The 72,089-nt window shown below is 38.0% G+C and overlaps 3 protein-coding genes across 3 annotated transcripts in view; 2 read left to right on the forward strand and 1 right to left on the reverse strand.

Annotated features, from left to right (window-relative positions):
• Window positions 1-34,702: 34,702 nt before the first annotated feature.
• On the forward strand, window positions 34,703-35,980 carry LOC131148015 (uncharacterized). Its single transcript, XM_058097752.1, has one exon. It carries the CDS (start codon window positions 34,871-34,873, stop codon window positions 35,822-35,824), a length of 954 nt encoding a protein of 317 aa, XP_057953735.1. The 5' UTR covers window positions 34,703-34,870; the 3' UTR covers window positions 35,825-35,980.
• Window positions 35,981-38,487: 2,507 nt separating this feature from the next.
• Window positions 38,488-45,263, reverse strand: LOC131148016 (non-specific lipid transfer protein GPI-anchored 2-like). The gene is made up of 3 exons (XM_058097753.1): window positions 44,545-45,263; window positions 39,338-39,412; window positions 38,488-38,940 (listed from the first exon to the last, which is right to left on the reverse strand). The coding sequence occupies exons 1-3, from the start codon at window positions 45,005-45,007 to the stop codon at window positions 38,807-38,809; spliced, it is 672 nt and encodes a 223-aa protein (XP_057953736.1). The 5' UTR covers window positions 45,008-45,263; the 3' UTR covers window positions 38,488-38,806.
• A 25,233-nt stretch (window positions 45,264-70,496) lies between these two features.
• Window positions 70,497-72,089, forward strand: part of LOC131148017 ((+)-neomenthol dehydrogenase-like) — a 3,175-nt gene continuing 1,582 nt past the window's right edge. Inside the window, exons 1-2 of the mRNA XM_058097754.1 lie at window positions 70,497-70,760; window positions 71,217-71,463. Coding sequence (XP_057953737.1) covers window positions 70,729-70,760; window positions 71,217-71,463 — 279 coding nt within the window. The 5' untranslated portion in view covers window positions 70,497-70,728. The remainder of the gene's footprint in view (window positions 70,761-71,216; window positions 71,464-72,089) is intronic.

Consider the following 72,089-nt stretch of genomic DNA (forward strand, 5'->3'; position numbering starts at 1 on the left):
GCTAACCTTTTAGAATTGGCCAAACAAAGTGGCTAGTCAACTAAGGCACTCACTATGTAAAGAGCTCGATCGACTGAGGTCGGTCGACCAAGGCATTTAGAGCTAGTAATGGTCGGTCGATCGGGCCTAGTTAAAAACTTAAGTTTGGCCCCTTTTTTGACCCTAAATTCATTTTTAAAAACCTTGTATGATTTTAACATTTTTAAAAAAGGTTTTCTATGGAAGTTGTTGGTCCCTTATGGTCAGTCTAAGGTCATCATTGTGCTTATCAATCATGCCATGCATGTCATGCATTATTACAGACCAAGTAGAAACAAAAATGCAATCACAATTGAAATAATCAAATGTCTTCATTCTTCTTCTTCTTTTCTCTTCTGTCTTTATGGAATACGCTAGGCTGAAACGAGCTTTATGCACCTCATGGCTTCCATTTTCTAGTTGTTGAAATCCCGAGTATCCTTGGGAATATTGAGTAAATTAGGAAAGTGGGTAAATGTAGAAGATTGTATACTGTTCTATATGGAGATTATTTCCTTGTTTAAAATATTTGATTGTATTATATATTGTAAGATTAGGATGTACATGATTTAGAATTCAAAAAATAAAGAAATTTCACTCTGTTTTCATGGTACGAGAGCTGGGGTTTCTAAACCTTAGTTAGCAATGGCTGATAATGCCGTCAACAGCAGAGGATCATGCTTATTTGAAACTTTCGATGGTGACTTTTGAAGCCACCACCATCGTGGGGTCTCTCAGATTGGGTCCAATGGAGGCATCGCGGCGACTCTGAGAACTCCAATCGTAGCCGGCGAACAAAACCTGCGTCGATTGCTCACAGAAGAACTTGCAATGGGTGTCGGTATCGTATGGTGTCTTCATGTGTCTCAAGTGCTCTGGAAAGCACCGCGACCTCGTTGCTCACATCAGCTTTGTTCGATCGGTGACAATGGACTCCTGGTTAGAGATCCATCTTAAGAAGATGGAAGATGGCAACAACGAGTAGCTTAACGTCTTCTACAAGCACAACGGCGACCATTTCGTGGATGACCTCCTGAACTTCTCGTCCGAAATAGGCGATGACAACGACGATGATGACAAAACCAAAGCGAGTCTACCTTCTTTTGTTTCTATCTTGACCAAAATGGACCTCAATGATTGCAACCGTTCATTCCCTGAAGTTGCATAAGAAGAATTGGAATTTCTATTGAACAAAGATGCCTTCCCGAAGCAACGGAGCCCAGTGTTGGTTCTTGAAACGAGCAATAGTAACAGTACTGGCAGGATGCATTCAAACTCTCACAGGAAAGTAATGGAGATGAGAAAGCTGAAGTAGAGTGAGGTGACAGCAACGAAGTCTCTGTATATGTCCCCATAGAATAAGGCGACAATAATTGCAAATGATGCTGCAATCAAAAATTATGGAGGGGGGCCTTTTATTAAGGGAAAAATGTTGAGGCAGGGCCTACCTAGTTCGGTGGATCAGACCTCGTTTAGTTATTGTATGTCTTCTTCTTCCACAAACATTTTTTCAAGTTCTTTAGCCCAAAGAGGCAATATTTTGCAAGCCTTGAATATAACCTCTAAATTTAAAACTCCTTGGATTATTGATTTTGGTGCTTTGACCATATGACCGATGCCTATCATCTTTTCTCATCATATTCACCCTGTGCTTGAAATTTGAAAGTTAAAATTGCAGATGGATCACTCTCATCTATCGCAGGCAAAGGGACCATCCATCTTTCTGACTCCATCAAACTAGAGTCCGTTCTTCATGTGTCCTAATTTATCATGCAACTTACTATCCATTGGCCAATTGACTAAAAGCTCCAATTGTTTTGCTAAATTTCTTCCCTCTCATTGTGTTTTTCATGACCTATCATCGGGGAAGACGATTGGCAGTGCTAAGGAGTATAAGAGATTCTACTACTTTAAAAGGGCTAATGTGAGTAAACAATGTAAAACTGCTATTTGTGATTCTGCATCTGTTTCTAGTGATAGTGAAAGTTTGTTATGGAATTCAAGGATGGGTCATCCAAATTTTCAATATCTAAAACATTTATTTCCTTCCATTTTTTCAAATAAAATGTCTTCTGAATTTCGGTGTAAGATTTGTGAACTTGCAAAACATCAGTATAATTCCTTTCCTAAATCCACATACAAATTATCCAAACCCTTAACTATGATTCAAAGTGATTTATGGGCACCCTCACGCTCTCTTAATCACACTCACATGAGATGGTTTGTTACTTTTATTGATGATCATACTCGTATTTGTTAGGTTTACTTATTGAAAGATAAAACTAAAGTTCGTTCCATTTTCGCTAGTTTCCACTTCATGATTCAAACACAATCCCAAACTCACATTCAAATTCTACGTACTAATAATGGTACGGAATATTTTAATGATATCTTGAGACATTATCTTCAAGAAAATGGAATTATTCATCGAAGATCCCATGTGGATACCCCTCAACAAAATGAGGTCGCTAAACGTAAAAATAGGCATATTCTTGAAGTAGCTCAACATTGATGTTCACTACAAATATGAAAATATATTTTGGGGGCGATGTCATTTTAACAGCTACATATCTCATTAATCGAATGCCTAGTCGAATTCTTTCTTTTGCAACCCCTCTCCAGAAACTCCAGGAATGGTTTCCCAACACTCGGCTCCACTCCAATCTCTCTCTGAAAGTCTTTGGTTGTACTGCATTTGTTCATGTCCATGCTCATAATCAGGATAAATTGGAACCTCGTGCCATTAAGTGTGTTTTTATTGGTTACTCTCTTACTCAGAAAGGTTACAAATGTTATCATCCTATCATGAAAAAGTTGTTTGTTAGCCTTGATGTCACGTTCTTTGAAACCACTCCTTACTTCCCAAAGCCCTCTTTTCAGAGGGAGAAATAGTATGAATATTGGTTCTTTGATTTCTCTGTTGATGAATTTGTGACATACATTGAGTCAACCATTGCATCATTTCCTGAGTCTACCATTGCATCATTTCCTGACCTGTCATGCACAAAAAACCACTTAACCTCAGGGGGGGGATATGCAGAAAAGGAAAACAACATAGAAATACTTGTTTACTCAAGAAGCTGAACACAAAGAATAGGGAGTGTTGGCCTAACAAAGTTTTTCAATCTTGTTTTGATGATAACATATGAATGATATTTTAACATGTGTTGTTAAGTGACTTTATTTCAAGATTAAGTAAAATCACACTTATAATCATGGAAGTAAGCTGGAAATTAAAGAAAGCTTCTTAGAATATTGAAGCAATAAAAGACAAATAAAGAGCTTAAAGGCTATGTGGGACTTGAAGTAAAGTTGAACCTCAAGAGACTTGAAGACTTAAACCTAAATAAGTTCATGCTTAAAAAGATATTTGTAAGTACTTCAATCCAATACTATTTAAATATATGAAGCTCTTTAGGATCAAAAAACTTAGAGACCATCTCTTAAACAAATCCTTGAAAATGATTTGAAAAAGTTATATTTGAGTTTTTCAAAATAAACTAGAAAATAAAAATCAAAAATGAAAATATTTGAAAAAGAATTGTTTGTCCAGTCGACTGACCATGTTTGAACTAAACTTCAACCAGCCAACTAACAAACATAAAGAATGAAAAACCTTCCCAGCTGACTTACAAATTTGAACTAGGATTAGTCAGCCAACTGACACCCTAGTCTGTCTAGCCAACTGATCATTTTTTAACTAAGTTTAGTTAGCCGATTGACTATTTATTGAAATAATTTTTGGACAGACAAAACGCTGTCAGTCGCCTGTCCAATTGACGGACCTGCACAAAATTTGACCCAGTTGAGTGAGTCAACCAACTGACTCCACAGAGATTTTGAAATTCGAACTAAACGGGAAGTTTTTCAAAATTAGTTATAGGATTTCAAATCTTTTGTGAAATTGACCAAACACTCCAAGTCAACTTGGTAAATAAGGAAACTTTTTCACAAAAGAGTCTATAAATACCTCCTTTGCTCAATGAAAATATACGCTCAAGCAATACAAAGCATTCTACGTTCATATTCTCCTAAATCCATACATACTTACACTCTTGCTGGGAGAACTCTACGAAATTTCTGGTTGATCAAAAACTTTGGTTCTGATTTTGCAACTAAGTCTTCTCTATCTATAAGAAAGAACCTTTGGTGACATCTAAACCTTGAGTTTCGTATTTTCTTTGAAGTATATTAAGTGCTCTAACTTGTACAAATTTGCTCTATTTTGAGAGTGTTCTTGTACACAAATTCTTACGTCTATTTAGTAGTTCTTTGACGATTCAAGATTAATTTGGATCGTTAGACCAAGCGTGGGCTATCACTTGGAGAGGTTTCTCTTCCTGAAAAAGAGTTTATTTGTAACGGTTTTGTTCCACCCCGAAAAGAACGGGTATAGTAGAATTCTTAGGTGGTTTGCCTAAGGCGAGGACATAGGCTAGGGATAAGTTGAATCTTATAAAAACAGTGGTGTCACTCTCTTTCCCTTATTCTCCTTAAATTGTAGCAAAAATATAAATTGTGTGGATGTTGTAATTATCTCAATCATAAAAACAACGTGTATTGGAAATTAAATAAACCAAAACTTAATTTTTTCTTGAGCTTGCGGAAACCGAAAGGGAGTACGTTGGTCAATCAATATTTTACGAAAACCATAAGGGAGTACGTTGATTGGTTAACAACCCAAAACCTATTAAATGAAGGTTTATTTGAATTCTAATTTTGGAAAGAGTGATTGGATGTTATTTTGATTATCAATTGAAAGGAAAATTGCATTCTCTACAAGGCTTACATATTCATATACACAGGGTTGCAAACAATCGAGCTAAATATTTCCAAAAGAATTGCAAAGCATATATTGATTGGTTACTTATATTGTCGTTGATTGGTTTAAGTAGTTGATTGATTGTTTATTTGTGTTTGTGATTGTGGATTGAATAAAATACCTAAGCCTTTGTGTGATTGTTAAAAGAAGTCAAGAAATCTTTGAAAGAATTATAAAAGGTTAAGAATTCATAAAAGGATTTAAAAAAAAAAATTAATAACTTAATAACCTAATTCAACCCCCCCCCCCCTCTCTTGGGGTTACAACTTAGTTTTCAATTGGTATCAGAGCCAAGTTATAGTAAATCCTAACAAGAAGCTATACAAAGATCTAGATGGCACAAATAGGAGTAGCTCCCTTTGGTGAGGATCAATCCTCAACTAGACCACCCATTTTTTGCGAACTCAACTACATGTTCTGGAAATAACGTATGAGAATCTACCTTAAAAAAATGGATTGGAAGGCATGGAACTAAACTAGTGGATGGAAAAGAAGTACCTAATGAAGACAAGGAGATGGCCAAAATAGATCACAAAATGCTACAAGTTAACTCTAGTGCAATAAATGCCCTATATTGGGCACTTGATGCTAATGAATTCAATAGAGTGATGGCATGTAAAACAGCAAAAGAAATTTGGGATAAATTGGAAGTAACCTACGAAGGCGCAGTAGATGTTAGATATAGTAGAATTGATATGTTGACTAGTGAATACGAAGCTTTTAGGATGAATTCTGATGAAACCATAACAAGCATGTACACTAGGTTCACACATATCATAAACTTACTAAGTGCCTTAGGAAAAACATATTCCACCCATTAGATCATTCGCAAAATTCTAAGAGCACTTCCACCTATTTGGGAACCGAAAGCCACAACCATAATGGAAGGTAGAAACCTCAAAACAACCTCATTAGATAAACTTATAGGATCACTTCTAACCTATGAAATAGTTATAAAAGAAAGAAACATTAAAAATAAAAATAAGAAGTCTATAACTCTAAAAGCCTCGAAAGAACATTCAAGTGAAGAAGATAATGACTACAGTGAATTAGATGATGAAGAATTAGCTTTCATAACTAGAAGACTTGGAAAATTCTTCAAACGAAATAAAAAATACACTAGAAAATTCAGAGGGTCAAAAACTGAAAAAGGTGAAAATAGTAAAAAAGAATACAAGAGCAAAAATGACCTCCCACTTGCTATCACTGTAAAAAGGCTGGACACATCAAGCCGGACTGCCCTCAGCTCAAGAAGAAAAATAAGAAAAAGAAGTCTGCAATGAAAGCAACATGGGATGACACAAGTTCAAGTGAATCAAAGAGTGAATCCAGTGAACAACCATGTGCTTCATGGCACACAATGAAGAGGTAAACTCTTATTACTCCTTCTCGGAAGATTCGTGTGATGAATCATGTAATGATTCATGTGAAAGTATGCCCTTTAATAAAGAACTTCAAGTTGAATTATTCTCTCTTCAAAATAAGTTTATCAAGGTCTCAAAAAGGAACATAATCTTAAAACAAAAAAATGAACACTTAGAAATCAGCTTGAATCCTCAAAAATTTTGATTAAGAAAAAGACTTAAAAAATGATGAGCTTAAGAAGAAAGTAAATGACATGTCTCAAAAATTAGCAAAATCTCAAGTGAATGAAGATGGCAAGAAAGAACTAGAAATAATTGATCTTAAAAACTTAATTCAAGATAAGGAAAATATTATTTACAACTTTACCAGAGGTAAAGTAAACTTTGAAAAAATGGTAGGACAACAAAGGATGGCTAACAATAAAGAAGGAACAGTTACAATGGAACACTAAACAAAAGAAAGAAAAACTTATTTTTGGGATATTTTGTAAACTAATCTATACACTATGCAAGTACTTCATCGACAAACATTTATGAGAATACTACTTGCTACATGTGTAAAAATAAAGAACATATAATATTTAGTTGTCCACTCAAGAAAAAAATACATCAAAGTAAAAATTAATGGAAGATAAACACTAAAACTAAACAAGACTTAAAGAGAGTTAAGAAAGTTTGGGTTCCAAAAGTAACAACATAAACCCTTTCTTGTAGATTTGCTTTAGGTTCACTCCATCTAGAGAAAAATGGTACTTGGACAGCGGTTGTTCAAGACATATGACGGGGGATAAATCAAAGTTCGCTTCTCTCACTCAAAAGGATGGAGGATATATAACCTTTAGTGACAACGTAAAAGGCAAAATTATCGAAATTGGTAAAATATGTAAAGATTCCTCTCACTATTGATAATGTTTTGCTAGTGGATGGTCTAAAGCATAATCTATTAAGTACTAGTCAACTTAGTGACAAAGGATTTGAAATAATCTTTAAGAAAGACAAATATATAATACAAAATTCTAAGGATCATGAAATACTATTCACGGCACATAGAATGAATAATGTGTATTACATAAACCTTGATAGCCTAATTTCTCAAGATGTAACTTGCTTGACTGCCATGAGTGAAAATAGCTAGCTTTGGCATAGAAGATTAGGGCGTGCTAGCATGGATCTTATATCAAATCTTTCTAAAAAGAATTTAGTAAAGGGCTTGCCTAATGCTAAGTTTATCAAAGATAAAGTTTGCGACTTACCCCTAAATGGCTATATGTCATGACTTACCCTCTCATGACTGGGTTGTGTGGCCCAAAGGTGGGGTTAAACACTGGTTGGCCCTCCAGTGCTAGCCTAACTATATGCATATCTAGATGTCTATAGCACGAAAGGCCCGCTCCACTTGGTCCGGACGCCAGGGAGATCACAACTCTACCTGAGGACACAATCGGTTGTACCATACTATATTTAAGATGTATGGTTGCACTGTCTATACTATAACGCAATGGCACTGTGCTCTATAAACTGTTGTATTCCATCAGGGTCTGATACTGTATAATAATATTTCTATATAAATCTAACTGTTTTACCATGATTCTGTATTTCTGTATTAACCATGATCTTGTATAAACTGTATAGCCATGATGCTATAATAACTGTATATCTGTATATTCTGTAATTCTATAACTTTAATTCTGCATTCTGTATGTCATGGCTCTATATTCTGTATAATATGTATTTCTGTATATCATAATTCTATATTCTTTATATCATAGTTCTATATTCTATATAATCATAGTTATGTATATTTCTATATAATCATAGTAAATAAAAACACTGTATAATCACTATGTAAAATATTGTACAATCATGCTCTGAGATTTACTACGAAATCATTATTTTGTAAAATACTGTATAATCATATAAGTTGTATTTCTGTATATTTATGTATATAAAATTGTATACGTTGCATTTCATAATTCTGTAGGCTATATAATCATGCTTCTGTAAAACTATATAACATATTCTATAATATTCCAGTATTTCTCAAGCCATACAATTCAATAAACTCTATACATATGTACTGTAAAATTGTATAATTTTCATGCCCCGATCAAATACTATATCATACTGATAAAACGTCTAATAAGGCTAGCATAACATGTATTCCCCTTACCTGGCTATCTAACTCTAAATACTGCTCATAATTTCATGCATGCAGCGTTCATAATTTCCAACTCCCTGAAATATCACCCATATAATTCCCAATCAAACCACTGAATTTACCATAATAACTATAACATTCATATTTCCCCAACTCCACATATTCATCATTTCTAAACTATAATTTACCTGAATTTCTGAAAATATACCTGCTAGGATCCTCAACCCATATGCGTAGGGTCCCAAAAACACCCTAATCCTAAAAACACAATACTCCAGTTTTACTCCACAGAACACCAGTATATTCCCATACAACACAGAATCTAAACTCAGATAAGCTTGGTAATATTGAAAATGCCCAAATAATCAACTTATCCTGGTTTTGGGATGGAGCTCAAGTTGGCCTAACCAATAATCTACTCCGGCAGACTTAAAGAAAATCTTCCCAGGAGTAACGTGGCAGCTTCCGATCGTCTAATCGGTGAAGAATGAAGCCGGAATCATAGAGAAGGGGAGAGGGACAGTTTTAGAGAGAGAGGGGTTTCCTGCAAGCATATTTATAAACCTAGATTCGTCAACAAGACACATCACCTTATTTATTTATTTATTTATTATTAAGTTACTTTGAGCTACCTATGTACAATTTTGTATAAGGAACTCTACTCTAATATATACTACTGTGGACAACCTTAGTTAGGGCTGGTTAATTTCCTTAACTATGTTGGAAGAAGTCTACAATAATTGAATGATGAACTTGAAAAAAACATTTAAAATTATTTTTTTAATTTAAATATAATATAGTAACATTTAAATTGTATTTAATTCCTTATAAACTAATACAAAATGAAAATTAAAGATTTTGTCAAAATCTTTATTCCTAAATTATGCTTGAATATTTTAATGAGAATTGAATACGCAATGTAAAAATACATATTTATATCCAACTTACACATACAAAGGAATTTTGGGTAAAACCAGATTTCAGAACAGACCATTTATTCATATCTATTTGTATGTGCAGCGCTTCCAAACCCAATAAAGTCTAAGGTGCTACTTCCTATAAACATTTTAAATGAAAATAAAATATTAACAATGAAAATAAATAATCCTTGAATATCATTATATTATTATATTTATACATTTGGTTAGATTACGAATATGAAATTTTAATTTATTGATGTACCTAAATTAAAATTTAATTATGAATCATCAATATGTGTACGTGTTTCTACAAACATAATATATTTTAAATAATTAATGTGTCTTCAATAATACTACCAGTTTTCTTAGAGAATATAGGATTGTTACCTGTCCTTGGGAGCCTTCACATTAATTTAATTTCTTCTAATGTTACTACCTCTAGGATCCATTCTTAAACAATGATCAAATGTTATTTTAAAATCATAAATTTATTGTTAACGTATAATAACATAACAAACTAAAAGAAATATCTTAAACTACCCAATCCTACCCAAATCATGTTTTATGTCTAAACTCTAGTAAAATCTATATGTTAGAGTATGCAGGATCTATATCCTATGCTCTAATACCAATTGTAAGGACCCGAACCCAAATGGGTTCTTACATATAAATTTTTCAACGGACGCACATAAACTTAAGTATAAATTTTAAATAAAAATCTAACATAATCAAATTTACTTACCTCTTACTTAACTTTGAGATGTGATTACAATGAATATCTCAAAAAAAAAAAAAGATCGGAAAGAATAAGTGAGTGAAAATTTTAATTATAACAAAAATTCTCCCTCCACCACTAATCTTTCACTCACTAATTATTCTCATTCTTTGGAAATTTTTTGTGAAAAATGAAGGTTAAGAGCTTCCTATTTATAGGAAAATTTTGGAGAAGAAAATAAAATTTGTAAAAGTATGGGAACATTGGTGAAATTATAATTTTTTTTTTTTTTAAATAAAGGAATGGGTAAGGAATGGGCATGGGATGGCCTTAGGATGGGGACGGGGGTACATATGGGGAAAATGGGAGTGTTTGCCGACACTCCCATTTAATTAATTTTTAATTAATTAATTATTATTTTTTTAATCATTATTATTATCATTGTTATTATTTTTAAGCTATGTTTTAGTATGTGTTTGTGTGTGTGTGTATTTAAAAATGAATTAAGATCAAATTTTGAAAACTCATGTGGGCCCCACATGGTCTTGTGGGTTCCACATAACTTCAAGATCTAAGTGGGTCCTACGTAACTCTAATAGTCCTCATACGGTCCTATGGGCCCTACACAACTAAGTGGGTCCTATGTAACTCTAATAGTCACATGGTCTTATGTGTCATACACAACTTCGGAACTCATGTGGACCTCATACGGCTTCATGACTCATGTGAGCCCCACACAGTCATGTGGGCCTCGCATTGGATACCTATATTATTATTATTATTATTATTATTATTATTATTATTATTATATATTTTTACAAATTATGTCAGTTAAAATATTATTTTATGTATATGTACTTATTTACGTATACAAGCAGTGTTTACCTTGTTTATCCTATGAAATTCCATTTTAACCAAACCGACCTCCAGGGAACGACTGAACCACAATGGTCTCTGAGCACTCACTAAGACAAGGTCTTTCTTAGGCATCAAGTATGGAATCAAGAATCCTACAAAAAAGCACCTCTGTATTAATATTAACTCAATGATCATTTTTATTATTTTATTATTATTATGCTTTAATTGTATACATATTTTTGGGATCATTACAGAAGTAGTGCTGAAGCTGAATTCAGGACAGTTGCACAATAAACATGTGAAGGATTGTGGTTACGGAAACTCTTGGAAAAGCTACAGATTCAAGTGAAATTTCCTATCAAACTCTATTGTGACAACAAAGTGGCCATCAGTATCTCTCTCAATCCAGTTCAACATGACAGGACTAAACATGTGGAAGTGGACCGACATTTTATCAAAAAGAAGCTTTAAGAAGGAACCAAATGTCTGAGTTATGTACCTACCAAAGAATAAATTGTAAATATCTTTACTAAAGGGTTAGCACAACAAAAGTTTGATGATTTCATTAGCAAGTTGGAGATGATTAATATCTATGATCCAACTTGAGAGAGAGTGTTGAAATCCTGAGTATCCTTGGGAATATTGAGTAAATTAGGAAAGTGGGTAAATATAGAAGATTGTATATTGTTCTATAAGGAGATTGTTTCCTTGTTTAGAATATTTGATTGTATTATATATTGTAAGATTAGGATGTACATGATTCAAAATTCAAGAAATAAAGAAATTTCATTATGTTTTCACCAGTATCTTATGTGTGTGTAGAAATGTAGACATGTTCATATACTAAATGCACATATAATATACGAGTGATTTATCATAATCAAAATAAGATCAAACTCAAAAAATCAACAAGTTCATGTCACAGTCTTCGTGCCGAAAACATTTATTCTCAATAGAACATCATAATGCTGTAAATTACCTGAGAGAATTAAAATATTTTCTTTAAAAATAAACTCAAGTATCTTTTATAAAAAAAAAAAAAAATTTAACATAATCAAACTCACTTACCTTGATCTCCTCGGGAATTGAAAACTTTATAATAAATCTTTAACCTATCACAAGATAACTACAAATCCATGACTTAGAAAATGAATTATAATTTCGCTTTGAACCCCCTCAAGAGTCTAATTCTAAATTTGATTATATTTAATAAACCGCTAATTAGAAAAATATGAGGCTTATCTCGAAATGATCGTCTTTTTATGCTTAGAATTTAGATATAAATTTTGTATCCATACAACATTGTTTGGTCACTAAACTTGATTTTTTTTTTTTAAATTGACTTTTAGTTCTGCTAATTGAACTAGCATCCTAGAATTTAACACTTATTTTGAAAAATCGAAAAGTTATTTTCTCAAGCTTCAAAAATCACCAAATTAAATCCATATGTTCCTATATATGTTATATGTGAGCCTACCAAATTTTGTGGTTAGATTCGAAGTAGAATTCATAAAATAAATTCAGAACCTAAATATGGTTGTAGCTCTAACGGCATATTGACAATATATTGACGATAGTTCTGAAAAATCAAAACCATATCAATTGACTTCAAAAAATTTCAAAATTTAATCCTCAAGAATATTGATATATTAACAAGCAGCCCACCAAATTTTAAAATTTTTGGGTATAAACTTGGCTCCATAGAATTCCTTATCTTTTAGACATTCAATATTCCGATAAGGTTCAAAATATAAGTCTTGAAAATTCTAAAGATCATACTAGGATACCTCTAAAATTCAAAAATTAAACAACTAAGATAATACTTATACCATAATAAAAATCAAAGTATACTCTCAAACTTTGATTTAGAAACATACCTTAATTTAACTCTTTGTGCTATAATTTCTCAAAACCCAAAATTCTAATCCTCAAAATTTTGGACACTCTTATTTTCTCTCTCTTTCTCCTTCTCTCCCTCTTACAATTCCTACGTATAATATCCCTCCTCCCTTTATATAAATGTGCTAAGACATATTAATGAGGGAATTAGACACATTAATGAGAAGATAAGACACATTAATGAGAGGATAAAACACATTAGTAAAGGAATAAGACACATTAATGATAGGATAATGCACATTAGTCATGAGGGGATAAGGTACATTAGTGATAGCATAAGGCATATTAGTGAGGGGCCATGGGTCACCCATTCCTCAAACAAGGGGACACATGTCTCCTTATCATTTTTTTCTATATATATGTATTTGGAATCATTACATCCATCCCATCTTATTGTTTTCTTAAATATTTTACAAAATAGCCCAATTCGAACTAGTGATCTGATACGCCCAAAATAATCTAGCCAATGAGGGCAGGTCAACGCCTATCTCGCACCTTCGCCGGGTCTGACATCCTGACGAGTGATCAACTCCAACCCAATAAAGAGGATGAGAGATCTACGCCAGTGGCTTTAATAGCTGATTAATAGGTGCATGCACTTATGGCTGGGGAGCGATTCACGCCCCCGCGCAATAAATTCGAGCCAACCTACGGTCAACTCGAGCCCCTATAAGAAGGGATCTGGAGAAAAGGTCAAGGTAAGTCACTCAACACTATTCTACTGTTTCATTCAGCCTCTCTAAAAGCATTCCTCTTACTTAGGCATCGGAGTGATCCCCCGGAGTACACCCCGGGTCCTCCAAGCCTTTCTTTTCTTCCCCTTTCAAGTCAACGGAAGTCGAAAGAGCATCCCTATAATTTTTACCCCGCAACAGTTGGTGCCGTCTGTGGGAACTTGCTTTTAAGAGGCGATCATATCTTGCTCTCGACTTTCGACATTCCAGTAATGCCGACCTCACACAGTTCTACCTCCATCCCTGCTGCAAAAGAATCATCCCAATCCATCCAATCCACGCCCACAGAGTCATCGGGTGTTAGTAGGGAGGAGTTCCTCGCTTTCCAAAAGGAAATGAAGGATATGCTCAACCAACTCTTACAACAAAAGAGTCAAGAAGGGCACGTCCTCCACCAACCGCAAGGGAACCCCAGCACAGACAAGCAAGCTAACAAACCAGTGGAGAACGAGGAGAAAACCTACCCCAACAAGAAGGTAGAAGATGCAAACAGCGTGGACGTCAACCAGCAAAGATCCACAGAGCTTGAAGAAAGAATCAAGAAGATAGATAATATAGAGAAGATGATGAAATAGGGCAGAACCAAACCCTACTACGGGGAAGCATCCTTGAGGTCCTCAGAGCCGCCATTCAACAAAGAAATCATAGAGGCTTCATTGCCAAGTAGATTCAAGATGCCCACCTTTGAAAGGTATGAAGGTTTGTCTGACCCAATTGATCACTTAGATAATTTTAAAATGTTGATGCAGCTCCAAGGGGCTTCAGATGCCATCATGTGTCGAGCTCATGCAACCACCCTTAAGGGTACTGCCAGAGATTGGTATCGAACTCTATAACCATGATCCATTGGTTCCTTCCAAGAGATGGAACAAATGTTCACCAGCCACTTCCTTAGTAGCCGAAGAGTTACTAAAACGATGGGCCATCTCATAAGGATGGCGTAAGGGGAGCAGGAGACTCTAAAGAACTTCATGCATCGATTCAACACGGGGACCCTAGAAATCCGCAACTTAGACATACGGGTGGCTTTGGCAACCTTGACAATGGCTCTCCAACCCAGAAGCTTCTTATACTCCCTAGGGAAAAAATCGCCAGTGGATATAGGGGAAGCTGATGGTCCGAGTAGAGAAATACATCAACCTGGAGGAGATGATGGATACGAGAGGAAGTCGCATAGAGCAGAAAAGGAAAAACAATAGAAGAGAAATAGGAGACTCCTATAGATCCACAAAAAGGCATGAGACTAGTGCGCTGCACCCGGGCCCAAAGACGAGAGGACAGCACAACAAGTTTTCCACCTACACCACCACTGAATGTACCGCGCTCGGAATTACTGATGCAAATCAAAAAGAAGGACTACATCTCGTTGCTTGAACCTATGCAAACGCCTCTACACAAGCGGAACATGTCTAAATTTTGCACATTCCATAGGGATCATGGCCACGACAAAGAAGAATGCATTCAGTTGAAGAAAAAAATCGAAGTCCTAATAAGAAGGGGACACCAATCCAAGTTTATAAAGAAAGAAAGTCCACAAAGGGAACCTCTTGAGTAGAGGAGGCATGGCACAAAAAAGAAGGAAAAGCAGGTCATAAGGGAGATTGCGGTGATCTTCGGAGGATCCGCTAGTGGAGGAGATACACTCTCGCTAAAGATATGCTAAACAGGTGCTATCGATGGAGAAGGGGAAAACCAGTAGCAAACGAAACAAAAAAGATGACATCATAACCTTTGACAGCGGAGACGAAGAAGGGGTTCAGCAGCCACATGATGACGCACTGGTGCTCTCCCTACTTGTGGCCAATTACATGGTCAGACACATATTGATAGACAATGGGAGCTCGGCTAACATCATGTTCTGGTCGGTCCTGGTCGGAATGAAGATCGGCAAGGAAAGACTCAAGCCGGTATCGACCCCCCTGGTAGGATTCGGGGGAGACATTGTTCACCCCTTAGGTACAATAACGTTACTGGTGACAATAAGGACAACCCCGCAGCAAGTTACGACACTGACAGAGTTCCTGGTGGTCGACCGACCTTCGGGGTACAATGTCATCTTAGGTCGCCCTTTCCTTAACGCAGTTCGGGCTGTAACGTCAACATACCACCTCAAAATCAAATTCCCTACACCACAAGGGATAGGATTTGCCAAGGAAGATCAAGCCGCTGCTCGGAGCTGCTATGTAATGGCCCTCAAAGGGAAGATGGAGGCTAAAGAAACTCTAATGGTGGAAGATCTAGAAGTAAGGGGAGAGTATCCCCAAATCAGTACAGTAGATGAAGACATCAGGCATATACCCCTGAAGGGCCACCAAAAGAGAAGTATACGGATCGGAAGTCACCTTCCCGACACCTTGAAAGCGAACCTGAGCGAACTGTTGCACGAATTTGCTGATTTATTCACCTGGTCGGCCGCAAACATGCCCGGCATCGACCCTGCAGTCATAGAGCACAGGCTGCAGGTCAACCCCAACCATCGATGTCACACCTCGAACCCGAAAATGGGACCCGAGGGTGAAAATTGTAACTTAACCTGTCCCTGTATCATACAAATCATCAGAGATACAGGACACTAAATGAGGATCCGACCCCGTGGGGTTCCCAGGCACCCTAAACACATCCAATCATAATCATATACGCAGCGAAAAAAGTCATTCTATATCAACATATGCAGTACCATACCAGAGTTTATACAAGAGCAGAACATAGCTCTAACAAAACGTACAAACTGGGTGCCCAAATACAACTCAAAATGGCAACCCAACAAAACTACAGTCCTAGCACTTACCCAAGCGCTAACTTAGTAGACCGGCCACTACGCTCCCTACACCAAGACGCTAGTTCTAGTTGCTTGAAGGACCTGTAAAAATGTATGTACAGTAGGGATGAGACACCTCTCAGTAAGGAAGAACACAAGTTATATCGGTGTGTGGCATTTGAGTGTTATCATGACACAACATACAAGCAGTTGAATGTAATCCAGTACTAATTTACACAGTGCACACACGCACGCACAAGGCGGCCATTTATACGCAGCCTCGTCACAATACATACACATGATTAGTAATCCTCAGTGTCGTCACACTCTTCGGCCCGAAGCCAGCCCATGACATACGGCGTTGGCCCGTAGCCAACCTGCGAACACGGTGCCACCGGCACATAGCTAGTCCCTGACTCCCATGGCATCGTACCGGCGCTAAACTGGTGGATCCACACCCTTCAGCCTGATCTACCGGAATAGGCTCACACCCTCGGATATAGAGCCGAACACTCTTGCCTACATGGCAGGCGATAACACGCCCTTGGATATAGAGCCAAACACTCTCAGTACCTGGGACAATTTCAGAACCGCGTTCCTACTATCATTTCAACATATCACACACACATGCATGCTCATATAACCAAACAAACCACACTCATTTGGTAATCTAAATCATGATTTTCCAAACAAATACAGTTTAAACAAAGTCAAGGCACGGTCATCCTAATATCACAATATAAATCACACATATACTCGATTTTCAACAAAACCCGGGATTCAGCTCATCGCCCCCTTTTTCCCAAAACTGTAATAATGAAAACCCATAGTTTTTCCCGTTAGATCCCCCCAAATGAGTAGCCAAAACACACACAGGACCGTGGACTACAGTTCCACCGAGTCCGATTTCAAAAATAACCAATATAAACATAGTTCCCCTTACCTTAACCCCATAAACAAATCCCGAACTCCAAGGTCCCTAAACAGCAAACCGAGTTCCAAAACCTACAAATCACAGTACAGAATATGTTTACAAGACAGTTACCTATAAGTCTACCAGATCAGAATTGAAAACCGAGCATTACCTCAATTTTACGCCGAAACCCGAAAATCTCCAAAACGAGATTCCGATCCGTAGAAGTTGTAGAGAATCCTTCCACGATCCTCGTCGTAGCTTTTGTTTCCCGATTCCGTCAACGATTGGCGAAGAATTTTAAAGAGAAGGAGTAGGGAGAGGTTTAGAGAGAGAGAGAGAGAGAGATATTTGAGATTTCTTAATGAAGAAGCAAAGGAAATTTCGTTTTATAGCCCTTTGACCCAGAAATTTCCAATTTTGCCCCTCTCTTAATATTTAAACTCATTTTTCATATTTTAGGTTCTTACAATCTCCCCTCCTTACAAAAATTTCGTTCTCAAAATTTGTCATCTCTCATTCCTAGACTCATACATACAATCAAATACATAGACACAACTCAAAAGCGAACTGGCGATCACCACAGCGCAGTCCCATCATACACATACACATAGACACAACTCAAGAGCGAACTGGCGATCACCACAGCGCAGTCCCATCATACACATACACATACATACTCTCACTTATGGCGGAGGAATACCATGGTTACATATACAACAGTCTCGAGAGTTCACAATACTCACACTCCCGATGACTAATCACCTATCCTAACCCACAGTAGGATCATGTACAAGTGCTCAAAATAACTGTGGATACTTCCGACGTATTTCCATTTCTAGTTCCCAAGAAGCTTACTCAACCTCGTGGTTTCGCCACAATACCTTCACTAACGGTATCTCTCTGGTACGAAGCTTCTGAACTTTACGGTCCGGAACCTCAACAGGTATCTCCTCATACGCTAAAGTATCCCCAATTTCCAACTCACCATAACTAATCATATGTGAAGAATCCAACACGTACCTCCTTAACATGGAGACGTGAAACACATCATGGACCCTCGAAAGTGCTGGAGGTAATGCAACTCTATAGGCTACCGGACCCACTCACTTAAGTACCTTGAATGGTCCGATATACCTCAGGCTCAGCTTGCCCTTCCTACCAAATCTCATCACTCCTTTCATCGGAGCAATACGCAGAAATACCTTACCTCCCAATTCAAACTCTAACTCACGGCGGCGAACATCTGCATAACTCTTCTGCTGACTCTAAGCCAATTTAATCCTCTCCCGGATCAAACCCACCTTTTCAGATGCCTGCTGCACAAGTTCAAGTCCTAACACCTGACGTTCACTAACCTCATCCCAACACGAAGGAGATTGACACCTCCGACGATACAAAGCCTCGAACGGTGTCATCCCGATACTAGATTGGAAGCTGTTGTTATAAGCAAACTCCACAAGTGGCATAAACTGTATCCAGCTACCACCGAAATTTAACACACAAGCTCGCAACATATCTTCCAATATTTGTATCGTCCTCTCCGACTATCCATCAGTTTGGGGGTGGAACGTTGTACTGAAAGTAAGCTTCATCCCCAATGCCTCCTACAAGCTCATCTAGAATCGAGAAATAAGCCTCGAGTCCCGATCTGATACTATGGACACCGGTATTCTGTGCATTCTCACAATTTTATGCACATACAAATCTGCTAGCTTACTCAAAGGGTAGCTAACTTTAATCGGTATGAAATGAGCAGATTTCGTCAATCTATCCACGATCACCCAAATAGCATTCTGCCCGTGAAGCACTGGTGGCAAACTAGTCATAAAATCCATGGAAATATGCTCCCATTTCCACACCGGAATAGGCAAAGGCTACAACGGCCCTGCCGGCCTCTGATGTTCAGCTTTTACCTGTTGACACGTCAGACACTGCTCCACGAACTGAGCAATCTGCCTCTTCATACCAGACCACCAAAAGGTCTCGCTTAAGTCCCGATACATCTTTGTACTACCAGGATGTATCGTATACATAGAACGATGCGCCTCCTCTAGAATCGTCCTTCTGATCTCATCATTGTTCGGAACACACAGTCTGGTCCCAAACCTCAACACACCTTCTTTAGAGATGTTAAACTCTGTAGCCAATCCCTGCTGTACCTTTTCCATAGCCTCTGCCAACTCTGCATCACTAGCCTACGCGACTTTTATATGCTTAAATAGGGTCGGTTGGACCATCAAACCAACAAAATAAGCCTGATGATCACCAACCACCAACTCTATACCTAAGCTCTCCAAATCTCGTCTGATGCGACACTGAGTTACAACCACAGATACAGCTGTAGGTCCTGACTTCTGACTCAACGCATCAGTCACCACATTTGCCTTCCCCGGGTGATAACTGATCATGCAATCGTAGTCCTTAATCAACTCTAGCCACCGCCTCTGCCTCATGTTCAACTCCTTCTACATGAAGAAATATCTGAGACTCTTATGGTCAGTGACGATCTCACACTGCACACCATACAGATAGTGCCGCCAGATCTTCAGTGTATACACAACAGCAGCTAATTCCAGATCATGCGTAGGGTAATTCTTCACATACTCTTTCAGTTGTCGAGAAGCATATGCCACTACCTTACCTTGCTGCATGAGCACACATCCCAAACCCTTCAGAGACGTGTCGCTATAAATCACAAACCTACCATCTACCGAAGGAATGGTCAACACTGGAGCAGTAAACAATCGGTGCTTCAACTCCTGAAAGCACTGCTCGCAATCACTGGTCCAATCGAACTGGACTCCCTTCTTGGTCAATCGTGTCAAAGGTCCAAACAGTTTAGAGAAACCCTCTACAAATCGACGATAGTAACCCGCCAGTCCCAGAAAACTATGAACCTCCTACACATTCTTCGGCCTTACCCAATCGACCACAGCCTCAATCTTACTAGGATCAACTGATATACCATCCCCAGTAACCACATGGCCTAAGAATGCAATCTAACTCAACCAAAATTCACATTTCTTCAGTTTAGCATACAGTTCCTTCTCCTGCAAAATCTGTAATACTAACCTCAAATGTTCCATGTGCTTTTCCGTACTCCTTGAGCATACCAGAATGTCGTCAATGAATACCACTACGAATCGATCTAGGTACTTATGGAAAACTCTGTTCATCAGATCCATGAACACCGCCGAAGCATTCGTCAACCCAAAAGGCATGACTAAGAACTCGTAGTGGCAATATCTAGTTCGGAAAGCAGTCTTCGCTACATCCTCCGCTCTAACCCTCACTTGATGATATCCTGACCGCAAGTCGATCTTCGAAAAGACCTGCGTTCCCTGCAACTGGTCAAAAAGATCATTTATACAAGGTAAAGGATAGCGAATTTTCACATTCACCTTATTAATTTCACGATAATCAATGCACATCCGCATCGACCCGTCCTTCTTCTTCACAAATAGTATTGGAGCTCCCGAGGGTGAAACACTAAGTTGAATGAAACCCCTGTCCAATAATTCCTACGGCTACTCCTTCAACTCCCAAAGTTTTGCTGGAGCCATCCGGTACGGAGCTTTAGAGATCGGTGTCTTGCTAGGAAGCAACTCTATCGCAAACTCCACCCCATGATCCGGAGGTAAACCGGGTAAATCATCTGGAAACACATCTGGGAACTCATTGACTACCCGAATGTCCTCAAGCCTCAACTCATTCCGCGACGGTTCCTGCACACCAGCTAGGTACCCTTGACATCCGTCCAAGAGTAACCTTCTCGCCTATAATGTCAATAGAATCTGTGGCACTGAACGCACACACGATCCCACGAATTCGTACTCCTGCTCCCTAGGAGATCTGAAAACTACCACCTTCCTACGACAATCAATCACAGCATAACTAGAGAACAACTAATCCATCCCCAAAATAATATCAAACCTTGACATGTCGTATACCACAAGATTTTTCGGTAGCAGCTTTTCCTGAATTTCTATTAGGAAGTCTACCAACATCTTCCTATAGAAAGATACACTCCCAGATGGCATAGTAACAAATAACACCTCATTCATATCTCGAGTCTCAACCCCACACTGTCCCACAAAATTCACAGATACAAAGGAATGGGTTGCACCTGAATCAAACAAAACAGAAGCTTTATTCGAAAGCAATAATAAGGTACCCGTCACCACGTTACCTGCATGCTCAGCATCCGCTGGAGTAAGAGAGTATACTCTGGCCGGAGCTGTATTCGCCTGAATGGTTCCCCAAGGTATCTGATTGCTCCCTCGGTCCCCATTGAATGCAAGCACATCTCACCTCAGTGCTCGACAATCACGAGCCATGTGACCTAGCTTGCCATAGTTGTAGCAATTACCCTCAAAAGACCGACACTCACCCTTGTGCCGCTTGTGGCACCTGGTACAATGACCACCAGTCTGGCTCCCCTGAGAATCCTGGCTCTCGGTATTCTGGCGGTAGCCCGAGCCCTTACTCCTCTTCTTCCACGATCCCTGAAGAGATCCTGTCTGAAAACCAGAAGGTACTGTCCTCTTCCTCGATTCCTGATCCACCTTGTCCTCTCAAATACCAATCTCAATTTCTGTGGCCTTATCCACCAACACTGAGAACTCGCGGATCTGAAGCATTCCCACCAATCTGCGAATATCCTTCCTCAAACCCTTCTCGCTCGAGATCATACATGGTGCAAAGCGGGACAGCTCTATGTATCGAGCCGCATACCCCTGCACTGTCAAACTCTCTTGAGTCAACGCAGAAAACTCATCTACCTTCATATCACGTATGGAAGCCAGGAAGTATCTGTCGAAAAACACCTCCTTGAAACGGCTCCACGTCATCTCCTCAAAACCACCCCTCTGCTTCTCCAGCAAATTCACTGCAGTCCACCATCGACCCGCCTCCCCAAACAGCTGGAAAGTAGCATAGAGGACTCGCTGCCTATCCGTGCAGTGCAAGACTCCCAGAATCCTCTCAGTCTTCTCCATCCAGTCTTCCGCTGTCATCAGGTCTGGTCCTCTAGAGAACGTCGGAGGATGCATGCGTGTGAACCTCTCAATGGTGCACCCCGCAGCAGTAGGAGAGCACTCACGTCTCCTCACACTCCGCTCGATCTCCCGCAATACCTGCCTTATCAAACCTCAAGGCACAGAAGGAGACTCATCACTCGCAATCTCCTCGGAGTCACTTCCCAGGTTATTATCCTTGGGCTCCATTCTGCAACACAATAGGAATCTATCAGTATCCCTACAACACATACAGTTAACACAATGATCTATACTAATCGTGTTAACCACTCCCTGCCAGGTCTAGGTATGTCCTATCACACCGATACGAAAGTCATCAATGATCTGCCCTACTTTTACTAGAATCGTCATCCTAGGAAAAACACAGAATACCATCAACAATTCCCGGTCTAGCAACCGAACAACCGTCAACCAACTCTACCTATATCCACATCCTAATACTCTGATATGTACTCATAACTAAGCCTAACCAAGTCTACAAGATCTACTAACCTGGTTAGCTCTGATACCACGCTATCACACCCCAAACCCAGAAATGGGACTCGGGGGTGAAAATTGTAACTTAACCTGTCCCTGTATCATACAAATCATCAAAGATACAGCACACTGGATGAGGGTCTAACCCCGTGGGGCTCCCAGGCACCCTAAACACATGCAATCATAATCATATACGCAGCTGAAAAAGTCATTCTATATCAACATATGCAGTACCATACCAGAGTCTATACAAGAGCAGAACATGACTCTAACAAAACGTACAAACTGGGTGCCCAAATACAACTCAAAATGGCAACCCAACAAAACTACAGTCCTAGCACTTACCCAAGCGCTAACGCAATACACCAGCTACTACGCTCCCTACACCAAGATGCTAGTTCCGGTTACTCGAAAGACCTATAAAAATGTACGTACAATAGGGGTGAGACACCTCTCAGTAAGGAAGAACACAGGTTATATCGATGTGTGACATTTGAGTGTTATCATGACACAACATATAAGCAGTTGAATGCAATCCAGTACTAATTTCCACAGTGCACACATGCACGCACACGGCGGCCATTTATACGTAGCCCCGTCACAATACATACACATGATCAATAATTCGCAGTGTCGTCACACTCTTCAGCTTGAAGCCGGCCAGCGACATACGGCGTTGGCTCGTAGCCAACCTTCGAACACAGCGCCACCGGCACATAACTAGTCCCCAACTCCCATGGCATCGTACCGATGCTAAATTGGTGGATCCATACCCTTCGGCCTGATCTGCCGAAATAGGCTCACACCCTCAGATATAGAGCCGAATACTCTTGCCTACATGGCAGGCGATAACACGTCCTCGGATATAGAGCCGGACACTCTCAGTACCTGGGACAATTTCGGAACCGCGTTCCTACTAGCATTTCAACATATCACACACACATGCATGCTCATATAACCAAAAAAACCACACTCATTTGGTAATCTAAATCATGATTTTCTAAACAAATACAGTTTAAACAAAGTCAAGGCATGGTCATCCCAATATCATAGTATAAATCACACATATACTCGGTTTTCAACAAAACCCAGGATTTAGCCCGTCGCCCCCTTTTTCCCAAAACTGTAATAATGAAAAACCCATAGTTTTCCCCATTAGATCCCCCCAAATGAGTATCCAAAACACACACAGGACCGTGGACTACAGTTCCACCGAGTCCGATTTCAAAAATAACCAATATAAACATAGTTCCCCTTACCTTAACCCCGTAAGAAAATCCCGAACTCCAAGATCCCTAAACAGCAAATCGAGTTCCAAAACCTACAAATCACAATACAGAATATGTTCACAAGACAGTTACCTATAAATCTACTGGATCAGAATTGAAAACCGAGCCTTACCTCGATTTTACGCCGAAACGCGAAAATCTCTGAAACGAGATTCCGATCCATAAAAGTTGTAGAGAATCCTTCCACGATCCTCATGGTAGCTTCCGTTTCCCGATTCCGTCAACGATCGGTGAGGAATTCTAAAGAGAAGGAGTAGGGAGAGGTTTAAAGAGAGAGAGAGAGAGAGAGAGAGAGAGAGAGAGAGAGAGAGAGAGAGATATATATATATAGATATATATATTTGAGATTTCTTAATGAAGAAGCAAAGGAAATTTCGTTTTATAGCCTTTTGACCTAGAAATTTCCAATTTTGCCCCTCTCTTAATATTTAAACCCATTTTTCATATTTTGGGTTCTTACAGCCTACCTGTGAAACAAAAAAAAAAAGGAGCTTCGCGATGAAGCGAATCAAAATAATCGATGAGGAAGTGACGAAGCTTTGCAAGCCAACTTCATCATGGAGGTAGACTACCCGGAGTGGTTAAGCAACGTGGTTCTAGTAAGGAAGCCAAACGAAAAATGGTGCACTTGCATAGACTTCACTGACCTGAATAAGGCGTGCCCGAAGGACAGCTTCCCTCTTCCCCGAATCGACCAACTAGTGGACTCGACCTCGAGGCACGAGCTCCTCAGTTTCATGGATGCCTATTCGGGATACAACCAAATCCCTATAAGTCGAGCTGACAAAGAAAAAACTTTTTTCATCACTGAAAAGGGCTTATATTGTTACCAGGTAATGCCCTTCGGGCTAAAAAATGCAGGAGCCACATATCAGAGATTGGTGAATAGGATCTTTAAAGATCAGCTTGAAAAAACAATGGAGGCGTACGTGAACGATATGTTGGTAAAAAGCTTGGAAGCAGGGCAACATTGTAAAAACTTGAGAGAAACGTTCGGACTCCTTTGCCGGTACCACATGAAACTAAACCCATCGAAGTGTGTATTTGGCGTTTCTGCAGGAAAGTTCTTGGACTTTATGGTGACTCATAAAGGTATAGAAACAAATCCGGATAAAATAAGAGCGCTGCTGGAAATGGAAGTTCCACGGACAAAAAAGGAGATCCAAGTTTTGACAGGGAGGATAGCCTCCCTCAGCAGGTTTATCTCCTGCTCAGGGGACAAAGGCTTACCTTTCTTCACAACACTACGAAAGAAGGGAGGATTCGAATGGGGGGAGGAGCAAGCCAAAGCCTTCGAACAGCTCAAGCAATATCTCGGATCCCCTTCCCTTTTAACGAAGGCAAAGAATGGGGAAGACCTCTACCTATACATAGCATCCACAAAAAATGTGATCATCTCGATCCTGGTCCGGGAAGAAGGCAGGAAGCATCAGCCCATATATTACACTAGCAAGGTGTTGAGTGGAGCCAAAAAGAACTATTGCACGGCAGAAAAAGCCGCTTTCTCCATCATCTGTGAAGGACGAAAATTAAGGCCCTATTTTCAGGCCCACAACGTAATTGTGTTAACAAACCTACCAATGAGACAAATTCTGCAGCGGCCGGAAAGTTCGGGAAGGATGACGAAGTGGTCAATCGAATTAAGTGAGTTCGACATACAGTATCAACCAAGGCCCGCTGTCAAGGCCCAGGTACTCGCTGATTTTATGGCAGAAAGGCTCCCCGAGTCATCCACCAAGTCAGGCATATGGACACTACATGTTGATAAGTCATCTAACGCTCCTGGAGGGGGAGCTAGATTCATCCTTTCAGCCCCGGACAGCAATGAAACTCTTTTCACACTAAAGCTGGAGTTCACAGCAACCAACAACGATGCGGAGTATGAAGCTTTGTTAGCAGGCCTATGCTTGGCAGAAGCATTAGGGGTGGCACATATCAAGGTATTGAGTGATTCCTAGCTGGTGGTAGAGCAGTTGAAAGGAGAATTTGAGGCTACAGATCAAAGAATGAAGAAATATCTCGTTAAGGCCCAAGAATACGCGAAAGCATTCGTTCAGTTCGATATAGAACACGTACCAAGGGCAGAGAACAAAAAGGCCGACGCACTCTCGAAATTGGCCTCAGCAACCGGTTCGGAATGGAAAGACGCTATTTATCTAAAGTGGATAGGGAAACCCTCATACGAGGAGGACAGAATTAACTCGGTGCAGTCCGAAATCAGTAAGGACGATTGGAGGGCATCTTTATTCCTATACCTTCAGGACGGATCCCTACCAGAGGACAACAAGGAAGCTCTGAAAGTGAGAAGGAAAGCAGCAAGATATACGCTGATAGGGCGGAAGCTGTACAGACGATCTCTAACACTGTCCTACCTTCGTTATCTAAACAATGAGGAAGGAAAATACGTACTAAGGGAAATCCACGAAAGAGTATGCGGAAACCACCTTGCCAGTAGGGCCCTAACTCACAAGGCCATGCGACAAGGATTTTACTGGCCCACAATGAAGAAAGACGCGGTCAAACTCATCAAAAGATGCGACAGGTTTCAAAGATGTGCAGCAGTACCACACGTACCCTCTAATCTACTATCCCCTCTAACCAGTCCCTGCCCCTTCGCACAGTGGGGAATAGACATCCTGGGACCTTTACCACAGGAGACTGGTCAAAGAAAGTTTTTGTTGGTAGCAATAGATTATTTCACTAAGTAGGTAGAGGTCGAACCTCTAGCCACCATAACAGAGCGGAACATTACGCGCTTCATATGGACATTAGTGGTTTGCCGCTTCGGAATCCCCTGGGCAATAGTTACAGACCACGAGAGGCAATTCGACAATGAGCGCTTCAAAAAGTTCTGTTCGGACCTATCTATTAAACTCCTCTTCGCGTTAGTGGCGCACCCCCAGAGTAATGGACAGGTAGAGAACATGAACCGGACGATACTGCATGAATTGAGGACGTGACTCGAATCTATGCAAGGTAGATGGGCAGAGGAACTCCCTTCCCTCATATGGGCATACCACACCACCAAGAGAGCGGCAACAGGGGAAACCCCTTTCATGCTTGTCTTTGGCGCAGAAGCAGTCATCCCAGCAGAGGTAGGGATACCCTCCTGATGAAGACAATACTTTAACGAGCAGACCAACAACGAAGAGCTCAGATCAGAAATAGACCTACTGGAAGAGAGAGAGGATCAAGGGAGTTTAAAAGTTGCAGCGTACCAGCAGAGGGTAGCAAAGTACTACAACAATCGCGTCAAAGTACGGAATTTCCAACCAGGACACTTAGTCCTGAGGAAGATGTGGAACAACCCGTTGGAGTCAGAGTCGCACAAGTTAAAGCCAAACTGGGAGGGTCCATATAGAGTCACAACTGAGATAAAGCCAGGGACATACAAGTTGGAAGATGTAAGGGGAAAGAGATTAAGAACACATGGAACTCGGATATTTTAAAAAAATACTATTCTTAAAAAGTGCTTCTTACAGTGCAGTAATAAAAGTACTCATTACAATAGTTGTACTACGTCAATAAAGTTTAAAAAATTTATATTACAAGTTCAGTTCCTACAGACTAGTTTGTTTTACTCCCCTCTCCAGCTTCCTCCTCCTCCCCTTCCTCATCCTCATCCAGATCTTCCATGGATTCAAGACTCTCAAAGTTGATAGTTGACAAGTAAATTTAGTCAATATTTGTGGTGTGCTTTGTTCTTTGTTTGTGCCCCCAGTGAACCTAATCGAAGTAAAATTTAGTGGTATATATCAAAGATATTTTACCATTAAAAATGTAACTGAAGTTTTTGGCCAATTTTGATTCATCTATTGTACTCTGTGAGCTTTTATAAAAGATTTGAACTCATAATCAGGATATTGAAAAGAAAGATGTCACCTTAATGAGCTGGAAACTATGATTCTAACCATACAAAAGAAATAGCCATATTTAGACTGGAAAATGTTCCAGATTTGACGAGCTATAGATGCATTACGGAAGCTGATGTTAGATTTTATTTATATTCATTGGAACAAAAACAATTGAAATATCGAGTAAACATATATTCACATATTGTGAAATTGTTCGTGTAGGAAACTACTATTTCCACTATTAGATGGTGATCCATGCGTTGCTGGGATTATTTTAAGCAATGTAATTTTTTTTTTTTTTTTTAAAAAATTAAGCAAAAAATAGTACAAGGGTTGAAGATGCACAGTTTCTATTGTTCTAAGGAGTTTGAAATCTTATTCATGAGATGGTGTATAATGCTTTGTAGCATTATGTTAAACTTTTTACAGTGAAATACTAGATGAATTTATGTTGCACATAATAATTATGAATCACAAATTGGATGTAGTTTACATGGGTAATCTATATATTATTATTCTACTTTAGTGGATAAATTCATGCGCTTAGACAGGGTTCAACAAAACACTTACTCAACCATTGCTCTTTTGGCTCCAAACATACAGTTCAATCCCCAGCATAATGAGCTTCAAGCTCCTGGAGCAAACCAATACACCATTGGACCAAACATATAGCTTACTTCTCTCACCCCTGCATCTGTGGAACATCTTATAATTAGAATGTGATGCTTTTAAATTAAGTAAAATAAAGAGATTGCAAGAGCACGAAATGAATATGAGTGAGTGTGTGTGTGTGTGTCTAGAGAGAGAGAGAGAGAGAGAGAGAGAGAGAGAGAGAGAGAGAGATTCACTCTCATCATTAAAGATATCTAATTGGTTGTGTTTGTAGATTATTATGAATTTTAATGCGTGGGCTTATAAGACCCATAGAATATAGGGATGCTTGTTGGATGTTGGTGGATGAGATTCATCCACTACTCACTGGCTATTTCGAAATTGTATTGGATTATTTCATGCGAATTTCTAATGTTATTTAGGATTTCCCAGAAAAATGAAATTCACATCCGTTGCACAACTGGGGAGGCCTTCATCAGGCCTTGTTTGGTGTTCCCATGGGTTTTGGAGAAAGGATGGGTCTTGCTAAAAAGTTTTCAAATCTACAGCACAATGAATCAAATCAGTCCCCACTGTACCAAACATGGTCTTATATTTGGTTTAGGGTGGTGAGCCTATTTAGTGCCTTTGATGAAGGGCAGACTAGTAAGTACGTCAATAAAGAGAAGATTTAGGCTCATTCAGATCAAGCATTTTCTGAGAAGAGGTTTTCATTTTATTTTTGATACTAAATATTATTTATGAATATAATTTAAAAAATTGAAATTAAAAGTAAATATGTAATATTATTTTTCAATAATTTAAAATTTTTGGGTCAAAAATGATTTTTGTTTCATTGTTTTTTGTTTTAATTCTTTTTGAAGTTTTAATGTTTGCATTTCTCCTAGCCATTCTTTTCTCAACCTCTTTCTCAAAGTGTGATTTTTTATTTTTTATTTTTTATTTTTTATTATTTTTACAAGATTTAGAAAAGAATCTTTATAGTTGGCTTCTAAAATGACATGCAGTAAAAATGTAATGAAATAAAATTTTGACTGGAGAATCCGAAGAAATCAAATAATAAATTCAATTTTATTTCGCTTGATCCTGTTTTATTTTGTGGACACTAAGCTTGCCATAACCGTGTGAGCTCACACCGTCTAGTGGAAGTTCGGGGTGTTTGGTTTTGACTTGATCCCGGCACCTCTTGGATCCCACCCGGTAAGCTTTGGAGGTATCAATAATGAACTGGTTGGAGTCCTTGTACTCCTTTACTGCAGTTCGGGAGGCAGTAGCAGCAACGGCAGCTTCTCTGACAGGTAACTCTTCCCTACGAAGGCGCTCAACCTCAGCTTGCAGAGCCCGCTCACGAACCTCGACCTCACGCAGTTCGTTCTGAGCAACAACGTACTTCTCCCTAGCATCCAAGGTCTGCTGGTACATCTCGACAACCTTCTCCTCCTAGCCTAAAGCCATCGTCGCTAGCTGAGGAAGAATACAAAATACAGAACAGTTAACAAAACTATGTATAAGGGGAAAAGAATAAAGCCAGTTGAAGAATATATACTTAGTATGAGATGTGGCGGATCTTTGCTGAAAGAGCATCAGGAAGAGTGCACTGGGCCTGCACAAAATTTTCAGCGTGTACCGCCCGACGGAGAGCAGAGGCAGAACGAGTCGACTCATGAAAAATCGCTTCAGTATGAGTTTGGGGGATCAGAGGATGAGCAGCATTGATCTCATCAGTAAGGGCACTAGAATCACCTATAGCAAGTGCATCCCTTTGGGAGGATTGCCCCTCGATCTCCCTTCTTTTCTTCCTATTCCTTTTTACCTTTTGCTTCCTGGCTTCCCCCATGAGAGATTCATATCTGGTGAAGTCCATATCTGCAAGGATAGAGATAAAAGAAGTAAAAACACCAACAATAGAGATAACATCTGAACACATATATAGAAATCAGAGGCGAGGAAAGACTTGAGGAAACGGGGTTGATCACCCACTACACGAAGACACGCTCTTAGAGCAGCTCCTCGTGAGGGATAATACCCTGCTCTCCAAGGGCTCGCAGCTCTTTCAGGATGGCCTACTCTTCGAGGGAAAGCCTTGGAAGAATGTGGCGCACCCGAACTACAAAGGAAAAGGGATGAAAGGAAAAAAGGTGAGTTAGCGAATAACCTACTGGTAGCCCTGCAAAAGAAGGTGGACAAGGGATAGACAATATTACCATCAAGAGGAGAAGACCAGACCAAAGAGACCGTGTAATTCAACTCCCCCGAGGCAAAGAAGTACCGAGACTTCCAGTTATGAATGGAAGAATTGCCCGGCGAAAAAAGTTTATAACTTGATAGAAAGTTGAAATAGTATAGCTCCTTCTCCACAGAATGTGTTCGCATTTGAAAACAACTCCTAAAGAGAGGAACTGTTGGCTGGTGGCCTAGGTGGAGTAGAAGGACGACAAAACAGGTGAGCGAGAGATAGGAATTCGAAACAAGTTGGGAAGGCGTTATCTGGTAAAAACGTAATACATTAGAGACAAAAGGGGGAAAAGGGAGCCTGAGACCCAAATCTAAGTAATCAGTATAGAGGCAGAGCTCCTCGGAGCTTGGGTCAAGGGTTGACTCGGAAACAGAGGGTAACCTAACAGTAATACTCTATGGTATAGCAAAAAAATAAAGAACAATCTGCAAGTTGGAGGGGGTGAGGTCACAACGAGCGTTCCTCACTATAGTGGGAACCCTCAAAGGCTGTGAAGAAGACTCTATTGGGAAAACAAAGCGTGAACGAAACAATACCTTTACCAACGGATCAAACGGGCAAGCACCCAGCAAAAACAAAGAGGAAAAGATGCTAAAACAGATCAAAACAGTAAAATTCCCCACACAAACAGTAAGGCCGTCTTACAAGAAAAGATCAAACACACAAAGTTAACACAAGAACAGCGAAGAACATGAAGAACAACAAAACAAACATGCAGTAGAGAGGGAGAGCGTACCTAACGAAAAATGGGGGACCCCGTGGATTGAAGGAGAGAAAAGAATGAAGGAGTTCACTGGACTGAAGATGAGTGCAGAATGAAGGAGTCTCCTGGCCTTTATAAAGAGAGGACGGCCCGAATCCTTGAGGCGGGAATCTCAAAATTTCTCGTCTGCCAAAAAGGATTGCGTCTTGAGGGAGAAAAAGGACACAGAGAATCCATGAACCCACAGAAGATCTCTGACATATGCACAATCGTGGCTTCCCAAGTACAAACGGTGCCTCGGAAAGACCACATCGCCTCGGACACAACGTTAGATGGGCGACCATAAATGAGAACGTTTCATCCAACCCACTTCCCAAGGTATGGCGCATTTGAAATCTGCATTTATCAATCTTTCACAGGAAAAGAAGGATGTGACGACGCCTCGAAAAAATGAGTAGATGAAACACCTAATAAATAAGCAAGACTCATCAGGCACAGAGGCCAAACTGATGAGCACGACTCGTAAGGCCAGAACAGCCCAACAGATGAGTACGGCTCAATAGACACAGAGGTCAAACTGACGAGCATGACTCGTAAGGCTAGAACAGCTCAGCAGATGAGCATGGCTAAATAGATACAAAGGCCCAAATCACGAGCACGACTCGTAAAGCCAAAAACAATCCAGCAAATGAGCACGACTCATCAGGCACAGAGGCCAAATTGACGAGCATAACTCGTAAGGCCAGAACAGCCCAACAGATGAGCACGGCTCAATAGACACAAAGGCCAAACTTGCGAGCACAACTCGTAAGGCCAAAACAGCCCAGCAGATGAGCACGACTCATCAGGCGGAGAGGCTAAAATGACGAGCAAGACTCGTATGACCAAAACAGCCCAGCAGATGAGCACAACTCATTTGCGAAGAGGCCCGATGGACAAACATGAAGCGGAAAGCCAAAAACAGCCCAGCAGATAAGCGCGGCTCAGTAGACGTAAAAAGGCGATGAAGCTGCTCAGTCGGCTAAATTTCCTTCATGGAGCAAGTCGGCCAATTTCTCTCCATGAACAGGTCGGCCAATTTCCCTCTATGCAACAGGTTAGAAAGCTCAGTCAATTTCCCTCCATGGAACAGGTAGGACAGGTCGGCAAACCTCCCTGCATGGAGCAGCTCGGACAAGTCGGTCAAATTCCCTTCATGGAGCAAGTCGGACAGGTCGGCTAATTGCCCTCCATGGAACCGGTCAGACAGGTCTGCCAACTTCCCTTCATGGAGCAAGTTAGATAGCTCGACCAATTTCCCTCCATGGGACAGGTCGGCCAACCTCCCTGCATGGAGCAACTCGGACAGGTCAGACAAATTCCCTTTATGGAGTAGGTCGGATAGGTCGGCCAACGTCTCACTATGGAACAAGTCGGACAACCTCCCTGTATGGAGCAGCTCATACAAGTCGGCCAAATTCCCTTCATGGAGCAGGTCGGCCAACGTCCCCTTATGGAGCAGGTCGGCCAACTTCCCTGCACGGAGCAAATCAAACAGGTCTGGCAACTTCCCTTCATGGAGCAGATCAGACAGTTCGGCCAATTTCCCTCCATGGGGCAGGTCAGCTAACCTCCCTGCATGGAGCAGCTCAGACAGGTCAGCCAAATTCCCTTCATGGAGTAGGTCGGCCAACGTCCAACTATGGAGCAAGTTGGACAACCTCCCTACATGGAGCAGCTCAGACAAAATAACTCGGCACAAACATCTCGGACAAAACAGTTAAAACAAAACAGCTCGACACGAACAGTTCTTCAAAGCAGTTCAGACAAAATAGCTCGGCACGAACAGCTCTTCAAAACAGCTCGGACAGCTCGAGAAAAACAGTTCGGCACGAGCTGCTCAGCAACTCGTTCGGTAAACCATTCAAAAAAATAAATAAATAAAAAGAGAGAATGAGTGGGAGCATTAAACCTTCTAAGGGGAAAGATGCACACAAAACAATTATTCAAAATTCTGTCCAAAAATTTGAAACTGAGGGGGGGACAACTGATACGCCCAAAATAATCTAGCCAATGAGGGCAGGTCAATGCCTATCTCGCACCTTCTCCGGGTCTGACATCCTGACGAGTGATCAGCTCCAACCCAATAAAAAGGATGAGACATCCACGCCCGTGGCTTTAATAGTTGAGTAATAGGTGCACGCACTTATGGCTGGGGAGCAATTCACGCCCCCGCGCAATAAAATCAAGCCAACCTACAGTCAACTCGAGCCCCTATAAGAAGGGGTCTGGAGAAAAGGTCAAGGTAAGTCACTCAACACTATTCTACTGTTGCGTTCAGCCTCTCTAAAAGCATTCCTCTTAAGCATCGGAGTGATCCCCCGAAGTACACACTGGGTCCTCCAAGCCTTTCTTTTCTTCCCCTTTCAGGTCAACGGAAGTCGAAAGAGCATCCCTGCAATGTTTACCCCGCAACATGATCCTTGCAGCAGTTAGTGGTTAATGCTATGACCTATTAGACCAATCATAAACCGTAATCGGACTACGAAAATCTTCTCTAATACTTAAGTTACTAAGGTAATCGAAGAAGTCTTTAGGAAGTTGGAGATGTTAAGGTTTGTATATATGTGGTCATCTCTTTTCCTTACCATGGTAGGATCCCTAAATCACTTCTTCTTCAAATCATGTTATGGGTCATTATAGGAGGTGAGGAGTGCATCTTGTGACATTCCCAATAACCACTATGATTATTGGGGCGAAATGGATTGTAACTATAGAGTCTGGCCCTAAATTATTTCATGATTACTTATTCTTATAGGGTAAGTACATGCTTGCCATATTTTTTCCCCGTCAAATTTGTATAGCATACAAAATTAAATTAACTTGTCAAGAACAAGATAAAATTATAGTACAAAAAAATATTATCTATAAATATTAAAATTAACTCTGATTACATTTGATTTTATAGAATTATTATATTCCTAAGAACATAATTATTAAGATAAAAATATAACAATAAAATATTTTATCATTTCAATCAAAATTAAATAAGATAAAAATAAGCATTTTCATAATGAAAACATGGGAATAGTCCTTCATTTTCTGCTTCAAATATTTTATAAATAAAAAAAATCATAATTAGGTGTTATTGACACTAACTTTTATTTTACAACTTCACTCTTTAATTTTTGCTTAACTAGGAAATGATAAATTTTGACATTGTGGAAATTTTATTTTCCATAATTTTGATATAGCTTGACCACCAAAGAATAAAAATAAAAATAAAAAATCATAATAAAATTATTATTAAATTTTTTATATAATAATAATAATAATACCATCTCCCGCAGGAAGCCGTTGCCAGCAACCGGTATGGAAGGAGATCCTCTTTTTACTCATGCTCTGCTTTACTTACTCATCACTCATCAACATTACCAATTCCCTTCTCTCATGCTATTCCTTCGCCCTCCTCCTCCTCCTCCTCCTCCTCCTCCCACTTCCTTAATAACATCAACATAACCGATGTCTCTTGACGACTCCGCCGCCGAGGAAACCATAGCCGCCGCCACCACCAAAGCCCACGCTGCCCTCCAATCTCTCTCCCCTATAATCTCCTCCCTTCCTCCTTCCCTCTCCTCCGACGCCAATCCAGCCGTTGCTCTCCTCCACGACCCCGACCTCGCCGCCCAAATCTCCGCCGTCCTTCTCCGCCCCGACTCTGGCGTCGGCGACGATCCCCTGTGCCGCTGGCTCTACGACACCTTCCAGTCCTCCGACCCCGCCCTCCAGCTCGTCGTCCTCCGCTTTCTCCCCACCGTCGCCGCCCTCTACCTCTCCCGCGTCGCCCTCCGCAATCCCCTCGCTGGCTTCGAGGCCGTCCTCCTCGCCCTCTACGCCCACGAGACCACGGCCCGCGGCGGTCGCCCGACCACCGTCTCCATCCCCGACCTCTCCCACCCCAGCCTCTACCACGAGTCCCTCACGCCCGCCTCCGCCCACTCGACGCCGCTCAACATGGCGGTGGTCTCGCCGTGCCTGGAGCCCCACGGCACCGTCAGATCCACCCGGAGAGCTCGAATCGTGGGTGTCGCTCTGGAATTGTACTACTCCATAATATCGCAAATGCCACTGGGATCGAAGATGGATTTCTGCGAGTTCTGCGGGGTGTGGGCGGGGCAAAGCGGAGAGGAGGAGTCGGCGCCAGCGAGAGGCGGAGGGAGGATTGGGCTGCCGTGGGAGCTTCTGCAGCCGGTTTTGAGGATATTGGGACACTGTCTACTGGGGACGACGGACGGCGGGGGGCTGAGGGAGGCGGCGGGAGCGGCATGCCGGAGACTGTACGCTAGGGCGCTGCACGACATTGATGCGAAGGCAATTCTGGCGACGCAGAGTCTGGTTAGGCTGGCGACCATGGCTGCGGAATCGGACGGTTGGGATCCCACGGAGATACCGAAAACTAGAGTAATAAGCCTTTGATTCAGAAGCAAGGAAGCAGTTTTGGTAGGGCTCAATTTTTTATATGATGAATAATTGATTTAGGGTTCTTTTTTTTTTTTTAGATAATTTAATAATTAAATTTTTTGGGTGAAAAATTTTGAAAGAGAATAAAGCTTATGAGTTATTTTAACTTTAGATAAATTTAATGAAATTTTTTTTAATATCATACTAATTTATTTTTTTGAATTATTTTGTTCGATTATAGCTAAACCTAATCTCTTAAAAAATTGTTGGAGAGAAGTGGATTAAAAAAAAAAAGAAGAAAATTGAATCAGTTTTGAAAAAGTGTTTAAAGAGTTTATTATTATGCCATTAGATAATTTATTTTTTCAAAAAAAAATCATATAAATGGATAATAATTTTTAATTTATTTTTATATATTTTTTTTTCTCTATCACTTGAGCAAATATCCCAAAAATAAATTCATAAATTCAAACTATTTAAGAATGAGTTCTTCATTAAAATACAAAGCTACGTTTGAATGAAACTCATACTTGCTTTTATTTTATTATATTTAAATGGGATTTAACTCATAAAGTCAGCATATACTTTCAACCTAAAATTTGGGACAAAACCAAAATGTATGTATGTATGTATGTTTGCTAATACGCAACGAAAATATTGCATGTAAAAAACCCACTTTTATTTTTGAATTTTCACTTGATAATTTTTCTATTCTCCCTCAGCCCCCACATCCCCAGCCAAACCTGCAACCTTTATATATATAATCAGTGGTGAAAACTGTTTTTATTTTTTATTTTAATTTTTTAAAAAATTATAATAAAAAAAATTGGCTATAATTTTCCATTTTTACAGAATTTATATGAAATAAATGAACAATAATAAATAATTTACTACAATTTGTTTGTGCAAATAGTCTTGTTTTCTATTTCTAATTCAGATAATTACAAAAATTATACTTTGCTTTCTAACTTTATTTTTTATTATTATTTTTTTAGATTTCTAACTCTTATTTTGTTTATAAGAACATAGAATTCAAATCTTAAATTTTAATTTGTGTGAATTTTATGTATAGATTTTCTATTGAATGCACTAAATCCAAATTAAAACTCTAAAATCCATAATTTTAAAATATTATCTTATATAATTTTTTTAAAAAAAAATTATCCTTTTGTATTTATTTTTAAATCAAAAAATAAAAAATAAAAATATTTTTAACATTAAAAAAAAAACTCTTTATTTTCTACATTTTTAGCATAAATCTTAAAAAACTAAAAAATAAACTACAATTTTTGTAATTTTTTAAAAAATTAAAAAATAAAAATAAAAAATATTTTTCACAATTAAATGAGCCCTTAATATCTTTAGCAATGCATTTTGTTTAATAGTCAAAGCTCCGATTGAATTGGTTATAATTATTATTCTAACCCATGTTTGGATGATATCACTCATAGTACGGACTAATTATTTAAAAGGCCAAAGTAACTTTTAAATTTAGATAGACCTCTCTTAATATCTTTAGCAACGTGTTTAGTCAAGTTCATAGGACTTGATTGAATTGAATTGGTTATAATTATTATTCCTAGTTCATGTTTAGATGATATCTTATTATTTAAAAAGACCAAATTAATCTTTAAATTTAGACAAACCTTCCCTAATGTCTTTGGCGGTGCATTTGATTTGTTAATTAAAGTTTGTTAGATTAAATTGAATTAACTATAATTATTATCTAACTCTTGTTTGGATGATAACACTCGTAAGATAGGATAAAAAACCAAAGTGGTCTTTAAATTCGTCGCAATAATTGAAAGCTTGAATTTTTATTGAAGCTTTAAAACTTTTGTATGTATGAGTTTTGAACATTAAATTTATGTTAATATGAAATTAGACAAAACTCTATTCAATTTGTTATTGCATATCATCTAAATTCACATAAATCCAATTCAAGACAAAAATAAAAGCTCCCAAGCACAAGATAAGAATAAGTTTATAATTGAATCAAATCACTAACGAGATAAGTTCTTTAGACTTGTTCATTATATAAACAAATGGTTCTCCGATCTAATGTTAAGTCTTGATTAACAAACAAGTAAAACTTGAACATGAAGGGACTTGACTTGTTTCAATACAAAAGTGATTTAGTTACAAGTTGTAGCTGTTTAATATGTTTGGATTAGACTTGCTCTTATGCTTATTTAATAATGTTGAATCAGGATTAGTGTTCAGTAGGGATAGACTTATCATCTTAAAAGTACAGGTCGCTTAGGTGTAGGCTTATTTTAGTCAAACTCGATGAGTTGAATTCAATAATATATAGGGTCAAGGCCTAAAGCAAATTGAGTGGCCTAGTGTCAACAAAAAAACCCTAAAACATTATTAGAAAGAACCTTTTTTGCCTTTTGTCCGAAGACTTTCTTGCGTCTTCGGATGTTCTAAAAGAACCAAGTCATTCATGTAAAGAGTTGTAATAGGGCTAGCCTAAGTCATCTATTTGCATAAATGAATTTGACCATGATAAAACTCAACTTAGCTCATTTATAAACTAAATAAGAGTACTTACATAGTTCACAACTAGAATATAACTAGAATATCACAATTGCAAAACAATAGCTAGTACTTTATAAAGCATCAACCATGTCCTCGACCTTCGGATTATCTAACCACATCAAGCTACTGTTGCGTTTGACAACAAAGATTTCAATTTTAGAATTAGAATAAGATGGACTTGGACAATGCTACCATTATCCTTCAATCACAAATTAAATTACCAATACAATGCTCAACATAATAATGGTGTCATGGAAATGAATTATCTAGTCATAACAATAAATTAATCAACATTTTTCTCCATCAAAACTTGAAAATTCAAATCTTGAATTTAGATTTGTATAGATCTGGAGAAAACACAAGTATAAAATTATCTTGAATTTCATCCGAATCTATGAAAATTCAAATTCAAAATTCGAAGTCCATGCTTTCAAATAGAGAAGTTCTAGCATATTAGAAGAATGTGGGAAGAAATGCAAAGGCTAAACCAACAAGGCAGGCAAGCTGAGAATCAGCAATGCTTGAAGCGCCACTTGGACTGTTCTCTGATGAAGGGGTGGTTGCTGATCCTGCAGGGGATGGACTACCTGTGTTTTTCAGAAATAAAGGATTTTTAGATAATAATACACAGTTTTAAGGCAAGGAAACACCTATGTACAACTGCCGAAAATTTGAATCAGATCATAAGGCCAGTGGTTCATCTTCCCATCCCCAAAATGCGAGGACAAAGGTTTGAGGAACATTTGTAGATAGGCACCACTCCAAAAAAACAAAAAGAAATCCAAATTTCAGGACAACGGGTCAATTACTTTATATTTGGGAGCATGAGATTCAGATCTCAGATTTGAATTTATGCAGATTCAGAAAAAAAGGTAGTATAACATTGTATTGTATTACTTGCAAACCAAAAACCTTGAAATCTGCCCAAACACTTGCAAACTAGAAATATGGAAGAAAATGAAGTTGAATGAAAGAAAATAGTACCAGGTGGCAAAGCGGTTTCACTTGATGATGGAGGTGTCACACTGGGTGATGGAACTCCCACATGGATTCCAATAGCTGTCAAAGGGATCAAATTAAATTCAGCAAGCATTAAAAAAAAAAAAAAAAACATTTCCACATGGAATTCCAAATGGAAATAATACTTATGCTGCATTTGGGAGCTTGAATTTCAAACCTTAGATTTGGATTTGAATGGATAAATTTCAATGCAAATTTTATATTACATCTTATCCAAATCTAATAAAACACCAGATCCAAGGTCTATTCAAATATAAGATTAAAGAAATAATCCTTAAAATCTTATTATATCTTTTATATTCACCATATTACTAGACAATTAAATTCAGAACAATCAACAATGTAACAAATGTTACTCCTAGGCTTCTATCAGCCAAGCGGCATGTTCTGCACTCTGTGCATCTTCCACAAACAGAAGGCACCAGTTCATTTCTGCAGTGTGTGCATTGCCAAAACCTTGAAATCTAATAAGAAACATATCTGTGATGTGCTCAAATAACCCAAGGCTATACTTTCATACTGCTAGCTTCATTTCTGTAGAGAATTCTACTTTTGAGTTTATCCTACATTGGAAAAATAGAGTACATGATATGTGCTTATACATATGGTTGAACCTGAGACCCAATAAATTTAAGCTTTTGGGTCAAGTTGGAGTTCATCAATGCGTATCAAGCCCCCCCTGAAGACTCCCCTTGCACTAACAAGCGGTATCAGAGTTGACATTCCGTTACTTTGAGAACTCCACTTTTGAGTGTGTTTCACACTGAAAAAATAGAGCGAAGGATGGATAGTATAATTCAATAGGCTTATGTTTTTAAGTCAAGTTAGTGATCATTCATGTGTATTAAGTCCACCCAATGCTAACAATTTCCAAAGTGCGACCACAAAAAGCAGAACTACAAGATCTGCAAGAGGCAGACCTCCTAGAGAGGAACTACGAGTTGAAGCAAACTACGTTAAACCAAATGCTTATAATGCTTAGGCAGTAACAATATATTCTTTTAACACACGTTCTATTACACGTCATGATGTAAACAAAGAGATAACGGATAATAGTAACACAAGAGTTTTTTAGGGGAGACTCAAACAGTCGAATGACTTAAACTCGAAACCTATGGAGAACCATAGCATCTGGTATAATCAATTATATGGCCCCAAAAGCTTAAGCAATTTTAGATGGACTATTTATGGTAAACAAGATAAAAGGTAGAAGCAGCTTTCTTTAATTGTCAAATGTAAGAGCACTTTATGTGCAACAAACAAGCTCCCAGCTCTCTTTCAGGCTGAGGCACCATTTCACTCAACCAATGGAGTCAAATAGACAGTAGTCAACTGTCTTACTAATCCATTTTGCTTCTGCTTTTAATGACTTCTCTGGATTAGGAAAAGCCAAGAAAAGAAAAAGAAAAGAAAAATCTTCCGAATCTTTGAAGCCAAACAGAGTCACTTTTTCATTAGACCTGCTGGAGGGTACAAATGCAGTAAGTCCCCACTCCAAAAGCACTAGGCCTCAGCTTCACACACAAGCTCAGTGGTTGGGGGCATCAAATATGAAAAAGCTCAAACCAGTAGTCATAATGGGTTGAGCCAACCACAATCATTTAAATTTTTTTTTTTTTAAAAAGAAAAATCTGTCAACCTAAAACCACTGAAACAATGGCTATTCTCACCCCTGGCTCTGGTGGCAAATAGATAGAATGTACCAATGGGTAAAATTAATTTATTTAATGGAGGTTGAAAATTGAAAATTTATTCCCAGTATATCCTTGCATCATAGTTTAATCAACCTGAAACAGAAGTCTAATCTAACTTGTTTTTATTCCTATATAATATGATGCTAACCAACTTATTAGTAATGGACCCCAATTTTAAAGAAGAGTTTGAAAAGAAAGGGTTCCTTGATTGTGAAAAGCATGGAGCAATAGAGATGAATTTATCAGTTTTAAGGATGTGCTGTCCAAGACAAAGCCCATCTGCTCAATCTTTGATTTGCAGAAGAACCATTTTTTAAGGATATTGCAAAAAATACTTAGAATACTTATTTGTCCAATAAAGTACTTTTTGGCTTGCACCCAAATAAGTACTTACTGAAAAAATGTATTTTTCAAAAATATTTCTCTTGGGGAAAAAGATTTTTTTGATGAGTAACCTTGGAGTGGTTTTTGGCCATTTATAAGTAGTTACAATATATGAGCAGTGGTCAACTTGTAAATTTTAACAACTTTTAGGCAAACTCGTAAATTTTCTTTCCTTCTCCGTCTCTCTCACCAACTCTTGCCTCTTTTAGCATCGCCACCTCCTCCTCCTCCTCTGCCACTAGATGCCACCCCTCCTCATCTCTCTCCCTTCCACTATTAGATTATCACTTTACCTAAAAGTTTAAACCATTATTTTGTGATTCAACAATGCATATCAAGCTTTAACACTCCCCCGCACGTGCTGCCCGACAGCACGTGAAAAGATAACACCCATTATAGGGAACACAATGATTTTTTTTAAACACCACACAATAAATGCGGGCAACAAAACTAAAACTCAAGACCTCCTGAGAACCGGCTCTGATACCACATTAGATTACCACTTCACCTAATAGCTTAAGCTTTTAGGTAAAGTAGTAATCTAGCAACCACTTTTGGTGGTGCTTCCACCAAATCCCCCTCTCTCTCACTTGCTATTGAGTTTTTAGTTTATTAGTAAGGAATTAATAATAAATTATAAAAAATATTATAAAGCTAATAATATTGTGAACATAAATTAATAATAAAGTCATTGCTAATTAGAAAATAATAACCACACATTGTTTTATTTAATAGAAAATATTACAATTTTAATTGAAAATATTAATGGAAAATTTTAATTAAAAATATTAGTGTGTTTAATAATATTGTTATTAGCATAATTTAATAAATTTTTTAATATATAATATATTAGTTAAGGGATAAGTAATATAATAATATTATTATAATATATTCATATAGAACGTATAATAAAAAAGTGAGTCTTCAAGTACTACTCGCTTTACTAGTACTTATAACCACGACCTTTTATATACAACAAACAATACTTGTGATTTTAAGTACTTTTCTACTTCAATACTAATTATTAGTACTTATCAAATTCAATATTTTCTTTCTAAAAAAGTAATTTTCTATAAATGGATTCCTTAGTTGTTATGAACTTTAAACAAAATACACTAACTTCCTTACGATTTGTTAAGACATCAAAAGATTCCCTAGCCTTTAAAAGATAAAGACGGCCTCTCTTGAACTTAAAAAAAAAACATTTATATCCTCTTTGTTAGTTGACTTCCAACCACAGGTTATATCTTAGTCTTGATAATGAGTTTAATCCTTAAGGGTCTCTTTAGATCAAGAATTTTGGTGGGCAGGAAAAGGAAAAAAGAGGAAAATAAGAAGGAAACTCATTTTTTATTGTATTTTTCTTTTTATATCAAATACTACTAAAAATGAAAGTTTGCTATAATATGATTAAAAATTAAAGAAAATAAAACATGAATTGCATAAAACCAAAATTTTGATAATTGGTTTGACATAATTTTTTTTTTTTTTTTTTCAATTTCCTTAGTAACCAAACATAAGAAATTGATACGTAGAGCAATCTTAATTGCTCCATTACTCTCCACCGTTCAACTTAATTAATTAATAATTATCAAAGTTTAATTTTAACTGAAAAGCCCTCCTTGGAGGGACTTGAATCTTAACTATGTTTTTGTCCTTCGATCGATTAACTTTGAATAGATGATGAAAAATGCAAACTAGATTATATATATTTTTAGGTTGCATTCTCCATCTTCATAAGTACATTTAGTGATTTGAATTTATTAGATGGAAATCAATACAATTTTTTGAATTTAAAGTTTAAAATTTATGATCCCAAACATAAGATGGATATTTTTGTTTTCCACTAATCACTTTTTTGATTAAAAACAAACATAGAAATTCCACTAATCACATTTTCAGAAATGAATACTATGATCTATCAACATCACTGTTTGCGAAGTCAGCTTCCCCATGACATGGCCTCCTCCACTCTCTGTCAAGCCACAGTTGGCACTTGGCAGAGGTCTCACAGGCATCAAATTTAGGTTTCCCCATAATGACATAAAAAGACACATACGGGGTACCCTTATTTAGGGACCTACCTCAAATTTAGGTTTCCCCTTTAATTTAATGCAGGAAGAAAATGCAAAATTAGTCAAATTACCAAAGTTGCCCATGCCCTTCCAATGAAACCACACCATCCACAAGGGCAACAAGGTAGTGCCTAAATTACCAAATTGCCCATGTCCTTTCAATGAAATCGCTCACTTCTTTTGTACCAAGTCTCATCGGTGTCCTCTTGTCTCTGGATACTCCAACAATTGCAGCAAGAGAGTACAGAACTACCCAAACTACAAATTTGCCCAAGCCCAAGCCCACCACCACTTTTGGACCAAACCTTTATCTGTCCCTTGTACAAACGCAAGGGAGAAGGGCAGAAATTGCCCATGCCCTTCCTATGAAATCACACCACTACTTCCACCGGACCATCCAGCTGTCCCTTTGACAGCTTCTTCTGCAAGGGCAGCTAGAGAGTGCAAAGCTGCTCAAATTATCAAATCGCCCATGCCCTTCAGTGAAATCACATCACCACTTCTGCACGCGAGACCCTCCGTCTGTCCCTTCTTTTTTTTGGATTACGGAATTTTGGCGTGTCCCTTTTATGGTATGGTTCACGTGACTAATCCACGCCAAGCCGACCTTTGAACTCCAAAGGAAGATCAATTTCAGAAATCTAGACGGAAACGAGTTTGAACACCATGAGAGGCCCGCACCGCGAACTACCACCTGAACCAAACCCTCAGTTCCGTCTGTCCCTTCTTTGCAACAAGAAAAGAAGGTGCAAACCCTTCCCCCCCGAGCTTACTCAATGACCCATGACCACGCCAGGAAGAAAGGGAAGACTACCCAAATTACCAAATTGCCCATTTCTTCTCCACAAACTGTTGAAACTTGAAAGCAATTTTATTTATTTTATATATATTTTTCCATTTTTTATTTTGCACTTCCGCTCTAAACTTGTGTAGATTTGAATTAGAAAAAGAAGAAGCAAAAGAAGCAGAGATTAAGCGTAAAATATTGTAAAATGCAGACAAAAGTAGGTGGCACTACCTGAGCAGAGGGAAACGGGGGGTGTGGAAACAGAGCAAGCAGTAGGGAGGGCGAGGGCTTTGGTTACGTTGATTTCGAGGCCGACGCTGCTGGAGTTGCCGATGAGCTGGCAGAGGCACTGAGGCTTGCTCTCCACCAGCCCCGCTAGCTCCGGGCAGCACGCCTTGTCCGGCTTCGTCACATTGCTCCCCTGCTCCACGTACGTCAAGCAATCCGACAAGTTATACAAGCTCGTCAGGCAGTCGTCCGGCGCCGACGGCGCCGGCGCCCCCTCCGAGAAAGACCCCGGCCCCGGCGCCCCCTCCGAGAAAGACCCCGGCCCCGGCGCCCCCACCGAGAAAGGCTCCGGCCCCGGCGCGGCGACCGCCTCCACCGGCGTGTGTGCTGCGGCCACGGCCAGCGCCGCCGCAAACAACGCCGCCAGGATGAGTGTTCTTGCTCTGGCGAGTCTGCACCTGGCCATTGTGGGTGCGTCGCCTGTGTTTGTTTTTTCGGGGGGAGAAGGCAGAAGGGAGGCGGTGATATAAAGAGGGTGAGGGGAAGGTTGAATTGAAGAGGGGCGAGCGGCGGTGACGTGATGGGGGTTTTGGTGGCGAAAATTAATGCAACTAACACCCAACTTTAGGTGCGCAAGTAAAGGCAGTGTTGTCTCTCTTGGTATTGTAGAGATATCATGTTTGGCAGCATCCCATGAATCTATATGGGTAGGATTCACATGGGTCCCCTCCACTTTTCAACCAATCCACATGGGAAGTGAGAGTCCAGTTTGTAATCATATGCATGCAACTTATTTCACAATAATTAAGGTTTTAGAGAGATATTTTTACTCTTCCATTCTTTCTCGCTATCAACTGTTGTCCTTGTCAAATCCAATACCATAGCCTTGGATGATGACATTCTTCCAGAAATTGTGCATGAGATTGAGCAACAATGTGAAGATGTTGAAGACTGTGATCTCAAGCGCTAGATAAGTTCTCGAGGATGCTTATATAAAGTCTATAAAGACATATGAATAATAAGAGATGTTTGGTTGGTACTAAGGGTTAAAGTGAAGGTTGTATGAATTAATAATAATATAAGCTTGGAATCATGGCTAGGATTCAGGATATTATTTTGATTGGGACGTGATGGTGATAACAACAAAGTTTGATGTGTGGTTTTTGTTGTAATGACAATAGTAAAGAATAAACAAATTAATGAATCAAGAAACAATGACATGACATATACAACAAGGAGGATACCAATGGTTTTAGGCTTTCAACTTTTGCCCAAAATGAACAATCTCTTATAAATTTCAAAAAGGTTAAAGGAATATTAATGATAATTAATTAGAATGTGATGCATCATAGCTATAGCTTTTTATGCTATAAACTAGACGTAGAATCGTAAGTATACTTCAATTTTAGCTACTCACTTCTAGTTCGTGTGAATAGACCACAATTTTTGCCTAAATCTGACAACTACTCTAACAGTCCTACCTAAGATCACATAGGAATAGAATCACTCCACATTTATATAGGTAAATCCATTAAGTGTGTACTAACTAAGCACGTCACTTGAACTTTGGCTTTGACCCAGTGATTTATGTTTTTATCCCTGTAGACACTCTAATTTTTACCAAATCTTTTTGAAAATACCCAGTGTAATAAAATTTGACTTTGAGTCCTGAATGATTCTAAATTTTAAAATTAAGATCCTAAGTCCCCATAATTTTCAAAAAAAAAAAAAATGAGTCCTTTTAATTAGTCGAGTTCCTCAAAAATTTCAAAAAATAAAAAAAATTTGAAACTGAGTTTTGTAAATTTCCAAAAAAAATAGAATCTTTCAAAATCATTTTAGAAATTAAGTTTTCTTGATTCTTGTCTATAATCCTAGCACAAATCCTTTTAGTTACAAAATTAATCTCCTTTAGTCATCCTTTAGTTGAGACCACCGTTGTTGGAATTGGTGTGATCCCAAGAGGGGGGTGAATTGAGTTTTAAAAATTTTTTGACTAAATTAAACATTTACGTCAATTCACCACTTATCATGTCTCATTCAATGTACACGCATGTATGTAAAATAATTTTAATAGTGAAAGTAAACATACACATGCACAGTATATCTTATTTAAATCAAATGCATGTATGCAAATAATTATAACATTAAACAAACATTCATACACATGCTGAAATTTAAGCGCAGGAATTTAAATAAGATAGAAAGAGAATGACATACAAATTTGTTAACGAGGTTCGGCCAATATTGTCTACGTCCCCGCCTTGGGTATACCCCCCCAAGTATTCCACTAAACCTATTCACTTAATCGGATGGAGCAGAATTCGTTTACATCCTCTCCTTACGGGACAAGGAAAACCACAACTCAATTATTAGGTTAAGCCAAACTAGTCTCACTTACGAGGTTAAGACTTTCCAATTCAATTTTCAGGATGAATCGAACTAGTCTCACTTACGGGGCTAAGACTCCCCAGTTCGATTCTGGGCTGAACCCAACCGTTACAATAAAAATATTTTTGTACATATGAAAAAGTTTCTAAATACAAGCATGGATGTACACATTAAGCTCATAAAAATACACACTCCAATGATAAGAAATAATGCTCAGGGAATAAGGGTGCTTATCTAAATAATTTGCACAAATAAAATACGTGGATATAAAAATGAATATTATGTTCTCCAACAAATATTTTTTTAAATAAAAGTATTTGGAGAATCTGGAATTTATGTTCAAGGAAATTGTTGATTCTATGAGTCCAATCTTATTTTGATAATGACAATCATTTGGTATTTAATTTGTGCATTGAGTTTGTAAGCAAGAATATTATTTAGCATGCATAGAAGGCCAGAAAAGTCATGAAAGCCATGAGGAGTAAAGCATATACACCTGACACAATTCATGGAACTAAAAGTGAAGAAGGATGAAGGAACAAGCTTCTAGTTGAAGACTTTAATGAGAATTGGTATCTAAAGTTGATGTATTTACATGTCATATGATATATTTTGAAGCTCAATTACATCTTAGACTGACCTTAGGACTCATGTTGTAACGACCCAAAGAATAATGATATTTAAATAGTAAAAAGGGAAGAAAATAGAAACAGTAACAGAAGGAGGCAGCCGACTTCGTCGACGAACGCGAAATTTTAGAGGTGATAATTTCAAGAAATTTCACAGGCCTCGTTGACGAACACATGGGTTTCGTCGACGAGTGTTCTTCAGGATCTCGTCAACAAAGTTCCGTCTCATTGATGAGAAGATACTGTAAAAACCCCAAAAAGAGATATAAAATATTAGTGGATTGATTTCAAAAAAAAAAAAATAAAAAAAATAATAATAATAAATAATTAAAAATAATAATAATTATTAATTAATTAATTATTAAACGAATTTAAAAAAAAAAAGAAAAAAAATAATTAATTAATTAATCGAATTTAAAAGAAAAAGAAAAAGAAAAAAAAAAGAAAAAAAAAATTAAATTAAAATTTATTTTTATTTTTATTTTTTTTTAATAAAATATATTATTATTAATATTAATTAAATATATTTATTATTATTATTATTATTATTATTATTATTATTATTACATCCTGAAGCTGGAAAGCTTCAGGATTTCTTTTTCTTCTTCTTCTTCTTTTCTTCTTCTTCTTTACTTTTCCTTTCTTTATTTTTATCCTTCTGCAACTCTCAGAACACTCTCTCTCTCCTCACGTTCTCTCTCCCTCTCTCCTCGATTTCGCGACGGATTTTCGCCCGATCGAAAATCCGAAGATACCACTGGACTCCATTCGCTGCTGCCGTCATTTCTACTGGAGCGGATCGATGGTAGGAGCGGCGTAGGCATATTCCCTGGGGTAAGCCATTTCCCCCTTTTTCTTTAATTTCTTGCAAAATATAAGCCCAATTGACGAACGGACACCACCACGAGAATCTAGGGATGATTCTCTACAAGTCTAGTGGGACGGAATTCTCGTGGGGGGTGTCGGGCCAAAACTCCAAATTTGGGGTGCGGCGATTATTAAGGGGCTTATTTTTAATTAATTAGCATTAATTTAGAAATGCTAAAATATTAAGCATCTGCGACTGAAATAGGATTTCTGAAATTTAGGGCTCGGGTGAGCGCCGCGGGTGTAATTTTGGGACCCGCAGGAAAAATTTGAAAAAATTAAGTAGGGATATTAAATAATAGTTTAAATATTAATTTGAGGTATATGGAGCCTAAGGAAGGCTAGATGAGTGTTATTTTGGAGAAATAGATTAATTAATCTGGGGAAAAATGTAAATTGCAGGAATTAAATTTTGGGCGCCAAGGGCGTGAAATTTTGGGTTCTAAGGAATTTTTCAATAGTCAGGTAAGGGAATAAACTAAAGCAGTAATTTTTCATACAAATTATTATTGATTATGAGTAAATTTATTTTCAAAAAAGCATATGTTATTTGTGTATTACGCATGAAATGTACGATTGAGAAAAATACTGCTATGATGATTAAAATGTATATGTATGTATGAGATGTAAATAATTCACGTTTTTAGAATATGAAGTATGACTTTTAACAGCATATGTGTGGCATGAATATATGATTATGTGAAATGTATTATGATGTGAAAGATTTTACGAACCAAGCATTTATGGAAATATGAGTTATGTTGTGATAAATGATGTATTTTCAGTATATATATACCTGAAACAATTTTGGCACGAGGCCATATATTTACGTTATCGGCACGAGGCCATATTTATGTTATTGGCGCGAGGCCATGTATTTATGTTATCGGCACGAGGCCGAATCTATGCTATCGGCACGAGGCCGTATTTATATTATTGGCGCGAGGCCATATTTACTATGATTTTGGCGCGAGGCCATATGTATGATTTCGGCGCGAGGCCGTATCTATGTTTTCGGCACGAGGCCGTAATGATGTTACGTATGATCATGTATTATATGTTTTCACAACCAGGATGTTAGTTTAGTTCAGACCAGGAGCTCGGTACCGTAGCTATGGGTTCATTTTGGCACGAGGCCTTATTAGTGCTACCGTCCCACGAGGGGATGGGAGATGGATAGTCGATGTGGCTTTCAGTAGAGTGTGGACGTCCACCTGGCAGTCCGGACCAGGGTGTGGCGGGCTCATCGTACTTACAGACATATTTGATTCGGCAGTGGTCGGCCAGCCATTGTCGGGTCCCGCCTTCGGGCTGCACAACCCGTCATGGGGGTAATACATGACACTAGCTAGCTATTCATCCTGTGTTTATTTTCAGTACTACAGTTATAACAGATGATTTTATGTATGATATTAATTATTAACAGATGTGAAAATATATGTTTACCCAGTACGATATGATGATGTTTATGGAATTATGAAATGTACTATATACGTATAAATGCATTAAATATTCATGTTGCCACACAGCTGTATTTAGTATTATTTCCCTTACTGAGACGTGTCTCATCCCCAAACTTAAATAAATTTTTCAGGAGCTCCTGAGAGATTGGCGGGTCAGGGCCGCCGTTGAGCTAGTGAGATTACCCTGTGAGAAGGGTAAGATTTTGTAATAGAGTCAGAGTTATTTTGTGTTTGACCCTAGAGATATTTGGATGTATGTGAGGATGTATAGAATGCTCTAGTATTATATTTTATGACTGGATGTTTGAGATTTTATGTGTACTGCTGCTAGGTTTTCCGCTGTGTATGACAGGTGTCCCCGCTACCCACGGGTTCGGGTTGACCATTTTATTTATTATGTGATATTTTATGTTATGAAATTCAGGGACGTTACATTGGTAATCAGAGCCTAGGATACTAGGGTTCTGTAGACTCTAGAGTGCAGCAGTAATAATACCAGAGTATAGGATAAAAGGATTTGAGGTCTGGTTTTGTAGTCTAGATGCAAAACTTCCGTGGTGGTTTGTATGATTTTCCTGGGGTGACGATTTCAGGAAATTCATTGTAAACTATCGTCGGGTCGGGTATCTAGGTTGCAGGATTGAACCTTGAATTGAGATTAGGAGTGAGGAAGTTACTTAGGAGAATATACTATATGAGTTGGGGGATACACGTAGGAAAAGAGGTTTTGAGTTAAGTTATTTCTTCTTTTCAGGATGGACCACGGTGGAAATAGTGCCCACGCTAGTGGGAGTGAGGGCGCTGGACCCTCAGGCGCTGCGGGTAGTGATTCAGATGCAGTCTTACGCAGCGTAGCACAGCAGGTTATGGCAGAAATTACCAGGAGTTCGAGAGAACAAGGTGGTCCGTCTGTAGGCCACGGTTGTACGATCGAGAAGTTCATAAAGATGAATCCTCCAGCTTTCTCAGGGGGAACGGATCCTGCAGTCGCTGAGAATTGGGTGCAGGAGATGGAGAAAATATTTGCAGTGCTGCAGTGTTCAGAGGAGCAGAAGGTGCTGTTCGCCACCTACAGATTAACTGGAGAGGCCGAGAGATGGTGGTCAGCAGTGAGATTGTTTGAGCAGCAGAGGACTATACCTGTAGAGATGACTTGGGGGCGATTTAGAGAGATATTCTTCGACAGGTATTTTCCAGCCTCTTCCAGGGAGGCTAAGATTACGGAGTTCCTGAATCTGAAGCAGGGACAGCTGTCAGTACAGCAGTACGCGGCGAGGTTCATCGAGCTATCTCGCTTCGCCCCGTACATTATTCCAGATGAGACGAAGAAGGTACGACAGTTTGAAAGAGGCTTGAGGAGAGAAATTTACAAGCAGGTATCGATATTGAAGTTGCAGGACTTCACCGAGTTGGTTGACCGAGCCACTATAGCAGAGATTGGTGAGCGATTGGAGGCTGAGGAGCAGAGGCAGAAGAAGAGATCTATACCTTCTGATTTCCAGCAGGGAGCCGACCGTGCCACGTGGAAGAAAGGTGGCTATTATAGGGACCGGAGACAGAAGACCGGGAATCGCGGTTTCCAGGGTGCACAGCCATCTCCCGCTTGCCCATCTTGCGGGAAGAGACACCTGGGAGAGTGTCGTGCTGGGCGAGGTGTCTGCTACAGGTGCGGGGAGCCAGGACATATGATGAGGGAGTGTCCAACACAGATTGGTACTGTTCCTAGACCTGCACGAGGAGGTTACCAAGCACCACGAGGAGGCCAGTAGAGGAATACGGCTCCAGCCAGAGTTTTTGCTTTGACACCGGGCGATGCTGAGGCGGCTGGAGATGTGGTGATAGGTACTGTTTCAATACTTTCATTTAAAGCTACTATTTTGTTTGATTCTGGGGCGACGCATTCATTTATCGCCTGGGATTATGTTAAATTGTGTGGGTTTGAGCCTCAGTAGTTAGAAATTAGTTTGTCTGTTGCTACGCCAATTGGGACTGTAGGGGTATGTAGGAAGGTACTCAGGGACTGTCCAGTGGATATTCAAGGGAGGTATTTGTTAGCTAATTTGGTGATTTTAGACATGCATGGTTTGAGGTGATCTTGGGCATGGATTGGCTAGCTGCCCACTATGCTAGCATTGATTGCCATCAGAGAGTGGTAGTGTTTAGACCTCCAGAGGGACAGGAGTACAGATTTGTGGGATCACATGTGCGCACCCCACGTCAGTTATTATCGGCTATCCAGGCGTGTAGATTGCTATCAGAAGGTTGTCAGGGATATTTAGCCTATGTGAAGGCTGTATCAGAAGGCGAACTGAGGGTGGAGGATATCCCAGTGGTGAGAGATTTCCCTGATGTATTTCCAGAGGATTTGCCGGGACTACCTCCTGATCGTGAGGTAGAGTTTGTTATTGATCTGGTTCCGGGGACAACACCGATTTCGAAGGCGCCGTATAGAATGGCACCGGAAGAGTTAAAAGAACCTAGGACCAAGAGACAGTTGCCGGAGTGTTAGATAAGGGGTTCATTCGGCCAGGTGTCACCCTGGGGAGCCACCGTTTTGTTTGTGAGGAAGAAGGATGGCTCGATGAGATTGTGCTCGGGACTATCAAGGAACTAAATAAAGTAACTATCAAGAATAAAATACTCACTCCGTGTATTGCTGATTTGTTTGACCAGGTAAGGGGACACAGATCTTTTCGAAGATAGGTAGATTTACGTCAGGGTACCATCAGGTGAAGTCAGGGCGGAAGATGTTCTGAAGACGGGCATGTAGAACACAGTATGGTCACTATGAATTTTCTAGTTATGACGTTTGGGTTGACGAAGGCTCCTGCGGTGTTAGGAATCTTATGAACAGGGTTTTTCACCAGTATTTGGATCAGTTTGTGGTAGTATTTATTGATGATATACTGGTATATTCGAAGAAAGAGTGCAGAGAGCATTTAGGAGCATTTGAGATAGTGTTGAAGTGCTGCGAGAGAAGAAGCTATCATGCAAAACTCAAGAAAAGTGTGGAAGTTCTGGCTGGAACAGGTTACCTCCGTGGACACGTTGTATCCAAGGGTGGTTATTTCCTGTTGATCCGAGTATTGAGGCGGGGTAGTTGACTGGGTACGAACCCAAGAATTGTGCACGAGATCAGGAGTTTCCTAGGATGGCTGCCGGTACTACAGTAGGTGTTGTTGAGGCTTTTCTCGATTGTCAGGCCCGGTGACAGATTGACTAGGAAAGGAGCGACGTTGAGTGGTCTTCTGATGAATGTGAACAGAGCTTCCAGGAGTTTAAGCAGTAGACTCATCAGCGCCTGTGTGACGATTCCTTCAGGAGAAGAGGGGTTCGAATTACAGTTGATATGAGGCCCATAAAGGGCTCGGATGAGTGTGTTGATGAAGCGGGGGAGTGAGGGCGAGTGATAGACTATGCCTTCAGACAGTTGAAAAGAATATGGAAGAGAAGAACTACCCTACCCACAATTGGAGTGGGGCGGTTGGTTTAACGCGCTGAAGATTTGGGGCAATATCTATATGGGGGTAGGTGTGAGATATTTATGACCATAAAAGTTTAAAGTATTTCTTCACGCAGAGGAAGTGAAAATGAGGCAGAGGAGATGGTTGGAGCTTAATAAAGGATTACGACTGCCACGATTAGCTACCACCCGGGGAAAGGCTAATGTGGTTGTGTGCTTTGAGTCGGAGGAAATCAGTGGAATCATCTGTATCTGCAGTGGGGTGATTCAGCATCTGAGTAGATGGATCTAGATGAGCTCGGTGTTGTGGAGTGTGTAGGGTGAGCACCCGGCGTTCATTGCTGACTTGTTTTTGCAGCGACTCTACAGGAGAGGATTTAAAGCAGCTCAGAGGAATGACAGAACTAGTAGAGCTTATGGAAAGGTACGGATGGTCAGGAATCGAGTTTAGCATTTCAGTGAGGAGACCCTGAGGTTCATACCAGGTTATGTGTTCCTGCCGATCCTGAGATCAAGAAAAGTCATCTGGAGGAAGCACAATCGACCCTATATACTGTACATCCGGGGTAGCACTAAAATGTACAAGGATCTCCGAGATTCCTTCGGTGGAGCAAAATGTGAAAAGGGGAGATAGCTCAGTTTGGTGTCAGTGTGACGTTGCCAGCAAGTGAAGGCTGAACATCGAGGAGACCGGCGGGATCGTTGCAGCCCTCCACATTCCTGGATGAGTGGCAGTGGGAGCATTTATAGCGATGGATTTCGTTCAGGATTTTTTATCGCCAGCCATGCATGGACAGGCGCTATTGGGTAGTGGTCGGATCGATTGACGAAAGACTGCCCACTTTTTGCCGATCAGAGTTTAGCTACTCCATGGGACAGATTGGCTGAGTATACATACAGGGAGGTAGTTAGACTCCACGGGCGTCCCAGGCCCATTAAGGTTTCGATAGAGACCCACGGTTTAAATCCGTTTTGGGAGAGTCTGAAGGGGCATGGGGTCTAGTTGTCGCTTCAAGCACAGCTTTTATTCCTCCAGAAAGATGGACAGACCAGAGAGGAGACGATAACAGATTTGGAGGATATGCTACGGCAGTTGTGTTGCTGGATTTTGGAGGTCGTTGGATTAGCAGTATTTGCAATGGTTGAGTTTGCGTATAACAACAGCTACAGGCCAGCATGGGATGGCACCGTTATATGAGGCACTGTATGGCAGGGGTGTCGATCCCCATTGTACTGGGATGAGGTTGGTGAGAGACAGGTATTGGGGCCGGAGCTTGATACAGCAGACTCAGGATAAAGTCAGACTCATCAGAGATAGGATCAGGACAGCGCAGAGCCGGCAGAAAAGTTATGCTGATACTCGTCGGCGAGAATTGGAGTTTGACACAGGAGATCACGTGTTCCTGAAGGTGGCACCGCTGAAGGGTGTTATGAGGTTCGGGAGGAAGGGTAAGCAGAGCCCTAGGTATATTGGACCATTCGAGATTCTTGAGAGAGTGGGTCCAGTTGCCTATCGTTTGGCATTACCACCGGTCCTATCTAGGATCCATGACCTATTCCATGTTTCTATGCTGAAGGAAATACGTCCCAGACCCCTCCCATGTGATTAGATATGAAGCACTGGAATTGGGCGATACTTTAGTTTATGAGAGGAAGTGCCAGTGCAATTCTTGACTGGAAGGAACAAGAGCTACGCACGAAAAAGATTCCACTGGTAAAAGTTCTGTGGCGCAACCATGCCATTGAAGAGGTTTCTTGGGAACTAGAGGATCAGATGCGCCAGAGATATCCACACTTATTCAGTGGAGTTAGAGTTGAGCCAGTCAAGTGAATGGAATATTGTTGTAGTTTTTATTTGTATAGTGTAACATAAGATAGATAAAGTTTTAGTTTTGAAACATGAATGGTTTAGGGGAGAATTTTGAATAGTTGTGATCTCTCAGAGCCCTTCATTGTAACCACGGTATTCCTCCGCCATAAGTGAGGGTAATCAATAAAAATAAGAAGTGTTTTCGCTAAAAAAGGGGAAATAAGGGAATGGCAAATTTCGAGGACGAAATTTTTATAAGGAGGGGAGAATGTAAAAGCCCCAAAAAAAAAGATATATAAAAGATTGGATGATTGATTTCCAAAAAAAAAAAAAAAAGAAATCAGATTAGTGGATTGATTTCAAAATAAATAATATTATTATTATTAATTAATTAATTAATTAATCGAAGTTAAAAGAAAAGGAAATCAAAATTTAATTAATGAAAAGTTATTTTATTTTTTTATAAAATATATATATTATATTAATTTAAATATATTATTATTATATTAATATTATATATATATATAATATATATATATATGTCAAACCACCTGAAAGCTAAGCTTCAGGTGATTCTATTTTAAATCAAACCCCCCCCCCCTTATCATTTATATCTTCTTCTTCTTCTTCTTCTTCTTCTCTTCCATTTCTTTTCTTTCTTTTCATTTAACTCTGTAGACTCTCTGCAAGTCTCTCCTCTCTCCTTACGTTCTCTCTCCCTCTCTCCTCGATTTTCGCGACGGATTTCGCCCGATCGAAAATCCGAAGATACCACTGGACTCCATTCGCTGCTGCCGTCATTTCTACTAGAGCGGATCGATGGTAGGAGCGGCGTAGGCATATTCCCTGGGGTAAGCCATTTCCCCATTTTTCTTTAATTTCTTGCAAAGTATAAGCCCAATTGACGAACGGACACCACCACGAGAATCTAGGGATGATTCTCTACAAGTCTAGTGGGACGGAATTCTCATGGGGGTGTCGGGCCAAAACTCCAAATTTGGGGTGCGGCGATTATTAAGGGGCTTATTTTTAATTAATTAGCATTAATTTAGAAATGCTAAAATATTAAGCATCTGCGACTGAAATAGGATTTCTGAAATTTAGGGCTCGGGTGAGCGCCGCGGGTGTAATTTTGGGACCCGCAGGAAAAATTTGAAAAAATTAAGTAGGGATATTAAATAATAGTTTAAATATTAATTTGAGGTATATGGAGCCTAAGGAAGGCTAGATGAGTGTTATTTTGGAGAAATAGATTAATTAATCTGGGGAAAAATGTAAATTGCAGGAATTAAATTTTGGGCGCCAAGGGCGTGAAATTTTGGGTTCTAAGGAATTTTTCAATAGTCAGGTAAGGGAATAAACTAAAGCAGTAATTTTTCATACAAATTATTATTGATTATGAGTAAATTTATTTTCAGAAAAGCATATGTTATATTGTGTATTACGCATGAAATGTACGATTGAGAAAAATACTGCTATGATGATTAAAATGTATATGTATGTATGAGATGTAAATAATTCACGTTTTTAGAATATGAAGTATGACTTTTAACAGCATATGTGTGGCATGAATATTATTTTATGTGAAATGTATTATGATGTGAAAGATTTTACGAACCAAGCATTTATGGAAATATGAGTTATGTTGTGATAAATGATGTATTTTCAGTATATATATACCTGAAACAATTTTGGCACGAGGCCATATATTTACGTTATCGGCACGAGGCCATATTTATGTTATTGGCGCGAGGCCATGTATTTATGTTATCGGCACGAGGCCGAATCTATGCTATCGGCACGAGGCCGTATTTATATTATTGGCGCGAGGCCATATTTACTATGATTTTGGCGCGAGGCCATATGTATGATTTCGGCGCGAGGCCGTATCTATGTTTTCGGCACGAGGCCGTAATGATGTTACGTATGATCATGTATTATATGTTTTCACAACCAGGATGTTAGTTTAGTTCAGACCAGGAGCTCGGTACCGTAGCTATGGGTTCATTTTGGCACGAGGCCTTATTAGTGCTACCGTCCCACGAGGGGATGGGAGATGGATAGTCGATGTGGCTTTCAGTAGAGTGTGGACGTCCACCTGGCAGTCCGGACCAGGGTGTGGCGGGCTCATCGTACTTACAGACATATTTGATTCGGCAGTGGTCGGCCAGCCATTGTCGGGTCCCGCCTTCGGGCTGCACAACCCGTCATGGGGGGTAATACATGACACTAGCTAGCTATTCATCCTGTGTTTATTTTCAGTACTACAGTTATAACAGATGATTTTATGTATGATATTAATTATTAACAGATGTGAAAATATATGTTTACCCAGTACGATATGATGATGTTTATGGAATTATGAAATGTACTATATACGTATAAATGCATTAAATATTCATGTTGCCACACAGCTGTATTTAGTTTATTTTCCCTTACTGAGAAGTGTCTCATCCCCAAACTTAAATAAATTTTTCAGGAGCTCCTGAGAGATTGGCGGGTCAGGGCCGCCGTTGAGCTAGTGAGATTACCCTGTGAGAAGGGTAAGATTTTGTAATAGAGTCAGAGTTATTTTGTGTTTGACCCTAGAGATATTTGGATGTATGTGAGGATGTATAGAATGCTCTAGTATTATATTTTATGACTGGATGTTTGAGATTTTATGTGTACTGCTGCTAGGTTTTCCGCTGTGTATGACAGGTGTCCCCGCTACCCACGGGTTCGGGTTGACCATTTTATTTATTATGTGATATTTTATGTTAACAAATTGAGGGACGTTACAGATACCGAGAGAGGATTTTTGGGAAGTCTGAAATTCGTTGACGAGGGTGCAAGTTCGTCGACGAACTTTCTACAGGACTCGTCGATGAGGTGACGTGGCTCGTTGACGAATCCCACAGTATAAATAGCCTAAATCCGGGTTAAATGCATAATTTTTCAACCAAAATCACTCACTCTCTCTCTCTCTCTCTCTCTCTCTCTCTCTCTCTCTCTCTCTCTCTCTCTCTCCTACGACTCCACCTCTATCTCTCTTCAATTTCGGCCCCGTCGTTCGTCAAATCGATGATCTGAGGCCACCACGACGCTCCTGGGGAAGTTCTCTCTAAGTCTACCGAAGCAGATTGTCGGTGAGACGAAGTTGGATTTTAGCCCATATTTAGGGTAAGGTCTTTTATTCGAAATTAGGTTTTTCGACAGTTGTAGGAAATGACGTAGATATAGAAATAGTAACATTTTATTCTGAGATTTATAATTTTCAGGGTGTTGAGTGGAGAACCCTACGGATGTAGGACCCTCTACAGTAGGGGATTTTTAGCAGAAAACAAGTAAAGGAAATATGCCATACTAGGCAGTTTTAAAATGATTTTTAGTATGAAATGTATATTTTTATCAGATTAATATTCACAGCAGAACTTTATATAATTTATCAATTATGAATAATATGTTTTAAACTATTATGTGGCTTAAGAATATGGATATAGTACAAAAACATGCTTTACAATATTTTTCAGAGATATGTTTTATGGAATATACAGACAGTAGATATGATTTATAGCAATTACAGAATACCTTGATTATACAGTTTACAGTACTATGACATACAGTTTTACAGTTCTTTTCAGAAATATAGTTGATACAGATACAATTTATCACAACGTCATGGTTAATACAGTTATTACAGAATCATGGTAAAACAGATAGTTATATATAAAAATGTATTATATAGTATCAGACCCTGTTGGACCATTACAGTTTATAGAGTCCGGTACCGTAGCTATATACAGTATAGAGTGCAACTACCTATTTAGATAATAAATGGTATATAAGTCGATCGTATAGAACCCACAAGTGGACAAGCTCCCCATCAGATATGGGTTGAGGAGGGCTGATCAGACTGATGGAGTATAGTGGTTTATCCTAGTCGGCTAGCGAGGATAGATCCCGCCTACGAGCCGCACAACCCTGCCATGAGGGGTTATCCACAAGGAAGTTTTCAGTTATTATTATGTATATACAGATTTACATAGACAGAAAATATATATATATATATTAGAAGTATTTTGAGTAGAAACCTAAAATACAGATATGTTAAGCAACAAGGAAAAGGTGATGGTTTATATTACTGGTATTATATTTACAGATTCAGTGATACACGATTATAAGCAGCAGGTTGTAAGGGGAGGAAGCTACGCCTCTTGTAAGCAGCAGGTTGTAAGGGAAGCTCCGTCTTAGTTAAAGGAGTGGATTATTTAGCGGAATCCTTGAGTGGGTTACTCAAGGCGGGGACGTAGGCTGAGGTAGGCCGAACCTCGTAAAATCAAGTTTGTATCTCTTTTACCTTTATCTCTATTTAAATTTCGCATACTCATATTGCATATGTGTAGAATAATTGGGTAATATTGTATGCTTGATAGAGACATTTAAAATTACTCATTGGGCTGATTAATTAAAAATCGATTGAAGTAGTAATTTGTAGCTTGGAACTTTGTACTCGATTGTTTTCAAAATTAGAACTTAAAGGACTTACTTTTTTAAATACCCAATTCACCCCCCCTCCTTTTAGGTTTACACTAAAATTCATATTTGGTATCGGAGCGGGTATACATAGACTTAATCGTCATTTTTGTAAAATGATCACATGACACACATCGGTATAACTCCATTCAATGAGGGACACTCGTCCACTAGACCACCAATTTTCTGTAGTGTAAATTACACTTACTGGAAACGTAGGATGAGTATATACTTGTTAAATGTATATTGAAAAGTGTGGAAAATAATCTCTAAGGGAAACCATGTTCCAATGAAATTAATTGATAAGGTAAATGTACCTAAAACTGAAGATGAGTAACAGAGGATGACCAGAAATTTGTACAAATAAATGCTACTGCAATGAACTTGTTTTTCTGTGCACTAGATGTAAATGAATTTAATAGGGTGATGGCCTATAACTTTACTAAAGAAATTTGAGAAAAATTAGAGGTCACATATGAAGGTACTGAGAAAGTAAAATATAGTAAGATAGACATGCTCTGTAATACCCCAACCCCGAATGGTCTGGAATATTTACTTTTTAGCATTGATTTATAGCGGAAGTAAATAAACTCAATTATTATTAAACCTGAGCGCTAATTATCCATATTACAATCATTTATTTCAAAAGAAGAAAAATTACATTTGCCTAAATATCTGGCATCATACTAAATAATCAAGCTTTATTTTTCTATTCTATTCCCATCCGCATGCTTGCTATACCTGATTTCTGATATGTCCTTCAGAGTTATCTGAAATATAAAAATATGATTGGGGTTAGACGACACTTAGTAAGTAAATAAGATTATTATTAGTGTGTGGTCAAAATGAGCTTTTTAAAAATTTCGTAAAATAATATTTAATATTATAACTTCAAAACTGCTTCTAAAATAAATGTAAATTTAAAAATTTCTATATGAAACTTTTACCATCAACTATAATAGTAAAATTAAATAATCATATACTGTAACTGTTAAATTAAACTGTTAATAAAAATATTTAATGATGTACATACATATATTTTTCCTTATACGTTTTCTTTATATCGTCAAGAATGACCTTTTTCATGTAAACTTATAGTTTTCCTTCAAATCATCAATAACTTTGTACACGTAATTAAATATGTATGAACATATATTGTAAAAACTCACCCTTAGGCCTATTAGTCATAAGTCATGTTTACCCCCATGACTGGGTTGTGTAGTCCGAAGACTGGACTTAGCTGGCTGGTCGATCAAACTAAATCAACGTACGTGAACATTAATTGATATTTTTCTTATTAAGTCCTGGTCTGGGCACTCAAAAGAAATCCACTAACATAAATAACCACTCTGTAAACTGTGTGGGTGCACTCTGATCCGTTTAAAATTTAAGTTGCGGTACCGAACATCTGTAACTTTGAACTTTCGTTGCCATAAGGGGTTTTAAAATCATCTTATTATAATTTATGCGATTAAAATAATATCATGAAAATCTCATCTTTACTCATTTTTTCATGAAAAAAATGCAACGTAGAAATAAACTCATGCCACACAATTTTTGTGTTAAATATATATATATATATATATATATATATTTTAATAGAAAGAAATGCTGAAAATTTATCCGAGGGGATTAGAACATTTCTTAATCCAAAAATAAATGTAAGTATATTAAAGATAAAACTGGTATAATTAAATATACGTAAAAATAAACTCATGAAAATTTTATGGAACTAACTAACATAATTGAAATTTACTTACAAAATAAACTCGGGTATGAATTTTAAATATAAAAAAAAACTAATATAATCAAATTTATTTACCTCTTCTTTTATCTTGTGCTACGAATACAATAACTATCTCTAAAAAATGAGATCGAAAAGAGTGAGTGAGTGAAAACTTACTAAAAAATTCTCTGTATCACAAATTCTTTCACTCACTAATCCTTCTCTTCCTTTGAAAATTTTTTGTAAAAAATGAAGGTTGAAACCTTCCTATTTATAGGAAAATTTTGGGGAAGAAGTGAAATTTGTAAAAGTATGGGGAGAGGGGTAAAATTATAATTTTTTTAAAATTAAAGAATGGGCAAGGGATGGGGAAGGTATGTGTTAAGTATGGGATGGGGATGGAGGCCATGTGGGAGTGCTTGCCACCATTCCTATTAAATAAATTTTTAATTAATTACTTACTTAATTAATTAATTAATCAGTTAATTTATTAATTTATTATTTTATTTTTTAAAATCATTATTATCATTATTATTACCTTTAAGCTATGTTTTAGTATTTATTTATTTATTTATTTTAAAAAGAATTAAATTTAAATTTTAAAAATTCATGTGGGCCTCACATGGTCTTGTGAGCCCCACACAACTTTGAGACCCAAATGGGTCCTATGTAACTTCAATAGTCCTTATACGATTTTATGAGCCCTATATAACTCCGGGACTCATATGAATCCCACAAGACTTCGGTACTCATGTGGGTCCCACATAGTCTTGTGGGCCTCACATATGATACCTATATTATTATTATCTTACTATGTATTTCTACAAATTATGTCTGTCAAAACACTATTTTATGTATATGTACTTATTTACGTGTACAAACAGTGTCTATCCTGTTTATCTTATAAAATTCCATTTTGACTAGGCCGACCTTTAGGGAGCGACTGAGCCGCAATGGTCTCTGAGCACTCTCTAAGACAAGGTTTTTCTTAGGCATCAAACATGGAATCAAGGATCCTACAGAAAAACACTTCTGTATTGATATTAACTTAATGACCATTTTTATTATTTTATTATTATTGTGCTTTAATCGTATATATATTTTTGGGTCATCACATGCTCACTAGTGAATACGAGGCATTTAAAATGACTATTGATAAATCTATTCAATCCATGTAGACTAGATTTACACACATCACGAACTCTTTAAATGCTCTTGAAAAATCTTACCCTAGTTATGAGTTGATCAGGAAAATCTTTAGGAGATTGCCTATAGTGTGGGAAGTTAAAGTTACTACAATATTTGAGGGAAGAAATCTGAAGGAGATGTCTGTGGATGAATTAATTGGATTACTCATCACATATGAGCTAGTCATAAACCAGAGGACAAGTGAGCAGAATAAGGCAAAGAAAATTACCGCACTTAAGGTATCGTCAAACGATTCTAGTGAAGGAAGTGATTCTGATATAGAAGACGACATGGTCTTGCTAACAAAGAAGTTCAAGAAGTTCTCGAAGAAGAATAAGAAGTTCAATAGAAAATTCCGAAACTCAAAATCAGTTTGAAGAGAGTCAAGCATGAGGAAAAAGAAGAAAGATCCACCAACTTTCTACAACTGCAGAGAGGTTGGACACATTAAGCCTGAGTGTCCCAAACTAATGAAAGCCTCCAAGAAAAAGAAGAAAGCTCTAAAAGTCAGTTGGGATACGCATAACACAAGTAGTTTGGAATCTGAATCTAATGATGACGAGATTGCAAATCTGTGTCTAATGGCACATGGTGACCTTGAGGTACAATCATCATTCTTATTATCTTCTTATTATTCCAGTGATTATGAAAATGAGAATGACATGCTTTCATATAATAAATTGAAATAAGAATCTTTGTACACCATTAAAATGCTTGAAAAGAAAATAAACAAAATTTTTTATTTGAAAAGTAAAGTTAAAGAACTTTCAAGATTAGTAGAAAGTCAAAATGAATCTCATACATCCCTCATAAAAGACAAGGAATTGAAAATTGAAGAGTTAGAAAAGATTGTGAAAGATAAATCTACGATTATTGGTAAGTTTACAGAAGAGCAAATTAATTTTGAAAAACTCCTTGGAATTCAAAGAAACTTCCTAGAAGAGGAAGGTTTTGGTTATAATGGAAAGGATAACATAAAACAGAGACATCTTTACATGGGATATTTCATAAGAGAGTCAACAACTTATGTTCCAACTAAAGACTCTTATAAAAATGTTACATGTTTCAAATGTAAGAAGTTGGGTCACATTAAGTTTGACCGTTCTTTTAAAAACAAAGATGTCAAAATTAAGAGAGTTTGGAAAGTCAAAGGAGAATCAAGTGCTAACCCTAATGGACCCAAAAAAATCTGGGTACCAAAAGTAGTTATCTGATAATGTCTTACAAATATGCTTAAGATCATCCTTCTTAAAAGACAGATGGTATATGGATAACAGATGTTCATGTCACATGATCGGGTATAAAGCTAAATTCACATCCATCACACTCAAGGATGAGGATTTGTCCCTTAATAACCCCTGTGCCCCAAATTTGGGGTTTTGCCCACGACGACCCCACGAGAATTTTGTCCCATTAGACTTGTAGAGAATTATCCCTAGATTTTCGTGGTGGTGTCCGTTCAGTGATTGAGCTTATATTTTGCAAGAAATTAAAGAAAAATGGGAAATTGACTTACCCTATGAGATATGCCTACGCCGCTCCTACCACCAATCCGCTCTGGTAGAAATGACAGCAGCAGAGAATGAAGTCTAGCGGTATCTTTTGATTTTTGATCGAGCGAAAATCCGCCATGAAATCGAAGAGAAAGGGAGAGAGAATGAGAGGAGAGAGAGAGTTCCTACACGCAGGAAAATAGAAGAAAAGAAAAGAAAAGAAGAAGAAGAAGAAGGATGAGGAGGAAAGAAACCTCTTGAAGCTTCATTATTATTATTATTATTATTATTATTATTATTATTTAATTATTAATAATAATATATTTTATTAATAAAAATAAAAATAAATTTTAATTATTTTTTTTCTTTTTTTAAAAATCCGATTAATTAATTAATTATTTTTTTATTTTTTTTATTTTTTTGGGAATCACCCCACTTAACTTACATAGTCTCTTTTTGGGGTTATTACAAATTTAGTGGATTTAAAAACTTAAGTATCTAAATCAGGCATACGAGGTCCAAACTGAGTGGGGTCAGTCCCAACATGTCTGTTACATTGAGCTGGATGTGCCGGAGCTGATGGTGCCCAAAAACTCCTTCCCAAGAGCTTTTTGCTTACTTAGAAGTAAAGTTAGAATACAAATAAACTTAACAAACTTAGTGGGGTCAATTCCGACTAATCAAACTTAGTTATTTAAAATTGTATCATTTTTTGTTTAACTATGTCCGATCATTTTGCTATCAAATCATTTTTACTTATAGTATGTACATATATATTCAAAAATTATATACTAATTTTTTGTATAATTATTACCTTGTAGGATCTACGAGCTATCAAAAGAAGATGAGGACGATGTCGAGCATTACAATTGGATGCAATTTTTTTTTTCCGTATTTTTTTTAATCTGAACAGATCATATATATGATGCTTTTGAGCAATTTGTATATGAATTTTGAACAATTTATGAAATTTTCGGTCATTCTGGTTCAATATTATGTGTGCAAAAATATAATTACAGATTTTCACAGGAATTAATTTATGATTTAAAAAAATTAATTATTTTAAACTTTTAGTGACAGTTATACAACCGTCACTAATAGTACCACTAGTGAGTATTAGTGATGGTTTGAAAACCGTCACTAATAGTTGGACTTTTAGTGACGATTTTCAACTGAGAAAATGCGAAAGTTATAGTGACGGTCTTTGACTTTTAGTGACGAAATAAAATCGTCACTAATACTCCATAATTAGTGAAGATTTTTAAAATTGTCACTAATAGTTAGTTGTCACCACCGTTTAGTGACGAATTCGAAACTGTCACTAACCCATCACTAATAAGTATTAGTGACAATTTTCTACTATTAATATGACGAACAAATTATATGGATGAACCCAATGCCTATAGATTGAAGATTTCTAATAAACCTAAACTAAATCTATAATGATTCCTTGGGGGCAAATCCTCCAAATAAGCCCAATCTACAAGCCCCCGATTTGAAAATATGTAATCTGCGCCGATGAAAACCGTCAATGATTTGAAGCAGAAGAAAACTCTTTACAGCTACTGCCTGAAACCGTCAATGGTTTGCACTTCATGGCTACATCTTGCTTTTCTCCCTTTGTCCCTCACGTCATGTAACTTTCTTTGGTACATGTGATCCACTCTGAATATGAGCCACATCCCTAATAACTCACTCAATTGCATAATCTACACTTATACTTGGATGAATTAGAACAGCAAAAACCAATTTATGCATACATTAAAATAAGAAATTAAGGGTACATACCTCTTTAGTCCCCTTCTTTCTTCTCATTCACTACTTTTATTCTCTTTTAACTTAGCCTTCTTTCCTTTTCATTCTCTCTTTGGGCTCTGCACTCCTGTCTCTAAATGCTCTCTTCCTTGCTCTCTCTTTTTCACTCCCTCCTCTTGATGCTTGAGTGGATCTCCGTCATGTGTCCTCCCCCCCCCCCCCCCCCCCCCCCCTCCTTTTTTGCTTTTCTTCTATTTATAGGCTAAGAGAGGAAGGGGGGGACAACAATACCCTAATTTCCTCAAGATTTGCTAGGGGATTGGGGTGAGTGTAGTGGAGCAGGGTTTGTGGAGCTTGTTGGGGAGTAGGGTAGTGGATCTAGTGGCTACTGGGCAGAGTAGTGGAGCGGGAGAGTACTTATGGGGGGAGCTCTTATGTGTAAGGTTGGGTAGATTTTTGGCTTCAAATTAAGAAGTAAGCCCAAATTAGGCTTTAAATTAAGCACAAACTTACTGTGAGCCTCAAACTTAAAATAAGTCCAAGTTGGGCTTGAAATCAAGCATGGGCTCAAAGTGGGCCTCAAATTTAAAATAAGCCCAAAGTTGGACTTGAAATCCACCACAAGCCCACGATTGAGCTATGCTCAAAATTTGGGCTTCCATTCTTGGGTTGAAACTAACTCAAGCTTGGCCTCTTGTCCTTGTAGGTGGATGTGGCAAAGTGGATCAAGAGGCTTGAAAATGGGAGGCTTAAGACATTTTTTTTTTGGTAACTTTCTTGTTTTTTGTTTATTTGGTTGTATTTTTTTTTTTCACAAAATCCAAATAGATGATTGTGAAAAAAAAAAAAAAAAAGGATTCTGTAATGCAAACCTAGCGAATGAGTACTTCCTGCAGGGCAGTGAGGATGATGAATTGAAATGTCCACAGAGAGTTCTCACTAGGGAAAAACTTTAGAAGGCACTCCCCTAAAAACACAAATTTTGAAGATATTTGTTTGGTTTTGAGAAAAATGAAAAATGAACCAAGACCTCTTGAAATTCACTTCATTTAGCAATATGATGCCCAGACAAAATGGGGTGCCTACATAAAGTTTATAGAAAACATTCAAAATATGAATAATTTATTTATGGAGATTTTCAAAATACTAATAATTTTATTCAATGTTTCATAAATTGATTCTTTATTAACGACAATCATAGAAATTCTTACTTGATTATCATTCATCAATTCAATTGATAACAATAGTATAAAAACGAAATTGCAACTTTAAACTATAAAAAGGTTCAATTCAATTATTAGTTGTTATCAAGATTATTAATTTAATTATTAATAGTGAGAGTTTCTATGAATACAAACTCATAAGCATTCGAACTTAATATCACCCCCTCCGAAAAAGAAAATTCTTAGGAAATAAAAAATAACAATAATAATATGATAGCATCAATGAATGTCATCATTATATTATATGTAAAGTGCAACTATTATTATTGTTTAAATTGAAAAAGTTTATAAATATATTTTTTTTCAATTTTTTTTATAGATATTACTAACACCCGTACAATTGAATTCTTATATTATGAATAAGTATGCACAATCATAAGATATTTTTTTAGATGAATTTTGAAATATCTTGATGTACTAATAAGATGTTTGACAAATTTCTTTTATTTGATATATATATATATATATATATATATATATACACATATAATTTCATATAATCATAAAAAAGTCTACCATGCTATTTTATACTTATATATAGACAAAAATATCACATTATGGTATATGTACACTAATTTTGTCCAAATATCTACACCTTATAATTTGATTCAAAAATTTAACTTAGATGACAAGTTTTGAACCCTAAACCCTAAACCCTAGCATAAGGGCTCTACTAATTATTAAAAAAAAAAAATTAACTCGATTGTTGATGATGATCAAATTTAATATTTTATTTATTAATAAAAATTATGAAAAAATCTGTTAAATTAATTGTTATATTATCAATTTAAGAAATAAATTTACAAAATGATAAGGAGTTTTTTTTTCTTAAACTATTTTAGTAGAGAAGCATAGAGGAGAACCATAAACTTAAGCCTAACCAGTGAAAAATAATTAATCGTAGTGTTGGAATTGGTGTAATCCCAAGAGAGGGGGTGAATTGGGTATTAAAAAATTTCTCTTATGTTGAACTCAATTCGCAGCCAGTATTTCACAACTTAGGGTCTATCTAAGCATTCACAATTAATCAAGTATGCAAATATTTAATCCAAATAAGATATTCTCAGTAAACTAAATACTTGCATACAATCATCACATCATATCTCATATAATCTTCAAAGTGTATATGTGAAAATGATTAAGTCATGAAAGTAAACATACACGTATGATGCATATCTCATTTAAATAAAGGGCATGTAGGTAAAAGTAATGACAACGATAAATGAGCAAGCATACATGTGCGAAAATTAAGGTATGCAAATTTAAATGAGATAGAGAGAGAGAAACACACGATGTTTATTATTAAAGTTCGACCAAACCAGCTTATGTCTTTGTCTTGGGCATATCCCCCCAAGGATTACACTAACCCTTCTCACTTAAACGGGTAGAGCAGAAGCCGTTACAACCTCTTCTTACTGGGTAAGGTAAATCCTAGTTCAATTACAAGAATGAGCTCAACTTGCCTCCTTTACGAGGTGGAGACTTTCCAGTTCAATTTTTTAGGTTGAACCCAATCGATCTCATTTACGGGGCTGAGACTCCCCAATTCAATTCCGAGTTGAACCCAACCGATACATTAAAAATATTTTTGTACAAGATAATGCTTCTAAAAATACAAGTAAAGATGTATATGTTTAAGCTCATAAAGTGCATACTCTAATATGATATGAAATATGTTCAGTAGAGAAAGAGTGTTTTTCAAAACAAATATTTCAATATTTGAAGAAAGATATATATGATAAAATGCTTCAAAGATTTGAGCTCTTAATAAAATATTCTCCTAAAAATATTTTTTAAATGCAAACCGGAGAACCTAGAGTTTTTGGTCTTATTGATATTTTACAAAAACGAAGATGTGTGATTTTTGATGTTGAGAACGCTTCAAAGATTAAAATAAAATAAGTATTTCTCCAACAAAGATTAGTAATAAAAAGTATTTGGAGAAATTAGGATTTATACTTAAAATTTGTTTTTGTAATAAACATAATCAAAATAAATGCACAAACAAAATACTCTCTTAAAAATGTTTCAAGGAAAGAATCAAAGAGAGTTTGGAGAGTATAAGCATTTACCCCAAAAATGATTTTGCAATAAAATTATAAGTGGGGAACTTTAATTAATAAAATGATTTGATAGGTTTTTGAAAATAATCAAAGTTGCTAATTAAGCAAATGAAAATGGTATATATAGACTTTGGGAATTTTATGACTGTTGGGGACACGCTTGGTATTTTTTGAATTGTTTAATGAAAAAATTAAGCTTAATTAGTGCTGAAAAATAACCCAACCTAAGAGGTTCGGTCGACCAAGGAAAAAGTTCCATCAACCACTTTTATAAGTTTGGTCAACTATGGCAAATTTGAACTAAGGATATGGTCGACTGTCTCAAGGCGATTCTGAACCCTTCGTGGGTTCGGTCGACCAAGGAAAAAGATCGGTTGACCATCTTTGAGGTTTGGTCAACCAAGGCTATTTTGAACTATGAGTTCAGTCGACCAAGTTGGTAGAAAAGTGAAATTCTCAAAGGATGGTCGACCAAGGAAGGTTAGTTCAAAAGTGGGTCAATCGACCAAGCAAGTCAAACTGTTAACTCAGGGTTGGTTCGGTCGACCAAGCTGATTTGAACTAAAAGAGTTCGGTCGACTAAGTAACTCAAACTTTTGACTTAGGGCTAGTTCAATCGACCAAGCTAATTTGAACTAAAAGGGTTTGGTCGACCGAAACTTTTGAATTAAGCCTAAAAACCCAACTTCGGCCGACCGAAGTCTGTTTTTGCCCAAAATATGACCCTAAAATATTTCTAAACCTTTTGTATGATTTTAATCTTTTAGAAAAAAGGTTTTTCTTAGAAATGTGTTGGTCCCTAGGGTTTGTCTATAGTCATTTTGAGCATTTTATTTATATCATGGAGATGTATGCATTATTACAGATCAAATAATAAAAACTTAAATACATAAACAATTACAATCAAATTTCTTCTTTATCTTCTTTTTTGCTCTTTCGACTTTATGAAATGTGCCTGATCATATAGGTTTTAAGTCCTACAAGCTTCCATCTCCGTTTCCTTATACGTGAGTTAAATTAATGAACTTGTGCACATGCCAAAAACACATATAAGAAACATGTGCTTTGTCAGCATCAAAACAGGGATCAGACTCAAAAAATCAACACATAGTATATGAATATTTTAACTTAATAATGACTTATGCCCTTGGTGTCCTCCTTACGGCCTACCGGGTATAATTTTCAAGCGAAGAAAAATTATATATTTTAAATGTATTCCCCAAATCTAATATGATTTCGTAATATGTATAAAAAATATTTATTGTATTAAAGTACAGTGAAATTATATTAAGTTTGTTTTTTTTTAAGGTTTTAACTCCATACCCCCAACAAAAAAAATAAATAAATAAAACAATCAAGAAGCATAGGTGCATGAATTATGCATGCAGTATGCGCTTCTTTTCTGCAAATTGTTTTCAGACTTTCGGTGGGAAGGTGGAGACATTGATAAAATATGAGAGAATCCAACCCATAGAGGGAAGATAAAATAAAATAATAAGAAAGTTGTAAATAAATAAAATACCTCCATTGACCAAAGGCGAAGTTGCTCTGCCTCGGCTGATCAGTGATCAACAAGGTTCCTTCGAAGAACAACTGCAGAAATGGGCCTCAATGGAAGTCAATCGCAAGAAAGGTACAACAGTTTCAATTTTTAAATTTTCTGGATCTAATTTTTGAAATCGGAAATGAAAATGCACCGTTTTTTTTTTTTTTTTATGACATTTATGTTTGTTTGGAAGTATGGAATTGAAGATGATTTTGTGATATGTTTTGTTTAAATTCACCGTGAGTATGAAATGGAAAGATTGAATGTGGATTTGTATGAGTTTTAATAAATTTTAGCATTCATGTTCATACAATTGTAACAATTCTAAAGAACGAGGTAAATCACCCCTCTTTTTTGTACAGTTTCAGTTCACTTTGGATCTGTACTCGGAATCAACTTTAGAAATAGAAATCCATTTTTCCTTTTTTTTTTCCTTGCATTATATATTATTTGCTTGACTTTATAGGAATTCCATTTCAATTCCGATTCCCCTTCTTTCTTAGATCCAATTGGTTTTCATTAGTCGGGACATGGTGGGTGCAGGTACGCAGTGGTTACTGGTGCTAACAAAGGCATAGGACTGGAGACGGTGAGGCAGCTGGCGGCGGCAGGGGTGGCGGCCGTGGTGCTGACGGCCAGGGACGAGGGGAGGGGGAGAGCAGCGGCGTCGGCGCTGGTGGAATCGGGCTTCTCCAATGTACTTTTCCACCAGCTTGACGTTCTTGATCCCCTCAGCATTGCATCCTTGGTCAAGTTCATTGAAACCCAATTCGGGAGGCTTGACATCCTGGTATGTTCACACACACAAATCTACTGATATTTCCATGAAAGCCTATTGCCCACTTTGTAAAAGAAGAGGTATTAGGTAGTCGAAAGAGTGCAAAAATTTCATAAAATCTCTATAATATGAATCCTGATTGGTTATTTGTTGGGGCGTTGTATTCTCTACGAGCAAAGGAATATTATTACATCATCTTGGATGTAGAAAAAGTGAGTAACAGTGGGCTAGGTTGTGGCTAGGGTATGGTACATATGTCAACTATGCGAATTCATTGCATATTTTTTATTGGAAAACCTAATTTTATTAGGGCATTGCTTTTAATAATTCCTTTTTTTTTTTTTGTACTTATTCTGTTTTCATTTTATTTGGGACCAACATAAGGTTGTATATTTGTAACGTCATATGGATCGATCAATTTATTAAATGAGATGGAAATTGCGAGCTTCACCTCCCGATTAAGAGGGCGAGGGTTTGAGCCTTACTAGCATTGTCTAGGAGGCTGTGGGGGAGTGGAGGGGTTGGGGTTAGATAGGTTGTATAAAATTGAGTTGAGTGTGTCCTTGTGGAGACATTGTATGGAGGTTCACCCTCCTTGAGAGAAGAAGGTCTTTGTAGAAAAAAAAAAATGAATTTGA

Source organism: Malania oleifera, chromosome 2 (assembly GCF_029873635.1).
Source record: "Malania oleifera isolate guangnan ecotype guangnan chromosome 2, ASM2987363v1, whole genome shotgun sequence".
NCBI lineage: Eukaryota > Viridiplantae > Streptophyta > Magnoliopsida > Santalales > Ximeniaceae > Malania > Malania oleifera.

Excerpts from the sequence above, each read along its gene's own strand:
- LOC131148015 (XM_058097752.1), top strand. The coding sequence starts at position 34,871 with ATGTCTCTTGACGACTCCGCCGCCGAGGAAACCATAGCCGCCGCCACC.
- LOC131148016 (XM_058097753.1), bottom strand. The coding sequence starts at position 45,007 with ATGGCCAGGTGCAGACTCGCCAGAGCAAGAACACTCATCCTGGCGGCG. Across the intron at positions 39,413-44,544 it reads CCCCGTTTCCCTCTGCTCAG|CTATTGGAATCCATGTGGGA; the intron begins GTAGTGCCACCT and ends TCCCTTTGACAG. Across the intron at positions 38,941-39,337 it reads TGAAACCGCTTTGCCACCTG|GTAGTCCATCCCCTGCAGGA; the intron begins GTACTATTTTCT and ends TGAAAAACACAG.